The 60,948-nt window shown below is 32.7% G+C and overlaps 3 protein-coding genes and 1 non-coding gene across 4 annotated transcripts in view; 2 read left to right on the top strand and 2 right to left on the bottom strand.

Moving 5' to 3' along the window:
- Positions 1-6,034: 6,034 nt before the first annotated feature.
- On the bottom strand, positions 6,035-8,275 carry LOC118041232 (cytochrome b561 and DOMON domain-containing protein At3g07570). Its single transcript, XM_073404672.1, has 4 exons — positions 8,140-8,275; positions 7,662-8,062; positions 6,498-6,786; positions 6,035-6,394 (listed from the first exon to the last, which is right to left on the bottom strand). The coding sequence occupies exons 3-4, from the start codon at positions 6,720-6,722 to the stop codon at positions 6,164-6,166; spliced, it is 456 nt and encodes a 151-aa protein (XP_073260773.1). The 5' UTR covers positions 6,723-6,786; positions 7,662-8,062; positions 8,140-8,275; the 3' UTR covers positions 6,035-6,163.
- Positions 8,276-20,734: 12,459 nt separating this feature from the next.
- LOC118041779 (small nucleolar RNA R71) lies at positions 20,735-20,843 on the top strand. Its single transcript, XR_004686372.1, has one exon. It is a non-coding gene; the product is annotated as a small nucleolar RNA R71 (small nucleolar RNA).
- A 29,634-nt stretch (positions 20,844-50,477) lies between these two features.
- Positions 50,478-57,965, top strand: LOC118052761 (auxilin-related protein 2). Its single transcript, XM_035063839.2, has 8 exons — positions 50,478-51,466; positions 52,871-54,620; positions 54,698-54,830; positions 54,919-55,019; positions 55,131-55,196; positions 56,077-56,166; positions 57,113-57,289; positions 57,424-57,965. The coding sequence occupies exons 1-8, from the start codon at positions 50,832-50,834 to the stop codon at positions 57,460-57,462; spliced, it is 2,991 nt and encodes a 996-aa protein (XP_034919730.1). The 5' UTR covers positions 50,478-50,831; the 3' UTR covers positions 57,463-57,965.
- A 149-nt stretch (positions 57,966-58,114) lies between these two features.
- Positions 58,115-60,948, bottom strand: part of LOC118052843 (uncharacterized) — a 3,293-nt gene continuing 459 nt past the window's right edge. The window contains exons 3-6 of the mRNA XM_035063944.2: positions 60,677-60,914; positions 60,190-60,281; positions 59,344-59,451; positions 58,115-58,434 (exon numbers count right to left, since the gene is read on the bottom strand). Of these exons, the coding sequence (XP_034919835.1) occupies positions 58,273-58,434; positions 59,344-59,451; positions 60,190-60,281; positions 60,677-60,914 (600 nt within the window). The 3' untranslated portion in view covers positions 58,115-58,272. The remainder of the gene's footprint in view (positions 58,435-59,343; positions 59,452-60,189; positions 60,282-60,676; positions 60,915-60,948) is intronic.

Here is a 60,948-nt window from a genome sequence, read left to right as displayed (position 1 = left end):
AATATTAATTTTTTATTTGAATTTAAATTCAATGTTCATATTGTTATGTGTTAATTTATTTTCGTGTTTTTGTTTTGGGTTACCTTTTTTTGTTATAGCGAGCGGATTTGGGCTATATCTATGTGATAAGTGATGCCTTTCGAGTTTATTTCAATCAATCTAATCTTGAATGGATTAAGGCCTATTAATTGCTAACTATTCCTGCAATCCAATGCTTATCTTTTATCAAAATAGGGATCGAGCTGTTTTTTATGTCCCAATTCGAAACCTTTTTTTTTTTTAGTTTTAAATAAAAACATTTTAGTTTAGTGAGCTCCTAGCACCACAAAAACTTCCATTTTAAATGGTTGAAATTTGAAGGAAAAACTTATTCTATATCTAATGTAATATACATAAGATGTAAATATTATAAATATGATTTGATAATTTAATATTGAATGTAAGATAAATTATAAAATAATTTCTATCCAATTTTAATATATAAAACTCCAGTAGCATTTTTTATAATAAAAAAAAATCAAATGAATGAACGATGTTAAAAACATTTTGATTGATTTTTTGGATAAAAACTTTTTTATACATTCATTTTTTATAATTATTCTTTTTTAAAAACATGGGTTTAACCTATCACTTTTCCTATATATTTGTCTCGATCATTCAGAATTATCCTTATATTAATAATTTGTTAATTGACACTCTAATTTATTAAATTGGTTTAATTGGGTTTAATAGTTAACCCCATCCAATTGCTCTGGGAATTGGATATTACATGTGTACAAACAATTTCCATATAAAGAAAGTGGCATGATTTCCATCGCATCATTAACGATGTTTATAGATCCAACTTTCATTTTATATGAAAATTATTTATTTATGTTATACCCAATTAAGAAAGAAATTAGATGGAAATTTAATATTGGGTTCAATTTAACTAATTTTATCAATATACAGTCTTATTAAATAAATTATTGAAAAATTAAAATTACCATAATTTCATACACCAAATCAATCGATTTATTCAAATATATCCCTCTATTTTTTTTTTTCAAAGAGAGAAATTAAAAGAAAGAGCATTTTAAATAGAAAACTTTGAATGAAAGTTTCTTACAATATATTTATTGTTTATTGTTTTTACTTAATCCAATTGAAAACTCATATTATAACCTTTAATTTAAAATATATATTAAATCTTCTTTATTTATGTCTAATATAAATAAATAAATAAATGCCTTTGATTGAGATCATTTATCATCAAAGCTCTTAAAATTGTCGAAAAAACTTAAAATATCATATCAATTGTATATATTTATTATTTTTCAAGTTGGTTCCATGTTAATAAAATTATTATATATTATATAATTTTTAATATTTCTCTTAAAATTTAAGAACTGTCAAATATTTAAATTGAAAATGTATTGAAAAAAATAGATTGCATGTATAAGAATTGTTATGTTTTTTTGTTGTTTATTTTTAATGGTATGAATTTTTAAAATTTTATGTAAATTGATAAACAACATTATGAATCTTTAATTGTATTTTAAAAAGGATGTTTTACATGTAATAAAATGGAGAATTAAAGAGTTGTTTTTTAGTAGCTGTTACAATAGTTTTGAAAAAGAACAGTTGCAATGTTTTTTTTTTTTTTTTTAAAGAGCTATTAGAGAATTAATTTAAGAAGTTGTTATAATGGTTTTAAAAACAAGATGTTAAGGAATTAGTTCAGGCAACTGTTACAATCGTTTTAAGAAAACAGTGTTGTTAAGGAATTAATTCTTTAAGCTGATAGAGATTTGATTTTAGAAGTTTAAAAAATTAATGTTTCAATTTAAGGGTAAAAAAAAAAGAAAACTACTACTAGAGACTATGCAAGGGGTAATCAAAGGTTTTCCTTTTGATTGACTCAATCTTATAACTGTGAGCCCACTATCTTTTTCTTGTTGGTTATTATTTTATATCAAAGTTCACTATATAAACAATCGATAAATGATTTATTTTTTTCAATGTGAGATAAGAAGCATATTAATATATATACTCTATGTTCACAATAAGAAATTGTGTTTTTCTAATGTGGGATAAGAAATTTTTTTGATTTAAATACTTCACTTAAAAGGAGAAGATAATATCTTTCAATATAGGGTAAAAAAACCTTTTGAAATAATCTTTATTATTCACAATAACTTGTCATATATTTCAAAATATTGTTTAGAATAAGAATATACTTGATGGATTTCCATCTATTAAGTATAATAATACATCAAACTTGATGTCTTTTAGAATATAAACCAGATCATAGAAATAATGAGATTTAACTTATAGGATTATTGGTGAAGTTTTTAACTTCTATGGAGCAAAAGTCCTTATTCTAAGTTAGGTATCTCATCAATAACATCATACCCCCCACAATGTTTTATTGTTTGACTTGGTTTTACGTTAATAGGCCATACACGTGTCTCATTATTCTTGAGTACTTCAGAGATTTTCTAGTATCTAATAGGAACGACCCCACTCCACACTTGTATAGGTGATTCCATTAAGTGTTTACTGTAATTTGAGCACTATCCATATGTAATATGGAATTCATTAAGAACTTTTTAGTTCATCCTTTCTTTAATTGTAGACTAACATTATTCTCATATAATAGGAAAAGACTTGTTTTATAGTACTACAGAATTATAAAAGACTTTGTTATTACCCATATGAATCTAATTCACGGGATTTATAATCATATATATTAGCTTGCCAATCATAATATATTGATATGAAAGGTCTTGGTTTTGTTTCTAATGGAATTTCAGTTAGAAAATCCCTTTACCAATCAACTTCATTTCCTACTTATTTCAAAGTTATAAATTCTGACTCCATAGTGGACTGAGTTATTAAACTTTACTTGGATGATTTCCAAGACACTACACCACTACCAAGTATAAAGATAGCCATTAGTAGATTTAATCTCATCTAAATTTAAATTCTAGTTATCATCACTGTATCTTTCTAATACAACGATAAATTCACTATATAGAATATCATAATCCATGGTACCTGTCAAATATTTCATTAGTTAGACTTTCACTACCCAATGCTCATGATTGAGATTATATGTATTTCTAGTCAATCTATACACAAAGTATGTTATGTCAGGTCAACTGAAGTTTATTAAATGCATCAGAATCCTAATAATTTGAGCATACTAAAGATGAGCAACAACTTCACCTTTATTTTTCTTTAATTGAGTGTTATCATTATAAAGAGTATTCATATATGTTACTTCAAAGTAACCCATCTTCTTGAAAAGTTTCTCTACGTAATGTTCTTTTGTTAACAATATGCCATTGCCTCTTTTTATAATATCAATACCCAATATTATTCAAGCTTCACCCATGTCTTTCATATCAAATTTATAGGCTAAGTAACATTTAGTACTATACATGACATTCATGCAAATACCAAAAATAAGCATATCATCTACATATAAACTAATGATCACATATTCATTATCATCTAATAGATTTAGTACACACAATTTATCCACACTAATTGAAGAAAAATCATCATTTAAAAACAATTTGATCAATTTTTTCATGCCACTGCTTATGAGCTTGCTTTAAGCCATATAAAGACCTTTTAAATTTGCAAACTTTATTCTTTTATCCGGGTACTATACAACCTTCAAGTTGTAACATATATATTTCTTCTTTTAGATCACCATTTAGAAAAACAATTTTAACATCCATTTGATGTATAAAAAGGTTATGAATACAAACTAAAGTAATTAAAACTCAAATTAAAGAAATTATAGTTACAAGTGAAAATGTATTAAAAAAATCTACATTTTGTTTTCGAGTAAAACCTTTTACAACCAATCTTGCTTTGTATTTATCTATAAAACCATCAGGAAAATATTTTCTTTTAAACTTCATATGCAATCAATAGGTCCTGCACTTGTGGCAAATCAATAATCTTTTCAAGTTTGATTTTGCAAAAGTGAATCAATTTTAACTTTAATTGCTTCTTTCTAAAATTAGTAAAAGAATCATTTTCAAAGAAAGTTTCTTTCCTTTGTTCCCTACTCCTTCTTACTTTCTCAATATGAGTTTCCTCAACTCTATTATCATCAACATGTGCATGGGAAATCTTTCATTTAATAGATAAATGTGTTCAAATAATTTTGTATTTTTTTTAATAAAAGTATTGCAATCTAGCACATCACTTTTTAAAACTAAAAACTCATATGCAACACTATTTTCAACATAACCAATAAACATACAATCAGAATTTTTTGTTTTGTTAAGGTAACATAACCTTAGCTAGATATCCTCACACTTTTAGATATTTTAAATTATAAAAAAACATTTCCATAATTTATAAGGTGTTTAAACAAGGTTCTTATTATGAAATCTATTTTGTAAATGACATACAGATAAATTAGCTTCATCTCATACATTATCAAGTGTTGAAGAACTAACTAGCATAGCATTCATCATTTCTTTTAATTTTTTTTCCTTTAGCTACCCTATAAGAAATTCAAGGTGAATAAGGTGGAATAAATTCATGTATTATACATTTTCTTTACATAATAGTTATTCATCATATTATACTCACTTCTTTATCAGATCTAACTCTTTTAGATTTCTTATTTAGTTGATTTTCTACTTTTGCTTTATATAATAAAAACATGCTATAAGCTTCATCTTTACTTCTAAGCATATAAGTTTTGTATATCTTGAAAAATCATCTATGAAAAATCACATAATATTTCTTACCTTTCCGGTAATAGTTTGTTTAAAATATTTAAATTTATGTATATTAAGCTAAGTAATTCAATTTCTTTATCAAGAAATGCTTATGTTTTCTTAGTAATTTTAGCTTTAACACATATTTCATATTTATTCATAGATGAAGAATTCAAGTTAGAAATTACACAAGTGAATTCATTTTCTTAAGATAAGATAAGTTAAGATATCTTAATCAAGCATATTACATATCAATAAAGTCAAGAAAATAAGTAGAAGAATATACATTTTCATTCATTACATTAGCAACATTGAGTACAAAAAGTTCATGGTCACAATATCTTTTCTCCATAAATATACATTAGTTTTAGTCATTACAAACTTGTCAGATCCAAATGACATTTTGATCTTAAATTCTCCCAACAAAGCCATATAGACCAATTTTTCTCTTATATTAGGGACATGTAGCACCTCATTCAGAGCTAGTATCTTGCTCGTAGTCAATTTCAGAAAACTTTGCCTTTTATCCCAACAGTTCTTGAGTCTCTAAGGTACATTTTTCTTCTCTATCCTTAAAAGTGTATAGGTGAATAAAATTTCTTTATTTTGCACATATGTGTTTTAGTAGTACTAGAGTCTACCAACTAATTTTTATTATTGGTCACCATATTGACTTGAGAAACAACTACAATAATGATGTTTCTTCCTCAATCATGTTAACCTTAGTTTTAGCTAAAATCTCCCAAAAATTGTTAAAATCTTATTCATTAGCCAAGTAAAAAATAAATCATTATTCTATTAAAAAAACATCAAAAAATTGTTAAAATTGAAAACAAAAAATAAAAAAAATCAACAATGAATGATGAAATTAGAAGAAGAAAACAAAAAAAACCAATGAATAAAAAAAAAGGCCTAAACACGTAGGCCTGGATTGGGTGGTTGAGCGCATCCATGCTTAAAAAAAAAGGCAAGGCCCACATGTCTTAGATGAATTTATTTATTTTTCTTTTTAAAGAGGTGGATGAATATTTTTTTTAAAAGAAAATAAGCATGTAACATTTTTTTTTCCTGGAATCCAGCCATTAGTTATGGAAATTAGGGTTGGTATTTTTGATATAAAAATTATTTTTAAATTTTTTCATCTAAACATCTATATTTTTTAGGTAAAATTAAAGTTTTAAAACAATTATCATAAAAACATGGATGATATTAACCATGGAAAGTAATTTCATTATCAACCAGTTCAAAACGTTCAGTATCACTTAAAGCAATATTGCTACTCAGTATAAATTGGCATTCACAGGTGAAATCCAATCTCAATACCAATCAATTAAAAAAAAAAAAAAAACATGGGCAGAATCGAAGAAGTATTCTGTTACAAATAGTAATGGAAACCATTAAAGTACTGTAGCAGCTAGGTGTAAGAAACTAGCTCATTTTCTCATCCACATTCTCACCTCCAAAATAAGAGCAATTACAAACAAGATAGCAAGAACACCTCCATAGCCACCCTTCCATTCACGTCCCTCTCCACCTAAATGGATTCCATAGAAGACATTTGCTACTGCAAATATAATCAAAATCCTCCCCGCGCTGTAGTGGTACCAATTCCAATACTTCCTTACCTTCGACGACTTCTCTGGTCGAGCCAAAAATGCCATCACCTGCGTTCAAAAATACAGGCCACAGTCTCAGAGAGAGAGAGAGAGGGAGGGGGAGAGAGAGAGAGAGAGAGAGAGAGAGAGAGAGGGAGAGAGAGAGAGAGACCTGAAGGCATCCAAGAACAAGAAGGAAGACCCCAAGACCCTTGTGGGTGGAGACATCAACACCAAGACGATTTTCGAGGACAATTCCGCAGATGACACCAGCTATTCCCAGTAAAAATCCCAATGATTGAATACAAATATGGAGGTAGAACCACAAAGGATCCCATTGCCTGAAATAGCGAGCAACTATTGCTCCGATTATCATCAAAATGCCCCACCCGACCATGTTCAATGCTCCATGGCTCTTCCTTAATCTTGACTGTGCCTTACATTACTATTGCTTGTTTGACTGTCAGTTGCATTAATAATGATAATTAATCCATATATATATAATTGTTGTTTGACCTGTCATTTCCATATAATAATATGATAATTAATGGTATATTTACCGAATTCAAACATAAAAAAATAAAATAAAATAAATCTTAATTACTTGCGGAGGAATACCGCATTGTTTTTGTATGAATCATTGATTAGCATGTTACTGAACACATGATCATGTTTGCGATGATGTGTGGCACTGAATAAGACAATTAATTTATAGTAATTATTCTTCCTATAATTTCCAAAAATTCATTTGAAAACCTGTAATTTTACATTTTTACTCATAGCCTTTTATTATTATTATTTTCACTTAAAATGTTATAAAGCATTTCTTCTTTTTCTCTTCTGTTTTGTTTGAAAGTGTGGTTATGGTTGTTTTTTAAAGTATTTTTGTATTAAAATATATCAAAATAATAATTTTTTATTTTTTTTAAAATTATTTTTGAGATCAATGCATTAAAATATCCAAAATATATAAAAAAAATTAATTTTTAATAAAAAAAATTAAAATTTTATGGAATGCGATACAAGCCACATCCCAAACAATACCCACTTACTTAACAAGTCAGCTTAATATTTATGGTGACTTCAAAATCACTTTATTGTGAAAAGAAAAAAGTCACCAGATCAAATTTAGAGTTATAATTATTAATATGATAAGTATTCTGACCTGATCAAATAAAGTTTAGGTTAAAAATATAGCATGCTCTTGGCATATGGACAGCAACACAAATCATATTGTATTGAGACATGATCATTCATAAACTAGTAATTAATAAATATTTTACACATATAATACAAGAAAAAAACAAAATTAATCATATAGCCTGCCTGTTCTTACCTGTCACATAATTCAAGGTTGTGGAGACCATGTCAGTGTGCCGGGTCAAGGAGAAGCTTGGAGAAGAAGGCATCACACCGGTCGGTCCGAGAGCATAAATTATCCGAGGCGACGGCTGGTCGGTGTTCAACTGGAAGGCTAAATACAGACGTGAAGACTGAGTTACGATCATGGAAGTGTTAATTACTAGGTTTCCTTCGTCAACTACCACTTCCTTTGAACTTTGCCCTCCCAGAAAATACTTTTTTACTGCCGGAGAACCATTCTGTTGCCGAATATCCACCCACAACAGCACTGGATCCTATCATCAAACCATTGCTTGAAAACCCTATAGCTATGTAACTATTTGCATCTGGTGCTGACAGAACAAAGCTCCATAAATTTGATGAAGTCTGCGCGTACTGCACATAACAAGATCAAGTAGTGTTATCAAGAAATCAATTATATATATATGGTAAAGTAAATAAAGTAAACTTACTCTAAGGATGAAATTCTGAGAACTCCAAGCGCTGACACAGTGGAGAGATGCTGAGTCAAAAGGGAGGCTGTTGATGCTTAGAGTGGAATTGCAGGAATCTACTTGAGAGTTTTACAAAAGAATGCTAAGCCACATAATGGGTGAAGAGATGATGGAAATAACGGAAGATGCCATCATCTCTCTCTCTCTCTCTCTCTCTCTCTCTCTCTCTCGTTGGCTTAATGATGATCTGACCCTAAAGTGGCAAAGTAGTGGAATTGTAGTAGGTAAATATGATGATGTACAAATGAATTATAAAAAGGAAGAGATCAATTGGAATTTTTGTTTAATAAGCAAGTAGTTGTAATGGAACAATGTTAATGTCAATGAACATGAAAATGGGAATCAACAATATTTATGTAAGAATTGGCTATTTAACCCTTGATCTGCTGTGACTTTAATTGTTTATTATTTTTTTAAATATTGTTGAGTACACAGCTAATTCAATGTGTTTTTTAACATTAAAAAATTTAAAGTTTAAATTAAAAAAATCTATGCAATTATCGAATTAAATAAATTGATAATCTTCTATATAAATAAATGAAAAAAATCATTACCAGCAACCAAAAGATAAGTATATAAAAAAATTAGAGAAGAATGTAGATAATGATATTCAATCACACAAAATAAAATATTCATTACAATATATTCATTGAAATTGTTTATTTTAATCAATAAAAAAATAAATCCACATCGTAAAAAAACTCGTGACCTAAAAGATTAATACAAATAAAATTGGATGAATAAACCCACACCCTGAAAAAATATTAATCAATGTTAAACTCATCAAAAATATTATTTAAAAATAAAGTTCATATATATATATGAATAACAATAATATCTTGCAAAATCAAACAAATTTCTTTTTTTTAATAAAAACTTATAATCTAAAAAAACATGCAAAACCCATGACCTAAGTTATGAGACAAGGATAAACTCATAAAAAATAAATTGAATAAAATCACAGAAAATAATTTTTTAAAAAAAACTAATACAGAACCATAAAATCGCACGAAATCAAATTTTCAACAAATCAAATATTGAAAGATGAAACCAGAGAATAAAAAACAATCACAACAATTGATCTAAAAATAATGAGGGTGAAAATAAATATTATTAATTAGAGGGTTAAATTGATAAAAAATAGTCTTAACAAAAGAAAAAACAAATCAAAAGAATAGGGTCGATTAGAAAAAAATAAACAACAAAAGCTTTTGATTGAATGATGAAATTGAAATCCAAAAAAAACTTTTAAAAAAAATCAAGGAAAAAAATTAAAAATCAAAAGAATATTAACTAAAATGAAAAAAACAAAACATATGAGAAAATTGTAATTGGAGACTAAATTGAAAAAAAAATTATAAAGAAATAAAAAATAAGAGCTTAAAAGAATGAGGATTGAAATTGAAAAACCAATTAAAGAGGACAATCATGCATTTTACATGGCAGGAGAGAGACAAGAAGGGAAAAAAGAAGAAGAAAAAATGACCGTTGGTGAAAAACCGACCACCATACGCTATCATATGCCACATCATATCAAAGAAGACATGGTGGTGCATTTAATAAGACAATGAAAGGTCATGTTTGGCCATTAGGTAGTGTCACACTCGCCACTTAGGTAGTGTAGATGCCATCCACTCAAGAGCACGTGCCATTTCTAAGTAAAAAAAATTAAAAAGTTAACGTAAACATATCAAAACATTCCCATGACCTTGGTAATTACCAAAAAACCCATGTGAAGTACAAAAATATTCCAAAATGCAAACATGATTTTTTTGTTTTATCTAGGACCAAAAGTGTACTTTAACTATACATTAATAATTAAAAAACAAAAAAAAAACCCTTGTCCAATAGCCCAACAATTTTTATGATCCTCGAGGTAAAGAAATATTTTTACTGTTTAAAAGTTTATAAAAAGTTAAAAAAAAAATATTTTAGTCAATAACTCTAAGTTTTGTTGACTCTAGGGTAAAATAATATTTTTATTGCGTAAAAAAAAGAAAAAAACCTAGACACCCCCGAATAATATTTTAATAACCAATAGGCAATGGAAAAAACCAAAACACCACCCCTAAAGTTATTTTTTTTCAACTCAAGGGCATTTGAATAATTTCACTATAGCAATCCTCAATGAATTGTGTAGCTACAATGAAAAACTCACACTTTATAATGCTTCGTTTAATATGATTGTATAGTAATTTATAAATGGGGAATTTCTTCTGTAAGTTGCCGACTGAAAAACCATCTTCATTTCTTTTTATTATGACTCAGAGATGGAATTTACAATTGTGACAAACAAAATTCATGTATAAAGCAAGGAAATACGACCTAGGAAGATCCATAAAAACAATAAATGAATCTAGCCCAACAATAAGGTGGTATTTGGTATGCTAGACAATAATGGTCTAGATAAGACAATTTTTTTTGTGAAGTTGTTTGATGCGCCTTTAGATAGCATGAACATCAATTTTTGTCCTATGCAAGGTTGTTCTAGTGAAGAAACTTTTGTCCCGTTAAAAAGGACAAGACAAGCTTGTTTAATTCTCTGCACTATGGTTAATCTATTTGATCCGGGTCAATATAACGATAAAAATGATTATTATTATAATTTTAAAACTTAACTATGAATTAACCCAGAGCAAGGCCGGGTCACTAGTTGGGTTGACCATTGACCCAAATCAATGTAAATATAAAAATAATTATTACCATACTTTTAAAACCCATTCAGTGGTCGGCTCGGGGCCAAGGTCTGGTTGACCATTGACTCAAGTCATCATAAGAATAAAAATAAGTATTATTACAGCCTTAAAAATTGACTCTAGGGTCGACCTGATGATAGGTTCAGGTTGGGTTGACCATTGGTTTGGGTTAATGTAAGGATAAAAATAATTATTATCATAGGTTTAAAATTTTACTTGGGAGTTGATCTAGGTCAGGCCTAAGTTATAAGTCAGGTTGACCATTGACCTAGATCAACATAAGGATAAACAATTATTATCATAGTCTTAAAACTGTACACAGGGTTGACTTGGGGCCAATATAAAGTCATAGGCCAAGTTGACTATAGACCCGAGTCAATGCAAGGATAAAAATAGTTATTATCATAGTTTTAAAATCCAACTAAGAGGTCAGCCCAATGCAATGCTCAGGTCATGAATTAAGAGGTCAACTCAGTTTGACCTAAAGCAACGTAAAAATAAAAGTGGTGATTATCATAGTTTTAAAACTCAATTCAAGAGTTGACCCAAGAAAAGGCCCGAGTCACGGGTCAAACTATGTTGACCTAAATAATAATAATAAAAAAGCAACCTCGTTTTGACCAAAACAATTATGTATATAAAAAGTCAATAGATGTTTTACCTATGTTTTATCTCAGGTCGAATGGGTTGCAGGTTAACCTGAGTTTTTGACTGGGTCATGTCAGATCAATCCTTCCTCCATTTTTTTTAAACCTAGACTGGTTCATACCTCGAGTCAATCGATTCTTGTCTCGTATCTACCAGACAAAAAATAAAGCAAATTGTCTAGTTCAATTCAAAGCACACCAAATACGGGATAATATAATTATTTGTCCAGTACAATTCAATCATTTCAATATTGTCTAACATACCAAACACTATCTTGGGTCAAATGGTATATTTTGTCTATCTTTTTTTCCCTTACCAAGTCCTTTCTGAACTAAAGTGGGTAAATATAACAATTTTATATGTATGTTGCTCGAGTCTCTTTATAAAACCAATAAGTTTTATATATATCAAATATGATGGTGCTGATTTTTTTACCAAGAAAAACAAATTTGTTGTGTGGGCCAACACACTTGTTGTCGTTTGGGTCATGATTGAAACAACAACACTCGGGATATTTGGGCTCTAGCCTAAATAACAATACCTTACACTTGTAGTGAACTATCCAACACACACATACACACTTGGATAATTTTTTGAGTTTCAAGGAGTCAGAATAAGATATTGTGCACCACTACACACTCAATATTTTCTATGCTGAAGGATTATTTGTAAGTACACACTTGGATGTAGAGTTGACACCATATTTCTAGCAAATAGCCACAATGCAACATGTACCATGTTCAATGCAAATTGAGGGACTCCTCTCTTGACCAATGGTTATTTCTAGTCAATGTGTCATTTACATTCACCAACCACTCCATCAATAATAATGTCAAATATTACAATAAATAGTGGGCACCAATGTTCTCACCTATCAATTGCCATGCTACTTTCTAAGATGAATTGACATAACTAAAATCTATAAATACCTTGGATTACCGGGTAAAAAGAATAAGTCATAATTTTTTCAAACTTAACACTTACTTCTCTACATTTACATTTTCTTTTAGTTTTCCTATACATTATTTTTTCATACACATACTAACATAAGCATCATAAAGTCCCTTATTATATGGGGGATTTTTTTAATTTAGGAACGATCAATCCCAAACACCAAGCCCACATGTCTTGGTCTAAGATCGTAACCCATAAAAAACCTAATTTTATGTAAAGATTTTTCATGACTTCATCAAAATCCAATTGAAGTGAACCTCAATAGCTCTAATTAATAGTATAAAATATATTTTATTGGAAACTTCTTAGATATTATGATTATAAAGATTATTAATTCCCTTGAAGGTAAAAGATCATTAATTCATTATTCTTTTGTGCTTTTTTCTAGGAATAAACATAAAGTTTTTTATTTTATTTTTTATTGTCATAACCTAAATTTGACTTTATTTTCTCTTGATTTAATTTTTAGAAAGATAAAATTAAAAATTAAAATATCAGGAATGGATTTTGATTAAGAGTGTGAATTTTTAATTTTTTAAGGAATTAGAAACTAAAGTGTATGGTTGTTTTATTCCAAAAATCTAGAAAAAATAGAACATTAGGATAGATTTTATAAGTTTCTCTTTTTCAATTTTCCTTTTCAAAATCTTGAAAAGGAAAAAGGATTATTTCTTTATGTCATGTAGGACTTTTTATTATAAATAAAGATACCTAAATATAGATAAGGGATCCTCAAGGGAGAGGACTAAAACACCAAAACTTTCATACCAAAAATCCAAAAACTTTCATACCAAAAATCCAATCAACTTGTAATTAGCCTAATTAACCCAACTTTTGACCTAACATATCTCCTTCTTCAAATCCTATTGCCAACCTCTATAAACCTTCATAAGCCCCCATAAACCATCAAAATCCACTGTGACCGTCACAAAAGATCAACCCACCAAGTAGTCCAAGATAAACTCATCATTACCACAAAAAAAAAAAAAAAAAAACACAATCTGCCACCCTATAAACCCACTATAAGACACCACCCATCAAATCCTTAGACCTTCACAAACCACTCATAACCACCATGCAAAAAAAAAAAAAAAAACCATCATCCACCACAAACCTTAGTAGTAATATCTTCGACTGAACCCTCACCAGCAACCACCTTAGTAGTAATATAGTCAAGCCACACCAAAAGACTCGATTTCCATAACACACCTTCTCAACACCTTGAGCTAACCTCTCATTAAAAATCTTAATTACCACAACTCTATCATATACCCATTGTCCCTCCATCATCCATTAACAAGGCTAGACCTAAATTGTAGCAACCCATCACCATCGCTACGAACCGTGAAGCTTTCAACAACAGTTTAAACACATTTATGATTTACCAGTCACAACACAACTCTCGATAGACCCAATAACAGCCACCACATCGCTTGTAGCCTCTCCCTTTTCCACAAAGCACTGAAAGCAAACAAACCAGTTGCAAGCTAGCCTTTAAGCTACAAACTCAATCTCCTCTCAGCACAACCACAACACACCTCAAAACAAAATCACAACAGCCTTGATTTTTCCCAGAAATCACAACCTCAAACACCTTTTTTATTATCTCCAATCTACCAATAAATCATAATTGATCTTTGACAACCTCCATGAACTTGCGGGAGAAAATTTTGTTTTTTTAGGTTGTATATGTTTTAAGATTTATCACGTGTATTTCAAGCTAAGATTTCCAACTCCTACCATTAGGTACCATATGGATTACATGTGCCAATCATGTCCAAGTCACATGTTTTTTGCACTTTTTTTTTTCTATCAGCAAGTCAATTTTGGATTTAAAATTGTTTTTTATATAATTGTTTTTTAGCATGCTCTTATTATTCTTGGGTGGATTTGATTAAATTTGTATGTATGGATGGTTTGTGTTTGAGTTTTGCACTCAATGTATTTTAGCTTTGGAATTTTGATTCAAAATGTTAAAATCTTCATAATTCTTTTTTAAAGGATGGTAGATATATGTGTGTAAAAAGTTTGTGTTAATGATTTTCATCAAAAGATCGGCCATTGATAATATGGTCACTTAATGAATCTTGTGAATTGGATGTTAATAATTTGCTATTTTTTATTTTAAAAAAATATTTTTCAAGTTCAATCCAAGAATATTATGACCACTCAATAAGTTTGTTTTTTGTTTTTAAAAAGTAAAAATATCATAGCAAAAAAACTTTCAAGTATAATTTTCGTTGCTAGTTTCTAGATCGATAGCGACATGATTTTTGTTGCACATTTCTGGATTGGTAGCTACATAATTTTTGTTGTTGCTGATTTCTGAGTCGGCAGCGACATAGTTTTCGTTGCTGATTTCTAAGTCAACGGTGGTTGGGTGCGTTGAGGAATCCATGTGTTTTCTAAAACCCGATAGATCTTATCTTTGGCCGAACTATACTAGGAATAATTAAAGGGTGAAAAACCGGCCAACTTTGGAGAAATAATGTAAATCCCAATGAAAACTTGAACAAAAGGCCAACCAACACTAAACAAAAATTAAGGGGACCAAACCAGTTTACTCTTAAGAGGCATTGGAAATAGGGAGAAACCAGTTCTGAGATAACTTAATAAGGGACAAGGATAAGGTAAAACAACCCCTAAACACCCCAACACACTTATAGGGGATATAAATACAAGGAAGGAGAAAAGGTGACCCTTTCTCTTCCCAAAGACCAGCTATAGTAGTTGCATGTGTCTAGCTGCAGGTGAGAGAAGGAAGAAGCTGGATAAAAGAAGATGAACAAACCACCAAATCCCTTCCTAAAGCTGTTGAAAACTGTGAGGTATGAACCATAACCCTTCTCCACTATTCTTGTGACTTTATAACTAAAAAGGAAGAAGAAAACCCTAAGCAAATGGCCTAAGATTCTTACACCAGCTGTTGAGGAATTCTAGAGTAAAAAGAAGAACAAAAACAGGCTTGAATAGTGGGACCTTATTCCAGAACACTTAACAAAGGAAAGGAACAATTTTGAATGCATAAACTTGGAGAGATGGCTAGCCATAGTGAGGGCTTAACAGAATATGGGTTAAAAGGATAAAATACAAAGATGATGACTTTGTTAGAGTTGCTGAATTATGTGAAACCAAAATAGAACCTATGCTTGTGTTTATGACAGAATTTCTGCATATGTGAATGATGAAATTATGTGAAAATGTGTTAGAAAGTGTTGATGCCTTGAGTTTGTGTGTGTAATGAATGAACTTTTTAATTAGAAAGCAAATGATTATACGTATGAGTATGATATGTTGTTGGCTATACTATTGTGTTAAACTTGATGATATGCATGTGAAAGATTGGATGAAAGAGGCATATATGCTTCGACTAAGAATAAGAACATTGACGAAATCTCACATAAGGAGCCTTCGTAAGTTGGTATGAAATAACATGAATATGGGACTTGTTTATGTGTCGTTGAATTGCTACAAATTGTATTGATGAATTTTGGATAATACCATTGAAGACTTAAAGTGATGTTGGAAGGGATGAATTGGGGAAAACCTTGCTAAATAAACATGTGTTGTTTAGTGATGAGTGATTAATGGAGTGAGATTCGATGAGGTTCTATACCGACATGGGGTGAGAAACATTAGTAAAGGGAAGCCTATCCTAAGCCTTATGTTTAGTCGAAGGGAAGAAGTGAAACTAGAAACGACTTCATCATCATGATTTCTAAATCGGCAGCGATTGGGGTTGCGTTGATGATTTCTGAGACGGTAATGACTCAGTTTCGTCAACAATTTATGCTTCGGTTGTAAATCATATGCGCTGAAGAATTCAATGTCCACTGGGAAACTGTGTTGCATTGAGGATTTTTGAGTATGTAGCAACTCGATTTTCATCAACAATTTCTAAGTCAGTAGTAGCCCAGTGAGCTGGTGATTTTTTCCCCGTATTTTTTCCCCAGTGAATCAGTTTCCCTATTGAATTGTTGTGTCAGTAGCGAATCAGTTTCCCTACTGAATTGTTATGTCAGTAGTGAATCACTTTTCACTGCCAAATTATGGAGTCAACAGCAAATCAATTATCTCTACTAAATTATGGTGTCAGCAACGAATCAGTTCTCGTTGCCAAATTATGGTGTCAGCAGCGAATCAGTTTTCGTTACGGAATTTATGGAGTCAGCAACGAATTAGTTTTTGCTGCTGAACTGTGGTGTCAGATGACACGATTAAAAAATTGAAGTCTTATCCCAAGTGAAGGAATGTCGAAGTAATAAATAACTCGATAAGACCGGGGTCGAATCATAGGGAGGTGAACTATATAAAATTATAAATAATAAATGAAAAAGGAGTTGAAGAGAACTTTTAAGATGTGATATTAATGTGAGTATTAATCAAAGATAAAAGCAATTGTCAAGGTTAGAGGATCCACTCATAGTATTAGAAATAAGTATAGTATAAACTCTTTTTATTAATTAACTGGAAACCACATATAAAGGAGGTTCCAATCGGATGATTTATCCTTAATAGTTCATTATAAATTTTTAACATGATCATATTAATTATCTTATTTTAGTAACACCATACTTTTAAATATTGTCAGGAATTCATGATGTTAACTTATGTTAACAATAAATCAAGTTCCTTTCATAGCACAGGTGTAGGTTATACCATACGGTTGGCTATGAAAGTACCAAGCATTTGTTGTACCAAGTGTTATACAACACAAATCTAAATTAACCATTTAAAAAGCAAGGTATTAAGAATTAATAAGATAAAAAGATAAGACATGTTAATAACAAACTTTTTTAGATAAAAACATTGAAATCCATGTTGAGTTTATATTATACCTATTTTAACACCATTAGTGTACCATTTTCACCTTGACATAATAAACTTAGCTAAAGAAAATGAAGAAGAGGAGCATAAATAAACAAGAGGAGAACATGATTGTATAAGTATAGTAAAGTAAATGAAAGGCATAAATAAGAGATTAATGGAAGCAAAACTTAAGTATTACAAAAATATAAAGAAAGAGAGCAAGAACATGATTTTGATCTGAAAACCAAGATGCCTAAATGCATGGCAAATGCCTTCTTTTATAGGCCAAAATTCAGAACTTTGATTTGATGACTAATTATTGAGTGGTGGCCACCTCTTGACTTGGTAACAAACCTTATCTTCTTGTCTGCAGAACACGTCATTGCTAACATCAGAATTTGAATAAATAGTCTTCATGCAAGTTCTAGAAAATTATCTAAGCTTTCCAACAAAACAAGAATGAGGTCATTTAAACTTCTGGAACTCAAGATATGGGCTAAACACTAAACAATGTCTAGGCTACAAGACAGATTTAGACTTCTCTTTTACTGCTACGATTTGGACTTCTAAATGACAGAATTGAGTCTTGGACTCTTCATGAATGTTTTAGGCCTATGTGTTAGCTTTCTATTAATATAAACCAAACTTAAATCCAATTCTACATCTCCATTTATGATCCAATAACTGAATGGTGTTCCCATTTGAATTCAACCAACATCTCTTTTCTAAGCTTAACCCTTTCTTTGTCTTTTCAATTTCAGTAGTTAAACTCATCAATCAATCCTTTGATTTATGTGATAGGTCTGCATTTAAAATGAACATTTACCATAAATTCAAGGTATCTTATATTATTAGGCTTGTTATTATAAAAAAAACATGTTTAGTTAAGGAGTTATTGATACTTCAAGTGCAAAATAATGATATAAAACCTTGATAAAAATGCATTTTAAGTACTAATCACCCCCCCAACCAGTTTATTACTAGTCCCTAGTGATCAAAGCATTAAAACAGAAAAACAATTTGCAATTTCCACAAAGCAAGGCAGTCATCATTCAACTTCCATTAATCTATCCAAATAAACAAACTCATTAAATTTATATATATACTCAGTACCTTTTAAACAAAATATTAATAAACCTTTATTTTTATGTGCTTAATGTATAAATACATAGATGATGCGGTTTTTATTGGAAGAAAACAATATTTTGCTCTAATATTTAAGGTTGACTTCCTTGAGTTGAGATTTCTTTTCTTTTTATTATTTTTTATTTTTTTAATATATATACATATAACTTAAAACACAATGTATCTTTAACCCATATAATGAGCTTTAGGCTAATGACTCCCAGACCAATTGGTCTTAGGGCATTAGGTGTTGAGACACATCTTCGAGCTTAGTAACTCGGGCTGCAGATACTGATACGTAGATGGTGCAATGTTTGATTCCTTTAAACTTTTCTCCTTAACCCATGTAACAAGCACTGGACCAATAGCTCTCAAGTCAGTTGACTTTAGGGTATTAGTTGTTAAAACACCCCTTCAGGCTTAATTGCTTAAGTTAGAGAGGTTATGAAACCAAACTTATCTACGTTTTTATTATCATCCATATTATATTGAATTTTTTTTTTACAAATTATATCTTATCCATTTCCCTTAGTTGTTACTTTTAACAAAAAAACATAATTAATGTAATAATCCAATGTGCAACCCATAATCATATGTTAAAGTGTGTATGTGAAAATGATGGTTTATAAATACTTGTTAACTAAGTATATGAGCAGAATTAATTGATAGCAATGCAAAAGTTTGTAAACCTAAATATTTCATGAGAAGTGTGTGATAGACCTTGTTATGAATATTGCAAATAACCATTGAAAAATGTTTACTAAGATGCGTCTCAAGAGTCAATAAAATTCATCCTTACTCTATCATCCTAGTAATAATAATTTTGTCAAATTGTTTTAATAATAGCAAAAAGTTAGTTAGTTTTTTTTTTTTGTCAATTACTACCCTCCCCCCTAACCAAAATGAAATATTGCCCTTAATGTTCTAAGGTAGAAAGATAGAGTGTATAAGACATCACCTAAAACAACGACTACTAACAAACCTGAAACACACTTAAACAAATATAAGAAACAACAAAACACAAATATTATGCTATTAATACAACCAAAAGACACAATTTCTTACAAACTAAGGCTTAAATTGTAGTTGTGATTGTGATTCATGTCTTCCCTTGGTTTTACATCTAAAAACTGCTTAAACGCCCTTTATGGGTCGGGGATAGGCTTCCCATCTAGTTTTCTTAAAAACTGGCAAACAGGGTCTTTTTTAGTCAGATTCCTAAGACTATGTCGAGCATGTTCTTTATGAAAATTGTGATATAAATCATGAATTGCATTATGCATCTCCACTAGGATACGTCTCAAGTGTCAATAAAAGATTATCTAAAGACTCAATGTTTTGAAATAAATCCTACCTTTTGACAATTTTCACAGGTTTTGCAGAATACTTATGTGTTCTTAAACATGGTGGGCCAATAAAATCCACTTTGTAAGATTTTTGCATTTTTTTTTACGAGAAATGACCCCCACATGCCTTAGAATGAAAAAAATTTAATGACACTACTTAACTCATTGTTGGGAATGCTTCTTTGAAATAATTAACCAGAACAATATTTGAATATGTAAGGGTCATCCCAATAAAAGTTTTTCACTTCGCTCAAAAAAATTTCTTTTATCTTGGGTATTCCAATGAGCTGGCAAAAATTTATAAGCAAGAAAATTATCAATATTAGTAAACCAAGGTATTGAAGCAACAAAAAGTAAGGATTCGTTAGGAAAGTAATCATCAATTGGTGTGATATTGGATGTCGAATCTATTGCCACTCTTAACAAAAGATCTGCATTAACATTTTTGGTGCCTTTCTTATCCGTGATTTCTTTATGAGAATAAATCATTTGCAAATCTTCAGATTCATCAAACTCAATTTTACTCAAAGTAGATTCAAGTTGATCATAAACTAATTCTTCAATAAGATCTATTTCTTGTAAATCATTATCATCTCCAGGTTGCTTACAAATATTGAAAATATTCATATGCAATGTCATGTTTCCAAATGATAACTTCATTAGTCCATTCCTACAATTATTCAATGCATTATAAGTTGCAAGAAATGGACGTCTTAAAATAACAATAAATGAATTACATGCTTTAATAGGTTGTGTGTTGAAAACAATAAAATCCACAGGATAAATGAATTTATTGACTTGTATTAACACATGTTCAACTATTCTTCTAGACACTTTTACAGATCTATCGGCAAGTAAAAGAGTTACAAAAGTTGGTCTTTATCTTCAAAAGTTTCATTGCATATCAATTCCACCGTTTGCCTATCTTTAGGTGTTAACCCTTCATAAAAGTGTGAAACCAATCTCCAAGTTTCAAAACCATGATGAGGACATGTATTAAACAAGTCCTTACATCTATCCCAATACTGGTAAAATGTTTCTCTTGGTTTTTGAGTGAAAGTGGTGATTTGTCTTTTGAAAGAGTTCGTTCTATGAGAAGGGAAAATTTTCTTTAAAAATTGTTGTTGTATTTTATCTCAAGCACGAATGTTTCCTGACCTATGATTTTATAGCCATGTTTTAGCTTTATCTTTTAATGAAAAAGGAAAAGGCTTTAATCTGATAGTGTTTATGCTACAATTTAAGTCATTATAGGTGTTACAGACTTCCTTCAATTCATTTAAATGCAAGTATTGATTTTCTAGATTTAAACCATGAAAAGTAGGTAAAAGTTGAATAGTACCTGGTTTAAAATTAAAATGAGATGCAGCAGGGGGGAGAACTATACATGATGGTTCACTTGTTCTTGTTGGATTCATGTGGTCTCTAAGTGTTCTTTCACGGTTATTCTCATTATGAAGTAATTGGTTATCTTCTTCAGCCATGCTTTCTAAAGAAGATGAAAATACCCTACAAAGTCTATTACTTAATATACATGTTCAAATTCTCATGCAAGTCTAGAAAAAAAAAGAAAAAAAAAGAAAAAGAAAAAGGAATAAACAAAAATTAGAAAAACAAAAAAGTGAAAAGAAAATAAAATAATTTATACAGTAACTTACCTCCCCGGCAACGACGCCAAAAACTTGACACGATCAAAAGATTGATGTCTTATCCCAAGTGCAGAAGTGTCGAAGTAATAAATAACCCGGCAAGACTGGGGTCGAACCATATGGAGATGAACTATATAAAATTATAAACAACAAATGAAAAGGAGTTGAAGAGAACTTTTGAGATGTGATATTGATGTGAGTATTAATCAAAGATAAAAAATAATTGTAAAGGTTAGAGGATCCACTAATAATATTAGAAATAAGTATAGTATAAACTCTTTTTATTAATCAACTGGAAACCACACACAAAGGAGGTTCCAATCGGATGATTTATCCTTAATAGTTCATTATAAATTTTTAACATGATCATATTAATTATCTTATTTTAGTGACACCATACTTTTAAATATTATTAGAAATTCATGATGTTAACTTATGTTAACAATAAATCAAGTTCCTTTTATAGCACAGGTGTAAGTTATACCATATGGTTGGCTATGAAAGTGCCAAACATTTATTATACCAAGTGTTATACAACACAAATCTAGATTAACCATTTAACAAGCAAGGTATTAAGAATTAATAAGATAAAAAGATAAGAGATGTTAATAACAAACTTTCTTGGATATAAACATTGAAGTCCATGTTGAGTTTATATTATACCTATTCTAACATCGTTAGTGAAACCTTTTCACCATGACAAAATAAACTTAGCTAAACATAATGAAAAAGAAAAACATAAATAAACAAGAGGAGACATGATTATATAAGTATAGATAAGGAAATGAAAGGCATAAATAAGAGATTAATAGAGCAAAGCTTAAGCATTACAAAAATATAAAGAAAGAGCAAGAACATGATCTTGATATGAAATCCAAGATGCCTAAATACATGGCAAATACCTTCTTTTATAGGCCAAAATTCAGAACTATTGATTTGATGACTAATTATTGAATGGGTGGCCACCTCTTGACTTAGTAACAATCCTTATTTTCTTGTATGCAAAACACATCATTGCTAACATCAGAATTTGAACAGATAGTCTTCATGCAAGTTCTGGGAAATTGTCTCAGCTTTCCAACAAAACCAGAATGAGGTCATTTGGATTTTTATCAAAGCGTTAAAATAGAAAAACAATTTGCAAATTTTACAAAGCAAGGCATTCATCATTCAACTTCCATTAATCTATCCAGATAAACAAAATCTCATTAAATTCATATATCTGCTCAATACCTCTTAAACAAGATATTAATAAACCTTTCTTTTGTGTTCAAAATATCAACATATAGTTATGGGGCTTTACTTGGAAGAAAACAAAAAATATTTTTGTTTTAATGTTTAAGGTTAACTTTCTTGGGTTGATATTATTATCTTTTTTTTTTTAATATATACATATAACTTAAAATACAATGCATCTTTAACCCATGTAACGAGCTTTCGGCTAATGACTCCTAGACCAGTTGGTCTTAGGGCATTAAGTGTTGAGACACCCCTACGAGCTTAGTAACTTGGGTTGCAGATACTGATATGTAGATAGTCTAATGTTTGATTCCCTTAAGCTTTTCTCCTCAACCCATGTAACAAGCGTTAGGCCAATAGCTCCCAAGTCAGTTGACTTTAGGGTATTAAGTGTTAAAACACCCCTTCAAGCTTAATTACTTAGGTTAGGGAGGCTACGAAACCAAACTTATCTATGTTTTTATTTATTATTTTTTGTTTTGTTTTGTTTTTTGCAAATTATATACTATCAATTTCCCTTGGTTGTTACATTTAACAAAAGAACATAAATAATGTAATAATCCAATGTGCAACCCACAATCATATGTTAAAGTGTGTTTGTGAAAATGAAGATTTAAGAATGCTTGTTAAATGAGCATATGAGCAGAATCACGTTATAACAATACGAGAGTTTGTAAACCTGAATATTTTAAGAAGTATTCTGATAGACTTTGTTAAGAATGTTTACTAAGATGAGTCTCAAGAGTCACTTTAACAAAAGAACTCTTTTTACTTAGCCATCCTAGTAACAACAGTTTTGCAAATAGTTTATGAAATAGAAAACATGGTTAATTTTATCAACTACTACCCTTTCTCCCTAACCAAAATGAGACATTGTCCTCAATGTCCTAAGGTAGAAAGATAGTATAAAAGACATCACCTGAAATAGCGAACACTGACAAACCTGAAACACACTTAAATAAATATAAAAAACAACAAAACATAATAATAAAACCAAAAGACACAAAGTTTTTACAAAAGATGGCTCAAATCCAATTTAAGCTTTCTATGACTTTTCTTAGTTGACCAATTTATGCAACTTATGGGGATCAATTATAGGGATGAAAGATTGTAGTTGGTCAATTAATTGTTCAACAGTAGCAGCAGAAATTATGATTTGTCGTGTCGAAGATGTTAGAAATTCCTGTTCCACAGCATGATCAAGAAAAGACAACAACTTATCATAAAAACCATTAACATTTAACAGACCTATGGGTTTATGGTGAATGTGCAGTTACGCCCAATAGGAAATATAAAAGATCTCTTCCAATGTGCCCAGACCACCTAGTAAGGCAATGAAGGCATCAACATGGTTAAACATTGAATTCATTCGATCAAACATTGTGGGGACCTGTAGTTCCTCTCCAATTGTTTTTTCAATGATGTCCCCTTATGTTAAAGCTTTGGGAACAACCTCCAAAACTTGACTACCTCCTAAAAATGCAACTATTGACACTCCCCCCATTAACCCAAGGTTGCCCCCATACACTAAATGAATCTTTCGCTCAGCTAGTACCTAACCAAGATGATTTGCTGATTCTAAAAACTCTTTTTCTTTCCCAGGACTGGATCCACCGAAAACATAAATATTTTTTATGTGATGATTTGAGGAACTTGCCATTTCTACACACTTTTATATTTGATGAATGTATGGGTTGAGTAGAAATGAAGGGAAGGAAGAGAAGAATTTATAGATGAGAAATTGAAAATGCAATCATACCATCTATATGTAGGCCAGTTGTAGTCTCTCTCTCTCTCTCTCTCTCTCTCTCTCTTTATTTATTTATTTTGAAAAAGCATGTGTATGTACATGTAGTTGTGATTGTGGATCACATCTTTCCTTGGTTTTACGTCCAAGAACAGCTTAAACGCCATCTGTGGGTCGGGGATAGGCCGCTCATCAAGTTTTCTTAAAAATTGGCAAACAGGGTCTTTTTTAGTCAGATTCCTAAGACTAAGTCGAGTATGTTTTTTTTATGGAATTATGGCCATAAATCATGAATTGCACGATGCACATCTCCACTAGGGTGCGTCTTAAGAGTCAATAGAAGATTATCTAAAGACCCCTTACTGAGGCCATCCTTAATGAATTGTATTTTATCTTCATGGTTTACAGATACCATTCCTAAAGAACGACATGTTGCATTGCAAGTCCATCTGGCACATCTGTGACAGACTTTCAGTCATTTTGCACGACGTTTCTTCGTAAAAGTACTTTTACCTGTTCCAGGCATGTATGACATGAAAAAATTGGAGGACTCACCTGATAATTGGACCTTTGCTTCAATCAGCCAGCGAATATCTTCAGGAATTCCATGATTCATTAACAACCTCAATCTTGCACATCTAGCATGATAAATTTTTGTAATTGCATTCTGAGGCAGAGCGGGAAAATACTTTTTCAATTTTTCAAGAGTGGTGTTCATTTTCAAATGAGAATTGGAGGAGAGATTCAAAGAAAGGAGAAAGAGCAAAGAATTGCATAAATATATACATAAATATCAGTTATTATGGGAAACTGAAAGAACCGACTTAAGAGTCACGGAGTATCGTTATCCGCCATTTGATCATGGTGAGAGAAACTAGCAAAACAAAAGTCATAAAAAAAAGAAACACAAAAACAATGTGAGGGAAAAAAATCATTCTTTATATACAGGATCACCCAATTCAATAACGTCATTTTCAACTGAAAAATTATCAGAGTAAACTTTCAAACGATGTCCATTTACCTTGAAAACATTGACATTCTTTGGATTCTTAATATCACAAGCCTCATATGGATAAACATGTTTCACAATAAAAGGACTGCTCCATCTTGATCTTAGTTTTCCAGGAAATAAATGGAGTCGAGAATTATAAAGCAAGACTTTTTGACCAACATTGAATGTTTTTCTTAGTATTTTCTTGTCATGAAACTCTTTGATTCTTGCTTTATGAATTCTTGAATTATCATATGCATCATTTCTTATTTCCTCAAGCTCATTTATTTATAATTTTCGCAGCTGACTAGCATCATCAATGTTTGAATTGAAAGCTTTAATAGCCTAATAAGCTTTATGTTCAATTTCCACAGGCAAGTGACAAGGTTTTCCATAGACTAGTCTATAAGGTAACATGCCTAATAATGTTTTATAAGTAGTTCGATAAGCCCAAAGTGCATCATTAAGTTTTAAAGACCAGTCTTTCCGTTTAGGGTTCACTTTTTTCTCCAAGATCTGTTTGATCTCCCTATTAGCAAGTTCTACCTGTCCACTTGTTTGAGGGTGATAAGGGGTGGAAACTTTGTGTGTGATTCCATATTTCTTCATTTAAGACTTAAATGGTTTATTGCAGAAATGTGTTCCACCATCACTTATCATGGCTCAAGGGATTCCAAATCGACTTAAAATGTTTTCTTTCAAAAACTTTATCACTATTTTGTGATCATTGTTTCGACTTGGAATTGCCTCTATCCATTTTGAAATATAATCTACTACAACTAATATGTACAAGAAACCAAATGATGGAGGAAATGGACCCATGAAATCTATACCCCAATAATCAAAGATCTCAATGACAAGAATAGGATTTAAAGGCATCATGTGACGTTTTGAAATAGATCCTAACCTTTGACAATTTGCACAAGTCTTACAGAATACATGTGAGTCATTGAATATAGTGGGCCATTAAAATCCACTTTGTAAGATTTTTGCAATTGTCTTTCTTGATGAGAAATGACCCCCACATGCCTCAGAATGATAAAATTTAATGACACTACTTACCTCATTGTCAAGAATGCATCTTCAAAATATTTGATCAAGACAATATTTGAATAAATAAGGGTCATCCCAATAAAAGTTCTTCACTTCGTTCAAGAACTTTCTTTGTCTTAGGTACTCTAATGAGCTGGCAATTGTCCTGAAACAAGAAAATTAACAATATTAGCAAACCAAGGCATTGTAGAGACATAAAATTAAGATTCATCAGGAAAGTAGTCATCGATTGGTGTGATGTCAAATCTCGAATCGGTTGTCAATCTTGACAAATGATTTGCGACACCATTTTCAGTGCCTTTCTTGTCTTTGATTGTGATATCAAATTATTGAAGTAACAGAATCCACCGCACCAATCTAGCCTTAGAATCGTTTTTTGAAAGAAGATATTTCAAAGCTGCATGATCATTAAAAATGACAACAAGTGAGCCATCAAGATAAGATCTGAACTTGTCACATGCAAATACTATTGCAAGTAATTCATTTTCAGTGGTATTATAATTCATTAAAGCACTATTTAAAGTTTTACTTGCATAGTAAATCACATAAAGTTTTTTATCTTTTCTTTGTCCCAAGACAGCACCCACGGCATAACCACTAGCGTCACACATTATTTCAAAAGGTAGTGACCAATCAAGAGGTTGAATGACAAGAGCAGAAGTAAGCAAGCTTTTAAGTTTAACAAAGGCTTTTTCACATTGTTCAATCCATTCAAAAACATTTTCCTTTGTTAGAAGGTTATACAATGGTTTATATATTACACTAAAATATTTCATGAACCTTCTGTAAAAACTAGCATGTCCTAAGAATGATCTAACATCTTTAACAGATTTTGGTGTTGGTAAGTTGGCAATTAACTCGATTTTAGATTTTTCAACCTCAATTCTTTTTGATGAAATAATATGACCAAGTACAATGCCGTTTATTACCATAAAGTGACATTTTTCCCAATTCAATACAAGATTCTTCTCTTCACACCTGTTCAAAACCTTTTCCAAGTTAGTTAAATAATCATCAAATGAATCACCAAAAACAGAAAAATCATCCATAAAAATCACAAGGAAACGCTCAACCATATCACTGAACATGCTAAGCATGCATCTTTGAAATGTGGCTGGTGCATTACATCATCCAAAAGGCATTCTTCGATATGCAAAAGTACTAAATGGACATGTGAAAGTAGTCTTCTCTTGATCTTCTAATGCAATTTCAATTTGGTTATAACCTGAATAGCCATCTAGGAAACAATAAAATTCATGACTTGCAACTCTTTCTAGAATTTGATCCATGAAGGGTAAAGGGAAATGATCTTTTCTAGTAATTGAATTAAGTTTCCTATAGTCAATGCACATGTGCCAACTATTAATAGTCCGAGTTGGAATTAATTCATTTTTCTCATTTGTTATCACAGTGACTCCAAACTTTTTGGGTACAACTTGGGTAGGACTTACCCATTTGCTGTTAGAAATAAGATAAATGATTCAATTATCTAGAAGCTTAATGACTTCATTTTTCACTACTTCTTTCATATTAGGATTAAGTCTTCATTGCATTTCTCTAGAGGGTTTAGCATTTTCCTCTAAATAAATCTTGTGTGTGCAAATTGACACGACCAAAAGATTGATGTATTCTCTCAAGTGCAGGAGTGTCGAAGTAATAAATAACCCGGCAACACCGAGGTTGAACCACAGAGAGGTTAATTGTATAAATTATAAATAACAAGACGACAACAACAACAACAACAACAACAACAACAACAATAATAATAACAATAACAGCAATAATAGTGATAGTAATAGTAATAGTAATAATAATAATAATACTCAGTACGTGGCGTTGTTATACCTGAGAATGATCTAAAAGATCGGGTCACAGGTTTCCAGCCTATATATTGAGTTTATGAAAAGATCAAAGAGATATATTATATATAATATAAACAGAATGTAAATAATAATAGTAATAATAGTAGTAGTAGTAGTAGTAGTAGTAGTAGTAGTAGTAAAAGAAGAAGATGAAGAAATTAATGAGAACTTTGAGATGAAAGATTAATGTAAGGATTAAACAATGATAAAAACAAATGTCAAGGTTAGAGGATCCACCAATGGTATTTCAAACAAGTATAGTATAAACTCTTATTACTCAATTTGGAAACCACACACGAAGGAGGTTCCAATCGGATGATTTGTCATTAATAGCTCATTATAAATTATTAACATGATCATATTAATTATCTTATTTACATAACACCAAACTTTTAAATATTGTCAGGAATTCATGATGTTAACTGATGTTAACAACAAATCAAGTTTCTTTCATAGCCCAGGTGTAGGTAATACCATACGGTTGGGCTATGAGAGTGCCAAGTATTTGTTGTACCAACTATTATACAACACAAATCTAGATTAACCATTTAACAAGCAAGGTATTAAGAATTAGTAAGATAAAAAGATAAGACATGTTAATATTAAACATTAAGGTTCATGTTGAGTTTACACCATACTTGTTCTTACACCATTAGTGTAACCTTTTCACCTTGACATAATAAACTTAGCTAAACATAATGAAGAAGAGAAACATAAATAAACAAAACAAGAACATAAATAAGATACAAGTTAACTAAGGAAAGGAAAGGAAATAAAAAGCATAAACAAGAAATTAATGAAAGCAAAACTTAAGAATTACAAAAAATATAAAGAGAGAAAATAAAGAGCATGAACTTGATCTAAACAACCAAGCTCCTAAATACATGGAAAATGCCTCCTTTTATAGGCCAAAATTCAGAATTATTGATTTGATTACTAATTGTTGAGTGGGTGGCCAACTTTTGACTTAGTGAAAATCCTTATCATCTTGTATAAATAAAACGAAAATGCTAGCATCAGAACTGGGTCCACTTGAAAGCATGAAAGTTGTAGGAAATTGACTCAGCTTTCCACACAAAAAAAAGTGGAGGTGATTTGGACTTCTAGAACTTCAGATATGGGCCAAACACTTAACAGTGTTTGGGCTGTAGGACAGATTCGGACTTCTCCGTTGTTGCTATAATTTGGACTTGAAAACGGCCTTCTTAGATCTTGATGAAAACATGAAAGTTGTAGAACTATGTCTTATTGAATCTGTGTAAAAATTTAAGGTCATTTGGACATCTAGAACTCGAGATATGACCCAATTACTGAACAATGTTCCAGTTTGGACTGCACCAACATCTCTTTTTCTAAGTTTGGCCCTCTCTTTGTCCTTTTAGTTTCCATACTTGAACTCATCAATCAATCCTTTGATTTATGTGATAAGCCTGCATTTAAGATGAACATTTACCATATATTAGGGCATTTTATAGTATTAGACTTGTTATTATAAAACATGTTTTAGTTAAGGAGTTATTGATACTTTAAGTGCAAAATGATGATATAAAACCTTGATAAATATGATCTTTTAAGTACTAATCACAAATCAAAGGGCTAATTCCTTTTATATCAGCTATGATCCATCCTAATGCATTTTTGTGCATTTTCAGAGTCTATAATAACTTACCTTCTTGATGTGTATTAAATTTGGAAGAGATTATTATTGGAAAAGTTTTATTTTCTCCCAAAAATGAGTATTTGAGATTGAATGGTAACGGCTTCAAATCAGGTTTTGGTGGTTGAACACTTGAAGGTATGGACTTAATTGATTATGGTGGCAATTCTTCAATTTATGGTCTCCAATTATATGCCTTTGCTTCTTCCTGAAAATAGAACGTTTGCAACTCGTCAGGTTCATCAATCTCAGTTTCACTAGAAGTGGTTTGAAATTGATCATGAACTAATTTTTCAATAAAGTCCACTTCTTGTAAATCAACATCATCTCCAGGTTGCTTGCAAATGTTGAAAATATTCATCTTCAATATCATGTTTCCAAATGATAGCTTCATCAGTCCATTCCTACAATTAATCAACGCATTAGAAGTGGCAAGAAATGGACGTCCTAAAATGACAGGAATTGAATTACATGCTTTAACAAGTTGTGTATCCAAGACAACAAAATCTATAGGGTAAATGAATTTATCAACTTGTACTAACACATCCTCAACTATTCCACATGGCACTTTTACAGATCTATCAGTAAGTAAAAGAGTTACAGAAATTGGTTTTAACTCACCTAGATTGAGACTTTGAAAAACCGAATATAGAAGTAAATTCACACTAGCTCCAAGATCAAGTAAAGCTCTTTCAATTTTATGTTCTCCAATAAAGCAAGAAATTGTAGGACAACCAGGGTCTTTATATTTCAAAGCATTATTGTTCTGAAGAATAGCACTTACTTGTTCGGCTAAAAATGCTTTCTTTTTCACATTCAGTTTTCTCTTCACAGTGCATAGATCTTTCAAAAATTTAGCATAGGAAGGTACCTGTTTAATAGCATCCAACAAATGTATATTGATCCTTACCTGTTTGAAAGTTTCAAGGATTTCAGAATTGTGATTGACTTTCCTTTATTTGGTCATGGCATGAGGAAATGGAAGTGCTGGTAGAGAATCAGTCTTTTCTTTACAATGTTCAGATTCAACCCTTTCCTTACCCTTAGAGATTGACTCATCATCTTTCTCACAAGGTTCATGAGTGGGTTTTTCAATAACCTTACCACTATAATTTGGACTTGAAAACGGCCTTTTTAAATCTTAGACTCCACATGAAAGTTGTAGGCCTATGTATTACCAAATTTGTACTAAAAATTAAGGTAATTTGGACATCTAGAACTCGAGATATGACCCAATTACCAAACAGTGTTCTAGTTTGGACTACATCAACATCTCTTTTCTAAGTTTAGCCCTCTCTTTGTCCTTTCAATTTCAATACTTAAACTCATCAATCAATCATTTCATTTATGTGATAGGCCTGCATTTAAGATGAACATTTACCATAAATTAAAGGTATCTTATATTATTATGTTATTATAAAACATGATTTAGTTAAGGAGTTATTGATACTTTAAGTGCAAAATGATGATATAAAACCTTGATAAAATGCACTTTTAAGTACTAATCACTTTATAATAAGAATAATGAGAATAATCGAGTTATAGCACTTAGAGACTACATGAATTTAACAAGAATAAGTGCACGATCATGTATCATTTTTCCTCCTGATGCTTCTCATTTTAATTTTAAGCCATACATTATTCAACTTTTATCTTCTTTTCATGGCTTAGATCTAGAAAATCCATAATTGCATTTGAGAGAATTTTAGGAAGTCTGTAACACCTATAATGACTTAAATTATAGCATGAACACCATCAGATTAAAGTTTTTTCCTTTTTCATTAAAAGATAAAGCTAAAACATAGCTACAAAATCTTAAGTCAGGATCCATTCGTGCTTGGGATGAAATGCAATAATAATTTTTAAAGAAGTTTTTCCCATCTCATAGAACAAACTCTTTCAAAAGACAAATCACAAATTTCACTCAAAAACTAGGAGAAACATTTTACCAATATTGGGATAGGTATCGAGACTTGCTTAATACTTGCCTTCATCATGGTTTTGAAATATGGAGATTAATTTCACATTTTTATGAAGGGTTAACACTTAAAGATAGATGAATGGTGGAATTGATGTGCAATGGAACTTTTGAAGATAAAGACCTTAATGAAGCAATGGAGTACCTAGACTTGCTTGTTGAAAATGCTTAAAATTGGGACACTACATGCAATTATGAGGCACCAAGTAAAACTCAACCTTATACATTTAGTGGAGGAATGTACAACCTTAGGGAAGATCATGGCTTCCAAGCCAAGTTTGCATCTTTAGCTAGAAAAAGAGTGGTAAATTAAAATCTGTTCAAAACATTGTGTGTCAAATCTATGAAACAAATGAACAATCAACTAATGATTATCCAACTTTGTCTTCTTTCAAGGAATGCCTCCATGAACAAACTCATGCTTTAAATAGTTTCCAATGGCCCAATCATAACCCATACTCGTAAACATACAACCTTGGTTGGAGAAATCACCTAAATTTCAGTTGGAAGAGTGATAACAATAATGCACAAACTTCACAGTTACTGTTTCAAGCACACCATAATTTTTAAAATTCTCAGGGATATTCACCTCCTTATGCTCCACCTCCTAGAAGAAATCTTGAGGAAACATTGCATGCATCATTGAAAAGCAAAAGACAATCAACACTCAACTTACTTAAAGCATGACAGATTTTAAAGATGCTATTGCAAAATTCACATATGTTTTCAGTTTTCAAGAGAAAGGTAAGTTTCCATCTCAACCATAGCAAAATCCAAAAGGGAAATACAATGCAAATGCAAGTAGTTCCAGAAGCCAACACATGGATCAAGTCAAATTAGTCATCACTTTTCGTAATGGTAAGGTTATTGAAAAACCCACTCTTGAACCTTGTGATAGAGATGATGAGTCAATCTCTAAGGGTAAGGAAAGGAGTTGAATATGAACATTGCAAAGAAAAGATTGATTCCCCGCTAGCACTTTCACTTCCTCATGTCATGACCAAACAAGAAGAAATCGAGGATGAAAAAGGCACCAAAAATGTTGTCGCGGATCACTTCTCAAAATTGACAATAGATTCGACATCCAACATCACACTAATCAATAATTATTATCCTGATGAATCTTTACTTTCTCTTAGTTTAATGCCTTGGTTTGCTAAAAATATCAATTTTTTTGCTTCAGGATTTTTACCGGCTCATTTGGATAACAAAGATAAAAGAAAGTTTTTGACTAATGTGCAAAAATTTTATTGGGATGACCCTTGCTTATTCAAATATTATCCTGGTTAAATATTTCAAAGATGCATTCTTGTGGTTAAATATTTCAAAGATGCATTCCTGGCAATGAGGTAAGTAGTATCATTAAAATTTATCACTCTAAGGCATGTGGGGATTATTTCTCGTACAAAAAGACGACTACAAGAATCTTACAAAGTGGATTTTACTAGCCCACCATGTTCAAGGACTCACATGCATTCTACAAAACTTGTGAAAATTGTCAAAAGGTGGGATTTATTTCAAAAAATAGAGAGTCTTTAGATAATCTTTTATTGACTCTTGAGTCCCATTATAATGGAGATATACATCGTGTAATTCATGATTTATGGCTTTATTTTTATAAAGAACATGCTCGACATAGTCTTTGGAATCTAATTAAAAAAATACCTTGTTTGCTAGTTTTTAAGAAAACTGGATGGGAAGCTTATCCCCTTTTCCATAGAGGGCGTTTAAGCCATTCTTGGACGTAAAACCAAGGGAAGATGTGAGCCACAGTCATAACTACTTGTACATACATATGTTTTCAAAGAGAGAGAGACTCCAGTTGGCTTCTATATAGGTGATATGATTGCATTTTTTTTTCTCATCTATAAAACCTTCTTCTTCTTCCCTTCATTTATACTCAATCCATACATTTTACAAGCATAAACAGGTCTTGAAATGACAGGATCCTCAAGTCTTAAAAAAAAAAAATATTTGTGTTTTTTGTGGATCCAGTCCTAGGAAAGAAAATGATTTTTCTGTGGATCCGTAAATCATCTTGGTCAGATACTAGCTGAGAGAAAGATTCATTGGGTTAATGAGGAGTGTGTCAATAACTGTATTCTTAGAAGGCAGTCAAGTTTTGGGTATTGTTCCAAAAGCTTTAGCAAAAGAGGACATCATTAGAAAAATAATTAGGAGAGGAACTATAGATCTCCACGATGTCTGATCGAATGAATGCAATGTTTAACCATGTTGATGCCTTTTTTTTTTTTTTGATCAAATGTAAGTCTATTAAGGATAAATAAATAAATATATATATATATATATATATATATATATATATATATATATATATATATACACACATTGCTGGTGAACCAACAAGTTCAGATACAAGAATATCAAAAAGGGAACAGGCTCCCTTTGAGATCTATACACCAAATATCAAATACCAAACAAGCATCCAATGGTTATGAGAGGAACCTAGATAGGGTTCCCAACCTAACACAAAGTAAAAGACAGGACATAGAGGCATCCTGAGAACCAAAAATAATTTTATAAGAAGAACCTGTACAAGGAGAATGCCCCTATCTCAACAAGGCCATGCACCACAGAAAGCAGAATTGAAGTCCAAAACAAATAAATGAAGTCAGACAAAGTAGGCAGATGTCAAACAAGCAGACAAGATAAAGAACCAAGGACAATGCCAGCAACCAGAAACTAAAAAAACCAGCAAACTAAGCCACGTGCAAGACCACACAGATGCAAATCCAATACACGGCCAGAAAGCAAAAGATATCCAATCAGAGCATATCCTTCCATCCAGAGTGAAAAGGAAGCAGTTAATGCATGTTACGTAGACGGCATGTGATTAGTACTTAAAAGTGCATTTATATCAAGGTTTTATATTATTGTTTTACACTTGAAGTATCAATAACTCCTTAACTAAAACATGTTTTATAATAACAAATCTGATATTTTAAGATACCTTAATTTATGGTAAATGTTCATCTTAAAAATAGGTCTATCACATAAATGAAATGATTGATTGATGAGTTTAAGTACTGAAATTGAAAGGACAAAGAGAGGGCCAAACTTAGAAAAGAGATGTTGGTTTAGTCCAAACTGGAACACTGTTTGGTAGTTGGGTCATATCTAGAGCTGTAGATCTCAGATTTAGGTCTGCTTTATATGGATGGAAAGATAAGACATAGGCCTAAAACTTTCATGTGGAGTCCAAGATTTAAAAAGGCTGTTTTCAAGTCCAAATTCTTTCATGAGTAAAGTTGGTTCAAATTCTGATGTTAGCAATGACGTTTCGTTCAAACAAAAAGATATGGATTGTCACCAAGTCAAGATGTGGCCACCCACTCAACAATTATTCATCAAATCAATAGTTTCAAATTTTGGCCTGTAAAAGGAGGTATTTACCATGCATTTAGGCATCTTGGTTATTCAGATCAAGATCATTCTCTTTATTTCTCTTTTTATATTTTTGTAATGCTTAAGTTTTGCATTCATTAATATTTTGTTTGTGCTTTTCATTTCATTTCATTTCCTTTACTTAGTTAACTTGTATCTTATTTATATAATTATCTTGTTTATTTATATTTCTCTTCTTCATTATGTTTAACTAAGTTTATTATGTCAAGGTGAAAAGGTTACACTAATGGTGTAAGAATAAGTATAATATAAACTCAATATGGATTTCAATGCTCATATCCTAAACAACTTGTTATTAACATGTCTTATCTTTTTATCTTACTAATTCTTAATACCTTGCTTGTTAAATGGTTAATCTAGATTTGTGTTGTATAACACTTGGTACAACAAATGCTTGGCACTTTCAAAGCCAACCGTATAGTATATAACCTACACATGTGCTATGAAAGGAACTTGATTTGTTGTTAACATAAGTTAGCATCATGAATTCCTAACAATATTTAAAAGTTTGGTGTTACTTAAATAAGATAATTAATATGATCATGTTAACAATTTATAAAGAGCTATTGATAACAAGTCATCTTATTGGAACCTCCTTTGTGTGGTTTTCAATTGAGTAATAAAAAGAGTTTATACTATACTTGTTTGAAATACTATTAGTGGATCCTCTAACCTTGATATTTGTTTTTATCATTGTTTAATCCTCACATTAATCTTACATCTCAAAGTCCTCTTTAACTTATTATTATTATTATTATTATTAACCGCCATGTGGTTCGATCCCGGTCTTGTCGGGTTATTTATTACTTCGACACTCCTACACTTAGGAGAAGACATCAATCTTTTGGTCACGTCAACATACATGTGCCATGCAAAGGAACAATAACTCTTATAAAGCGAGAAATACACCCAACTAAGGAGGCAACTGGAATAGCCAATCTCATCCCCCATTAATAAATGAAGGATCATAGAATACTCATAACTTCTAGCAGCAACCACAACCAGCCCAACAAGGTAGAGGACACACCTACTGGAAAAATAACCAAGCAACATTAATGAGGGTATGATCCTTCTCATGAAAGTGGAGAATCATGTATAATAAGATTTGAAACTTCTAAAATAGTAGGGTAGGTGAAGTACTTTTGTCATCAGAAGTTCTTTTATTTCTTTCCTCCAAAATCAAGTAAACTAAGATACAGAGAGAAACCTTTCGCATTCTAGCCACCAAGTCTTCCTTTTACAGGGTAAACCTCGCACTGCACTGTTGAGGGTAGACATATGCCTGCTTAGCTTTAACCAAGATTTCACCATGCTCCATAGAGAGAATGTCCAGTTGTAGCCAAAAAATAAATGCTCATGATTTTCCTATGCCTGCCTGCAGAACACACACAAGGTGTCAATGCGAATGAACCACGGGCAATCCTTAGTGCGAATCTTCCCAAGAATGGCCAGCTATAAGGTGAAGCTATGTCTAGGGAGGGCCCATTGTTCCCAAACAATCTTATCCAATAGACTGCTGAATTGTGATGTCTGAGAAAGGCATCAACATTGGGAGTGAATCCACCTTCTTGTTATGCCCAACCTGTCATTGAATCAATAGCATATTGGTGATCCCCGTATAGCTCAACCAATTGGTTTTTGAGAAGGATAATAGATTTCCATAATGGTGAGGAAGTCATATGGGCATAGGCATTCCAAATGGAGTGTGTGGTTAAATAAAAGTGATGAATCCATCTAATCCAAATGGAATCTTGCTTTAGATGAATGTTCGAGAGGTGTTTGGCAATAAAACAATTGTTGCTCACTTGGATATCAAGCAAACCCAAACCTCCTTCATTCTTCAGCAGACAAATAGTTTTCCAAGCCACAAGAGTAGACTTGCTTTTGCAGGTATTGCCTGTCCATAAGAAGTTTCTACAGAGGCAGGTGATTTACCTGATAACAGCATGCGGTATAGGGAAAATACTGACCTAGAACTAAACCATCCCATATAATACAAACTTAATAAGCTCAAGTCTTCCTGCATAGAAGAAATGCTTACCCAGCCAACCTTGAATAGCAGCTTCTAGCTTGTGTATAAGAGGGGAATACTGGCTTGCAAGGAGCCTATGAGGGCTTAAAGGAACTCCAAGGTATCTGAAAGGGAAAGCATCTACAGAGAACCAGTGTCTACTAAAATAGATTGTTATATACGATCAGTTACACCAGCAAAGTATATTGATGATTTGGAAATATTTATATCCAGGCTAGACATTTGCCCATAGAGCATTAATTGCTGGAGAAGCACCTGAAATGAATTCTTATCCCCTCGACATAACAAAATAATATCATCAGCAAAATAAAGATGAGAGAGACCAAGTGCTTGGCATTTCGGGTGAAACCGAAAAGAAGGGTTCTAAGAAGCTAAGTTTAGCAACCGAGAGAGGTATTCCATGCAAATGATAAATAAATATGGCAATAGTGGATCCCTTTGCCTCACGCCGCACCTACCTGGGTAAAACCCAAAGAGCTCACCATTGACAGCAACTGAGTATGAAGTTGTCTCAACATATGTTATAACTAGGTGCACAAATCTGTCAGGAAAGCCAAAAAAAAGAAGCAGATGCTGAAGAAAAAGGCATTGAACAGAGTCAAAGGCTTTTCAAAAATCAATTTAATAAGGCTTCTAGGGGAGGTTCTTTTCCTTTCATATTGCCTAAGCAACTCTTGTAAAAGATTAATATTGTTAGCCATACGGCGACCACCCAAGAAGGTATTTTGCATAGAACTGATGATGCCATCAAGAACATGCCTCATTCTATCAACAAGAATTTTTTATATGATCTTGTACACTACATTACAACAAGAAATGGGTATGAAGTCATTAACATTGGATACATGAGGAGACTTTGGAACCAAAGTTATGATAGAATGATTGATCTGCTTGAGAAGCTGACCAAAGTTGAAGAATTCTTGCACCGTAGCACAAAGATCTAGACCAACCATTTCCCAAGATTTCTTGAAGAAAAAGGCAGAGTAACCATCAGGACCCGGGGATTTGGTGTCACCAATACTGAAGAGGGCCTTTTTTATATTAGCAGAAGAGACAGTTGCTAGTAAAGAAGTATGCAAGGAAGAATCAACACGAGGACCACAACAAACAACAGACTCATCCAAAGGAGATGTAGCTTTTGAAGTACCCAGAAATTGCTGAAATAAGTTAACAAAGACCTTTCTTGCCTCACTAGCTGAAGTTGTGAGGGAAGCATCACTACGATGAATCGCAGGAATGAAGTTCATTTTATGCTTTTGGTTCATTAAGGCATGGAAAAAACTTGTCCCTCTACCATTATCCTTAAGAAAATTACATTTTAATTTCTGGCTATAAAACATTTTCTCCAATGATTTAAGATTGACAAGCTCCAGTCGAAGTTTGTGGTCTTGGGCCAGCAATTGCACATTATCCTTATGGTCTTGAAGTAAAGATTGGTGCTGCTCCAGTTCAACTTCAACTCGACAAACTCTCTCTGAGATGTGGCCAAAATGAATTTTGTTGAGCTGCTTCAAGGGACCCTTAAGGAGCTTGAGCCTTCAGCATAGAACATACATTGGGGAGCCATAGACCTTAACATGCCGGTGTTCTAAGAGGAGAGAATTATAGTCATGGTGCTCAACTCACATGTTGAAAAACTTGAAGTTAGCTTTTCTTAGTTGATATTGGGGGCCAATACAGGCCAATATGGGAGAATAATCAGAGAAGGCTTCTCCGATGTTGAAATGGACATAGACAGATCGTTGAAGACTTAGCCAGTGAGGGTTAATCAAGACTTTATCAATCTTGCTCCAAATCTTCACATTTGTCCAAGTGCAATGGCTTCCTGTGAAGTTGAGGTTAGAAAGACCTAACAGAGAGCAACAGGTTCTAAAATCAGCAACTTTATACGAGGATACAGGCTCTCCATTATGTTTATCCTCTTGAGATAAGAGAGAGTTAAAGTCACCCATGATAATCTAGGGACAGTTGGAGTTCCATCTCAGCAAGTCTTCCTAAAAAGCTCTCCAATGCTTAAGCTGGAGTCTGTGCATGAAAGACACAGCTGAAGAAGCCAGCTTTGTTTTAACAAGACCACAAACATCTAATTTATTCTTCTTCATGAGGTTTACAACCTTATATTGCTTGAGAGGACTGTTGAGCCCTCTCACATTCCAGCAGTAGATCTTCATGGATGAGAGGGGGTGGGAAGTAACCCTTTTTTCCTTACTAGGGACATCGTCGGTGCGCTGTTGAGCCTCCCTTCTAAGAGGCATACCTTTTGAACAAGAAGTGGAATACCTGAAGCACCTGAAACAACCATGTATTTGCCCTTATCTGCCCTAGGGCCAGCTAAATTAGAAGCTAGAGCTGATGTGATGGAGGGGATAGGTCTTGTAGGTGAGGGTGGTGCTCACATTGAGGCAAATGAGAAGTTCCTTGTGTTGGGCAGAGTTAAGTGTAAAGGGAGACAGTAGACGGTCTTGGGGGTAAAGGTTTGCACTTCACCTTTCTACACTGAATAATTTCCCAGCCTCTAGTGTTAGTGACACTAGTTTCTTTTTGAGATACAAGCTCATCTTTAACCAGTTTTGCAGGGGGAACACAAACAGCAGGTAGACTGACCTTTAAGCGATCAATAACATAGTTGCCTATTTAAGGTCCCAACCAATGGAAAACAGAATCTCGTTCTTTGGGAGCAGGGCCAAGAGGCTATTGTTGGCTTGAAGCAACCTAAGGCAAGGAATTTATGCACGTGGAAGTAATGTGACCAATGGTTTTGCAATGCTTGCAAAACCGACGAAGGGTTTCATATACAACTTGCTGATAGATCAAGCTACCATTAGGCAGACTAACTTCAATGGCATACGGCAGGTCAGACAACAAGTTAACTTCCACCAGTATCTTAGCATAGGAGAGTCTAGACATTGAAGATGTAAGCATGTCGCTTTAAATGGGCTTGCTAAGAACACTGACAATCTTAGACAAACACTTGATGGACCAGCACTTGAGTGGAAGATTGGGCAAACTTAACCCAAACTAGAACAATGTGTATTTCTAAGGAAAGAAATCAAAATATTTTGGCATTGCTTGGAGGATGATAGGTCGGTCATAAACAACATAAAGGCCCCCAAATAAGACATTCAATTTGTCTACATCATTGGTAAATTTGAAGATCAACCAACTAAAGGCATGGATAGTTAAGGAGGCCTCGCAGTGCCAGGTGGTGGCAATAAGATTCTGTAAGGCTTTAAAGCCCAAGGAACAGCCAGCAATATACCTAATAAGACACATTTGGTGTCCAGATCATCATCAACCAAATTACAACCTCTAGTTTCAGTGAAAGTAGAATAATTAATTAGTTTAGGGCACTTGGTAGTGTCGCAATTAGATGCAAAAAGATTACACCAAGTGCTAAAGGGAGGTTTAAAACTGGTGCTAGCAATGGTAGTCGGAGGAACATTGATGCCGATGCCTTTATTGCTTTACTAGGTGGTCTAGGCACATTGGAAGAGATCTTTCATATTTTGTCTTGGGCCCAACTGCACATTCACTATAAACTTATAGGTTTTCTAAATGTTAATGGTTTTTATGATAATTTGTTGTCTTTTCTTGATCATGCTGTGGAACAGGAATTTCTAACATCTTCGGCACGACAAATCATAATCTCTACTGCTACTGCTGAACAATTGATTGACCAATTACAATCTTTCATCCCTGTAATTGATCCCTCTATAAGTCGTATAAATTGGTCAACTAAGAAAAGCCGTAAAAAAAAGCTTAGATTGGATTTAAGCCTTCATTTGTGAAACCTTGTGTCTTTTAGTTTTATTAATAGTCTTATTATTTTGTTTTGTTATTTCTTATATTTGTTTAAGTGTATTTCAGGTTTGTTAGTGTTTGTTGTTTCAGGTGATGTCTTTTATACTCTATCTTTCTACCTTACTACCTTAGGACATTGAGGACAATGTCTCGTTTTGGTTGAGGGGAGAGGGTAGTAGTTGACATTAAAAAAAAAAAACTAACTTACTAACAATTTTTGCTATTATTAAAACCATTTGACAGAATTGTTATTAGGATAGCAGAGTAAAGAGGAATTTTATTGACTCTTAAGATGCATCTTAGTAAACATTTTCCAATAGATATTTGCAATATTCATAACAAGGTATATCACATACTTCTTGAAATATTCAGGTTTACAAACTCTCGCATTGTTATCACTTGATTCTGCTCATATACTCATTTAACAAGTATTTATAAACCTTCATTTTCACACACACACTTTAACATATGATTGTGTGTTGCACATTATATTATTACATTATTTATGTTTTTTTGTTAAAGGTAACAACTAAGGGAAATGGATAGTATATAATTTACAAAAAAAAAATGATAATAAATGTAACTAATTAAATAAATAAAAACATAAATAAGTTTGATTTCGTAGCCTCCATGACCTAAGCAATTAAGCCTGAAGGAGTGTTTTAACACCTAATACCCTAAGACCATCTAGTCTGGGAGTTATTAGCCCAAAGCTCATTACAGGGGTTAAAGATGCATTATGTTTTAAGTTATATATATATATATATATATATATATATATATATATATATATATATATAATCCCAACCCAAGGAAGTCAACCTTAAATATTAAAACATAATAATGTTTTCTTCCAATAAAAGCCCCATCATCTATGTTTTTATACATTAAGCACATAAAAAAAAAGGTTTATTAATATTTTATTTAAGAGGTACTAAGCAGATATATATAAATTTAATGAGAGTTTGTTTATTTGGATAGATTAATGGAAGTTGAATGATGAATGTCTTGCTTTGTGGAACTTACAAATTTTTTTTTTATTTTAACGCTTTGATTACTAGGGACTAGTAATAAGCTGGTTGGGGGGTGTGATTAGTATTTAAAAGTGTATTTTTATCAAGGTTTTATATAATCATTTTGCACTTGAAATATCAATAACTCATTAGCTATAACATATTTTATAATAACATATCTAATAATATAAGATACATTTAATTTATGGTAAATGCTCATCTTAAATGTAGGCCTATCATATAAATCAAGGGATTAATTGATGAGTTTAACTAATGAAATTGAGAAGGCAAAGAGAGGGCTAAGTTTAGAAAAGAGATGTTGGTTCAGTCTACACTGGAACACCATTTGGTTATTGGATCACAACTGGAGTTGTAGAACTTGGATTTAGGTCTAGTCTATATGGATGTAAAGCTAAGACATAGGCCTAAAACTTTCATGCAAAGTCCAAGATTCAAAAAGGTCGTTTTCAAGTTCAAATTATAGCAACAACGGAGAAGTCTAAATCTGTCCTACAACCCAGATATTGTTCAATGTCCAGCCCATATCTCGAGTTCTAGAACTCAAAATATATCGATTCTTTTTTTGTTGGAAATCTGAGACAATTTTCTAGAACTTTGATGGCGAAAATCTATTCAAATTCTAACATCAGCAATGATGTTTTGTTCAGACAAGAAGATAAGGATTGTCACCAAGTCAAGATATGGCCACCCACTCAATAATTAGTTATCAAATCAATAGTTCTAAATTTTTGGCCTATAAAAGGAGGCATTTGCCATGCATTTAGGAATCTAGGTTTTCAGATCAAGATCATGCTCTTTATTTCTTTCTTTATATTTTTGTAATGTTTAAGTTTTATTTCATGTTATATTTTCCTTAATCTCTTGTTTATGCTTTTCATTTCCTTTACTATACTTATGTTCTTATGTTGTTTATTTATGTTTCTCTTCTTCATTATGTTTAGCTAAGTTTATTATGTCAATGTGAAAAGGTTTCACTAATAATGTTAGGATAAGTATAATATAAACTCAATATGGACTTCAATTCTTATATCCTAAACAACTTGCTATTAGTATGTCTTATCATTTTTATCTTATTAATTCTTAATACCTTGCTTGTTAAATGGTTAATCTAGATTTGTGTTGTATAACACTTGGTACAACAAATATTTGACACTTTCATAGCCAACCGTATGGTATAACCTACACATGTGCTATGAAAGGAACTTGATTTGTTGTTCACATAAGTTAGCATCATGAATTCCTGACAATATTTAAAAGTTTAGTGTTACTTAAATAAGATAATTAATATGATTATGTTAATAATTTTTAATGAGTTATGAATGACAAATCATCCAATTGGAACCTCATTTATGAGTGGTTTCCAATTGAGTAATAAAAAGAATTTATATTACATTTATTTTTAATACCATTAGTGGATCCTCTAACCTTGATATTTGTTTTTATCATTGTTTAATCTTCACATTAATCTTACATCTCAAAATCCTCTTTAACTCATCATCATCATCATCATCATCTATAATTTATATAGTTAACCTCTCTGTTGTTCAACCCCGGTCTTGCCGGGTTATTTATTACTTCGACACTCCCGCACTTGGGAGAAGACATCAACTCTTTGATCATGTCACCTGTGTCTTAACTTTCTTGCCATATAAACCAGACTTAAATCCAAGTTCTACATCTTCATTTATGATCTAATAACTGAATGGTATTCCAGTTTGAATTCAACCGGCATCTCTTTTCTAAGCTTAGCCCTCTTTTTGTCTTCTCAATTTCAGTAGTTAAACTCATTAATCAATCCTTTGATTTATATGATAGGCCTACATTTAAGATGAACATTTACCATAAATTCAAGGTACCTTATATTATCAAACTCGTTATTATAAAACATGTTTTAGTTAAGGAGATATGGATACTTCAAGTGCAAAATGATGATATAAAACCTTGATAAAAAAAAATGCAATTTTAAGTACTAATCATCAGCAACAAACTAGTTTTCGCTACCGAATTCTGTGTCAGCAGTGAACCAATTTTCACTACCAAATTCTGTGTCACCAGCGAACCAATTTTACCAACGATTATATATTCCAGCAAATTAGTTCGCTGACAAATCTGTGTCACCAAGGGACTAGTTTAGCTTATGAAGGTCTATAGCATATTACATATCAGAACTTGTTCAATGATTAAAATGATTGTATTATATGATTGTAATATATAAATGCTAGAATTTGAACACGTGTGTTCATGAAATTTGTATGGTGATGAGTTGTTTGATTACCGAAATGCAAATGAATTGATTTATAACCATTGATGTGTTAGGTGGTGCAACCGGAACCCGACCCATGATCGGACAAGGACATCCCATGAAAGGAGGAAATAGGTGATTTCCACCCTCTTCTAGTGTAACGTTAGCTTCTGAAGTGAATTTATTACAAAGGATCTATTATTGTGCTATATGGAATGCTAAACTGTCATGAATAGTTGTATGAGTATTATGAAGGATTTATTATTGTATTATACTGAATATAAATTGTCATAAATAATTATATGAGTATTATGAAGGATCTACTATTGCATTATATTGAATGTTAATTGTTACGAATGGTTGTATGAGTATTACAAAGAATCTATCATTGTATTATGTTGAAGGTTATTTGTCATGAATGTTTATATAAGTATTATGAAGGATCTATTATTGTGCATATATAGTGCTAAATTGTTACAAAATTTTGTATGAGTATTACAAGGGATCTATTATTGAATTATATTAAACATTAATTGTGGTTGGATGAGTAATACAAAGGGTTTATTGTTGTGTTATATCGAATGCTAAACTATTACGGAATGTTTGTTCGAGTATTACAAAGGATCTATTGTTATATATATTGAACGTTAAACTATTACGGAATATCTGTACAAGTTTTACGAAGGGTCTACTATTATGTTATAGTGAATGTCAAATTGTTATTAATCATTTAAATGAGCATTACAAAGGATATATTATCATGTTATAATGATTTCATAAACCGTTTATGGAACGTTTGATTGGTTAATGATTAGCTTCGATTAATGGCATCCTAGAAGGATGATCGAGTTGTGCTTTATGATTAGCTATAGCTAATGACATCCAAGACGGATGATCGGGTTGTGATTGATGATTAGCTTTAGCTAATGGCATCCTAAGTGGATGTCCGGGATGAACAAATGATAAGCTTCGGCTAATGGCATCCTAAAATGATAAGCTTTGGCTAATGACATCCTAAGAGGATGACCGGGATGAAGAAATGAGTATCCTAAGGGGATGACTGGGATCAATAGACAATTAGCTCCAGCTAATGGCATCATAAGTGGATGACCGGGATCAATAGATTATTAACTCCAGCTAATGGCATCCTAAGTGGATGATCGAGATGAATAAATGATTAGCTTTGTCTAATGGATGATCGGGTTTAATAAATAATTAGCTTCGACTAATGACATCCTAAATGGATGACCGGGATGAATAAATGATTGACTTCGACTAATGGTATCCTAAAAGGATATACCAAGTATATAAAAGAACTATGATTCTTATGCTTTAAACAAAGAATAATGTTAGTTCGGTTAACGATATTCAAGACAGATGATTGGCTTTGAGTATTACAATTAGCCTCAGTAATTGACGAATTATTAAGGGTGGTATTTATGTAACTAAGGAGAAATGAAAGAATTATACTCTTTTGGTCCATGAATGAAATGTATCGTAAATATTGCTTTATTATATTTTTAAATCACTTATAATGCTTGAAATTACCTTGTGTTGTAACAGGGACATCATACCAACATGATGTGTAAAGAAATTCGTTTTGCGACTCACATGTTTTGAAAAGAACTATATATTCGCATGTTATGGGTGATATGAGTTCTGTATGAACAAACGTATCAATCGTTCAATTAGTGATCCGACCCCTTTTGTAAAGACTTGTAATGAAAAATTAAAATGAAACACGGATTTGTACGTGATCACATATAGATATATGTGTATGAATATACATATGTGGTATTCTTCTTATGAGGATGTTATGTTGTGAAATTACATGAGGTCGGGATAATGAAAGTACTAATTATATAACTTGTTGTTTGGCCCTCTTGTATGCACTCGTGATGATAACGAGACTATAACAGGAATGTGAATTTATGAGTATGTCAATATGATGTAATGTAAACCTATAAGTATGAAAATATTATATTATGGGCATTGGTATTGAGACTTAGTTTTATGGAAATATTGATTTATGTTATCCTACGTGGATTGTGCCATATTAATGAATGAAATGCAATTATAAATCTACAGAATGATATAGTGAAAAATATCCAGAACCTAAAGACTTATATAAAAAAAAAATTTCATCGATTTTGGCTTTGAAAAAACCAGTTCGTTACAATGATAATGAGTTATTATAACCAAATAACCCAAATATAAGATTATTGTACTGATTAGGTCAAGTTCAATAGTAGCAAACATGAAATTATATATTGACGTAAAACTTAGCTATTATATAATTACACAATCAAAATTGAAACCTAAACAAAAGGATGTCCAAACAACCTCAAACTTAATATATGATGTTATGGTACCCAAAACCCTAGGATTATTAGTTATAGGTGTTTTCAACGAGTTTTGATTCATTCCCCTTTATAATTGTTATTCGCAATTAGAACGGAAACTTGCACCTTTCAACATCTTTCTTCTTTTTTGTATTATATCAATGTCGTACCAAAGAAATGAGTAGGAGATTGGGGAAAAACACAAAAAAAAGAAAATTACATATAGAATTTGAAAAGAAGAATTTTAAAAAGATATAATTTTATTTTTAAAGCCAAGTTTTGACACCAACTAATGTGAACCCCGTGGATATAAAGATTTAGGAATCCACAAGCAAGATTAACACAATTCTAGCAAGCCAAAAATTAGATTTGATAAAAGAGTGTAACACAACAATTGCCTTGAATTGAGGCACCAACACTATTATAATTTAAAACCCCTACTTCACGATTAGCAAATCACAAACAAGAAATATTAGGAAGACACAACGAAGCAGTTATTCTTTGATATGTCAATATTCATTTCTTTTAAGAGCTAAAAAATATAAGCATCCTAAAACATACTTATAGAGGGTTGCGACAAAAATATCAATAATCATTAAACTAAAAATAGTTTTTTATGAAAAAGTATTTATACTCCCCATATAATCTTAATGAACCTAATGTAAGCTAATTTGGACCCATTTATAATTAAACCTAAAATAACTTAAATAAACCAAAAAACTAGTAGAAATAATAAGTTTGATACAAAACCCAAAGTTATCATATTTAATGTTATGAAATAGCCTAAGATAAACTTAATTCCCTAGCCTATTTAATATTATGACCGAAATAAATATCCTAGGTATGCTAGGATCCAATTGTTGATTTTAGAATCTGAATTAAGCTAGGAAACATGCTTCTAGTTTGGTCACCCCTCTAGTTTCCCTTCTTCATTATGCTAATTAATTATAGGCTTAAATAATCCTCTCTAAAAAAGGTAAATTGTTGTTACCCCATATATTTTCCTTGTAGCACTAGGAAACTTCCTAATGTACTGTAAGGATAGGAAGTGTAACTGCCCCTTGAGACTCCTTATTGCACATGGAGAAATTGTTCAAACAAGGTTACCTTTATTGTTGTCAACCCTAAACTCATGGTATTGATGAATTAGGCCCTTCTTGCTCTTAAGTTAAATTAATTATGAGTTGCCCTATATATGTTATAACTTGAAGTCTGTATTGGCCTAAATATGTTAAATAAGCTCATTTTTTACCTCCTTTAGTTTCTTGGGCCTTGACGTTGTGTTTGACTCAATTGACACTTTTAGCGGATCCTTTATGCTAGTGGGTTGGTCTGAATCAAGTATGAAATTGAAAACTAAAATAAATCAAGAAATTGATAAAAAAAAATAACAAAAAATAGCAATTAAAAGAATAAAAACTGAATCTGGTATAAGACACACACACACATGTGTGTGTGTGTGTAAAATAAGGTTCAAATTGAAATATAAAATAAATCGAGAAAAAAAAATAGCAAACAAAATAATGGAGAGCAAATATGATAAATGAAAAAAAAATAAAAAAACTAATGAAATCAAAAAAAATTTCAATTTTAATAATTATTTCAAATAAAATAAATAATAAAAAAAAACTAGAACCAAATCCAATGAAAAACAAAATTTAAAACCTATTTAGAGAAATTGAAAGTGTTGGCAAAGGGGAATTGAGGAGAGAGAGAGAGAGAGAGAGAGAGAGAGAGAGAGAGAGAGAGAGAGAGAGAAAGCCATCGACGCCAAGGCATGTAGGGGCCACTAATGAGATTCCAACACCTTCCCTGAAGCTAGTGTTTTGCCATCAGGTGACACCACACACACTGTCTAAAGTGGGCGAGCACCACCCATATGTTGACGTGTATAACACACGCGTCAATCATTTTTTAATAATATTTATATTTATTAAAATATCAAATTGCCCCTTAATGCACTTGATCATAACAAAAACAAAATCTTGATGAAAATATGAAAACTCCTGAAAGACAGTTTAGTAAAATTAGCTTTTAAGAGTATTTTTAGTTATTTTATTGTTTTGAAAACAAAAATGAAAGACTAGACAGCCTATGTTCACCAATTTATTTATTTTTTTAAAAGATAATTAAGTTATTTTATTGTACTAAAAAAATATAAAGAGATCGATTTATCCTAAACAATTTGATAATGTTAACTGAACCTCATATAAAGATTATTTTACTCCCCAAGTTCCACTTATTGGTTGCTAATTTAAAGACAAAAACATTTTTGTATTGTAAAAATTCAGGATGCAATGAATCTTGTTTTATATTAAGGTTATGTTTGTTTCTTGAAAAGTGGTTTTCGGGAAACCACTTTTTAAACTTTCATTTGTTTGTTTGCCATTAAAAAAGTTGGTCAACGGAAAACACTTTTCAGTCAAAGGAAAATTTGGCTAGGTTTCCAGGAAATTGTATTCCTGTAAAATTTAGGTAGAAAACACTTTTCAGAAATTGTAAAAAATTTAGAAATGTTATATTATTTGCTGATTATATCAAATTTAGTCCTCAAACTTTTGATTGCTATATATATTGTTTTGAATATTTATTTTTCAATTTCATCTCTTAAAATTTAATTTTTATATTAATTTTGGTTCTCATTTTTATAATTGTTATTAGCTTTTCCCTTCTCATTTTTTTATTAAAATTTTTTATTTATCAAATTTGGTTCTCATTATTTTAATTGTTACTTATTTTATTTGAAATAATTTATGAAATGTTAATTATTATTATTTTAATTTCTTCATTTTTTATTTTTTTTATTTTTTAAATTTGATATCTATTATTTTGATTATTATTTATTTTATTTGAGATAATTTATGAAATTATATTTTTTTTTTCAATTTCATTCTTATTCAACTTTTTAATTTATAAGATTTGTACCTCATTATTTTAATAAATTTGAGAAAAATAAAACATTAATAAGTTATTTTTCAGCTCATTTTATATGATTTAACCAAACACTAGAAAGTGTTTTTTTAATTTATTTTTCATTACACTACTAAATATTAAAAAATAATTCACTTTTAAAAAAAAACTATTTTCCTGTAAACGAACGGGCCTAAACATTCATTCCTTTTAGTGTTTTTTTAATTTAATAAAACATAAATTTTATTAAAAAAATGGAAAGTAAATTTTAAATTTAGTTGCTTTTAGATTATTGTTCTTGTGATAGTCAAGTAAAAAAAATGAGGAAAATGTTAGATTAATCCCCTGGTTATTTATCATTTCATGATTGAGTACCCCGACACACAATTGCATCCTTATATTAAAATGTTTTCAAAGCTCTTTATATTTTTATTTTACCCAAGTTTTGGTCTAAAATATCAAAATTTTAGGGATTCAATTGATAAAACAAGTGTTTTTTTAGAGATTATATATAGTTAGGAGACTTTATATAGTAAGATATATAAATATGGAGTTCTTATTTTATATTTTGTATTGTAATGTAAAAAAAATTAAAAATATTTTTTATATGAAAATATATTGAAATAAATTTTTTATATTAATATATTAAAAAATAAAAATATTAATTTAATATTTTTTTTTTACTTTTAAAATATACTGTACGTAGATGAAAACAAAATATAACTAAAAAAGGACCACGTACAAAACGAAAAGAAAAAAGAAAAAGAAAGAATTTTTCCCAAAATTCGAACAGGGACACAAGCCAGAGAAAAAAGGGAGAGAGGTGAAAATTCCAATCACGATTTGGTCCTCTTTCTATACCACCATCTCCCATCTTCCTTCCGTCCTTCCCATTTCTCTCTCCCGTCCTCATTTATTTCACATTTTAGATTTTATTTATACAAAGTAATTGACCAGTTACCGTTTCTCTCCACCTCCGTGCCTACATGATTTTCCTTGTCATTTAGCCGCTCTCCGTCTCCCCTCCGTCGGCTCTCTCTCAGATCTATAGAAAAAAAAAATCAAAATCTCCGCAGATCCACCAGCACGAAAAAAACTAATCCAAATTAATGGATGATTTACCAGGTCTGTTAGCTCGCGACTTCGGGTACAAACCCCAAGGCAGACCGGCACCCATGGCTCCACCTCGGAACACAAACAGTGATAATACCAATTTTAACCTTGGATCCGGTGGCTCCGTTCACATCCGATCCTCCTCCAACAAATCCGCTCCTATTTTCGACGATCACGTCGGCACCGAAAGTCTCTTGTTCAACAACACCTTCGGTGGTCCGCTGAAGTATTCAGAATCACGTGGCGTAGCTTCCACTACTACATCATCATTTGATTATGATTCCATTTTCAAGGATCAGAATTCCAAATCGGCGTCGCTGCCGGTTTTTGATAAGCCTGTTTATGATGATGATATTTTTGATGGATTGCCTGGGTTGAAGAATTTGTCTACTGACGATGGTTCTGCATCGGCTCCCAAGTTTGATAATGTGTTTGCTTCCGTCAGTTCACCACCGAAGCAGCATAGAAGGCCGCCTGCAAGAGAGAGCTCGCCGTTTGATGATCTGTTGGAGAACTTAGGCAAAAAGGAGACGGAATCGAAGACAGAAAGTCGTAAAGTGGAAAAGGATTCTACGGCTTTTGATGATTTACTTCCTGGTTTTGGTGGCAGTAGCTCCACTAGTGTTAACCGGTACTGATTTTATTATTACTGTTGTTGTCGCTGCGGTTTCTGTATTTTGACAAGAGTGATTGCTAAATTAGCTTATATTATGTAGATTGGCATTGCTGTTTGAATTTGCATAGTAATTGGGTGACAAAGAACTGTGGTTTTGCATTTCTTGAGTTGGATGATTTAACAATACTGTTGGGATTTCGATGTGATGTTATGCCATGCCTTGATGCATTTTACAATCATGATGTGGCAGGGATGCTTCAAGACACTCAAGAATTTTAAATGAAACTGTGTGTGGACTATATCAAGTTTTTCGTTTAGCAATTACATAAAGAATTGGTTCAAATTTTTATCTGGCATGGTTGTCTTAGAAATAAGTAGTATTCGACTTTCATTCTATGCTTGTAAGGTTGAGCTGATTTTGGAGAAGTTATTATAATGTGCTAATGTTCTAAGAAGCTGAGTTGCCAACCGAAGTAATTGCAGTCTCATTCCTTTTTATATGCTTGCATTCACCACGTTTCATTGTGGAAGCAAAATATTGGCTCAAATCACCTTCAAAGCTATGGGAATTTGGTGGAAAAGCATTTTGGTTGGGACAAAGGGAAAAAAACAAGAAGAAAAATTGAGAATTGGCTAGTTTTACATTAGCATCCATTAGCATTTCATTATACTATAACTAGTTGTAGAGTGAATATGTGATGGCATAACTAATACATGATGCATTTGCCAGTATGTTGAGTTTGGAGGCAAAATTAGGTTTTGGGGATTGTTTCATTCCTCCCCCTTTACCATCTTGGTAGTAACCGAATACAAAGGCATGCTGTGGTACTGGGCTCAAATTATCTTTTCACTTGCACTGTGGCTGGAAGTATCACTAGTGCTTGTTGTTTTAATTCTAATAGATAACCCCACCCCCCCTGCCTATGATATGGAACCATGAAATGTTGCATTCTGGTTATAAGTTCTTCTTTTAGGAGGTTTTTGTAAGCAGGCTTGCCATCCATTTATGTTCAGTGATTTAAACGAGTCAGATTACTTGTATGCAAATAAACAAGATATTGGTTAGATGTCTGTATTATGTTTCCAAACATGCCCTGTTTTTTGGAGAGTAATCATGTTTGCAAAATGAAAAGAAACAATGTGTTTTTTATGCAGCATTAGACCCCGTGTCTTCACTTTTGTTTCATCCTACTGTTGTCATCATTCCTTTTCCTTTTGTTTCTGAACCTATGGAGTCAAGCCATAGCTTAGACCACTTCAGGGAAAAGAACTACTGATGTTGGTTGTGAATCATGTTTAGTTAGAAAAAATTTATCCATATTTTATGTTCGATTAATTTGAGACATCTGTTTCTGTTTATTTGTTTGTGTTATAAATATTAGTTTATTAATATTTTAGCACCATACTATTTTTTCACAGGTCAACTTCCGAGTCTGGTCAGTTCCAAAAGCCATCTTCAAATTCAGCCAGGCCAGTTCCTGGTGTGATGGAAGATCCCTTTGTAGTCCTACAGTCAACCTCAACCCCTCCAACTTCATCATCGGGGCTGTTCACAGACCCATTGGAAGAAATTAGTAAAATCAGTAACACTGGAAACACTAAGATTGATAGTTCATCTGTAAATATGGCAGTATTTGATGACCTGGATCACCTTGATGATCTTGGGAAATCTGTGCCTCCTGAGATCAACAAGGGAGCGGAGAATAGGAGCCCTTTAAGAACAAGATCAAGCTCAGGTGCTGCATATTCCTCTGTGAGTAAAGAATCAGTTAACAAATATCCCTTGGAGAATGTTGTGGGCCACTCGCAGAAGAAGACACCAGATGATTATCAGGAATCTCATGAAGCCATATTTGATATGCCTGCTGCTTCAACAGATTTTCATAGATCTTTTGGTCAAAATGTCTCTCCTCCTTCATATGTGGATATCAATGTTAATGAGATAGATTCCTCTCCCAGATCTGAAGAGGTCTCTGAATCATCTGATGATGTTTGGCTTACTGTGTCTGAAATCCCTCTTTTTACTCAACCCACAAGTGCACCACCGCCTTCAAGACCCCCACCTCCGAGACCACCACGAATATCAAAGCCAGAGTTTGGCTCTTTTTCTTCCACAAACTCTAGAAAGAAGTTCAATGAGTATCCTTCTTTCCAAAATTCCACTTCATACTCTCAAAATACTAGACCAGACCATGCTTCAAGGAATTCAGTGACTTCTCAAATTGATGAACTTGAGGATTTTGTAACGGTAAGGACTCAAAATAATGTTAATGAATTTGCAGACGTTCTACCTGGTGATGATGCAGATAAAACTTCCTCTTCTGCTGCTTCTGCTGCTATGAAGGAGGCTGTGGATAAAGCAGAGGCTAAATTCCGCCAAATGAGGGAGAGGGAATATCTAAAGGCTGCTAGAAACAAAGAAGCTGGTCAGCTGGATAAAGATATGCAAGATGCTCAGCAGAGAGAATTAAAGGAAAGACATGAGAGATTTGATCGTGAGAGACAACAGAGGGAAAAGGAGGACGAAGAGAGAGAGAAGAGAAGATTTGAGAAAGAGAGGGAGAGGGCTCGTGAAATTGAGAGGGAAAGGGAGGAAAAAGAAAGAGAGCAAAGGAGGCTTGAAAGAGAGAGGGAGCGAGCAAGGGAGATTGAGAGAGAAAGGGAAAAGGGCAGACAAGCAGTGGAAAGGGCTACTAGAGAGGCACGTGAAAGAGCAGCTACTGAAGCTCGCCTGAAAGCTGAAAGGTCTGCTGTGGAAAAAGTATCTGCTGGGGCTCGAGAAAGAGCTGAAAGGTCTGCTGTGGAAAAAGTATCTGCTGGGGCTCGAGAAAGAGCAGAAAGGGCTGCTGTGCAGAGAGCACATGCCGAAGCACGTGAAAGGGCAGCAGCAGAGGCAAAAGAAAGGGCAGAAAAGGCTGCTGCAGAAGCCCGGGAAAGGGCAAATGCTGAAGTTAGGGAGAGGGAAGCCCGGGAAAGAGCTGCTGTTGCAAGGGCTGAAGCTGATGCTCGACTTAGAGCAGAACGAGCTGCTGTAGAAAGAGCCGCTGCAGAGGCTCGAGAGAGGGCCGCCGCCACCGCCAGGGCAAATCAACAAAAGAGTGAAAATGATCTTGAATCATTCTTCAGTACTCGAGCAACCAGTGCACAAAGACCTAGCGCAAACACTTCGGTTAGGACCAAAAGCTTTCATTCATTCACTGACTTCTTGTGGTATCAGTGGGTTAATTTTCTGAACCTATATTACAGGATCCTTTCTCTGACAGCCAGAACAAGGGAGGGCCTGAACCAGTTAGAAGGACATCTGTTGGGGCTACATCTAGCGTGAGAAAAACACCTTCAACAACAAATGTTGTTGATGATTTAACTTCGATTTTTGGAGGTAGTTATGCTGCCCATGAGAATGTTTATTCATGATACCATGATTCTCTTTAGTTGTGAATTGGCTGAACTACTTCTGCTTTGTAAAGGAGGTACTGGATCAACTGGAGAGTTTCAAGACGTTGAAGGGGAAACTGAAGAAAGGCGAAGAGCCCGATTGGAACGCCACCAGAGGACTCAGGAGCGGGCTGTATGTTTTGCATGACATGATTTTATTGACAGTTTTGAGAGTTACATCAGATACTTGTTTATTACTGCACATTAGTTCCACAGATTTTAATCATTGAGCCTATATGTTCAGGCAAAAGCACTGGCCGAGAAGAATCAACGTGACCTTCAAGCTCAGAGAGATCAAGCAGAGAGACATGTGAGTGGCTCAGCCTTCAGTAATCCTTTTTTAGCATTGTCTCTATTCCTATTGTCTTAAATATTTGCTGAAAACTGGGGATGGGGGAGCCAGGGTGGCGGGGGTTGGATTTGGAGTTTAATGACTTCTCCTTCTAGAGTCAATACTGTTTTTGCTCATGCTATATGCAGCAGCATGAAGGCTTTTATTTGGCCTGAGTGTGATTTTCATAGACAGAACCATGTCAAACTTTGGTCATGTTTTGGTTTAACTACTATGGGCTGGCTGTAAGTAGGCTCTAACTATCTATAAGTTATCTTTTGAAAGCAAAATTACAACAAAAGTCAGTCATGATATATCCAAAATGGCTAGTGGCTAGTAGCTAGTAGCTAAACATTTGTTGAATGTACATTGACCCATATAATTGAGTCAAAAGAGGGTAGTTGTTATAGTGAACTACTTAAGATTGTGATTATGCTGGACTTGAGTGTTGTATGGAGGCTCAGGCCTTGGACAACATTGGTAGCGAGAAGTGATTATGAGAATGATGTTTTACTCCCAACTATAGTCCATTGATGGTTCTCAAATCCGGAAGTGAACCAAGCTGAATCCAGTTCCACTGTATCAGTTGGTTCTTCATTTATGTCAATGGTAAATACAAGTTTCAGCCCACCAAACAAATTTATCTGTCTTATTGGAATTTGATTGTAACAGGTTTCATTTCTTAGAGAGTTAACAAACAGTATGTTGTTGATTGAAGCCTAGCTTCCTTTTTTCTTCCATTCCTTCCAGTATTCAAGAGTGTGAAAAATGTTTCAAGTTGCATCTTGTTGTTCTTTTCTCATGGCTTTTTATTTTTCCCAATTGTTAGATGTCTAATACTGTTTTACATTGATTTCAGAGGTTTGCTGAAACATTGGATGTTGAGATCAAGCGTTGGGCTGCAGGAAAAGAGGGGAATCTCCGTGCTCTGCTATCAACACTACAATATGTGCGTTTTTTTTTTTATTTGGATCCTATATGATCACATCCAGCATAATACTTATGTGGAGAATAATTTATGGATTACCTTTACTAAGTGGGTTTTTCCATATGCTTTATTGATATCTTTTATCCTCAAAAAATAAAGCATACCTTTTATCTCGATCATCAATATTAAACAGATTTTTTTTTTTTCTTTGGCTACTGCGATTTATGCATAATAGTATAATTCAACATCTAGCTGTCCATTGTCTTTTTTCCTTAGAACTGATTTGAACCTGTAGGCTCTTGAAGTAATAAATAATAGTCCTTGTGGATTTGTCATCTGTGGAGCACCTCATTTCTGGTGACTTTGCCAGTGTTTCCTAAAACTATTTTCCATCTTATTGAAACTGAAACCTTGAAAGAGCTTATGAACACGAAATCTTCTCATCTAAAGAACTTGAGCACGAGGATACCTTTTTCTTTGCTTCCTTTCCTTTCCTTTATCTGTCAATTAAGATGACAGATCCGGCTGCTCCCCTAGTTCACTTCAATCTTTACGCGTTACACATGCTACTTTCAGGTGCTGAGTTTTATCCTAGATGCACCTGTGGTTTTAACTAGCTCTGAAGAGACTACTCCCTGCAGTTTTGTTAAAACAATGACTTTATAGGTTTGTCAAAATAAGAAAACTGATTTGTATATGCTGTTTCTTTTTTGTTAATTTGTGAATTAAAAAAAAATGAAGAAGAACAAGGTAAAACCATCATGTAGCCTTGAAGATCCTAGGATGAGCTCTTCCATAAAACTTGTTATTAGTTCCGAACATCAGAATCATGTTTAGCTGTGTGTGATCGTCACTTCTATGATCTTTAGCTGTCAGTTAATTATAGCACTTTCTTTATTGTTAGTCATTGTAAAGTTAAATATTGTTTTCATCTCTCTGTTTCTAAAATATTTTGTGCAATGATCAGGTGCTATGGCCTGAATGTGGATGGCAGCCTGTTTCCCTGACCGATTTGATCACTGGCGCTTCAGTTAAAAAAGTTTATAGAAAAGCAACCCTATGCATTCATCCTGATAAAGTGCAACAAAAGGGCGCCAATCTTCAACAAAAATACGTTGCTGAGAAAGTGTTTGACATACTTAAGGTATTTCTTCAATCTCTATGTGGCAAAGGAAAAGCATTGCGAGTCTCTTGTTCTGTGATGTGTGAAAATACTTGTGTATTGCCCCCTCAACCTCATTGCCTTGCTCTCATCATGAGTTTCTTCTGTTAAAATAGGAAGCATGGAACAAGTTCAATTCAGAAGAGCTTTTCTGAAACCCTCTGATTAATATTCAGCTCCGAGTACTCGATCCGGCCACTGCATGGTTCATTGGCAGTGGAAATGCTCAACTCTTATGCAGATGTGTTTTTACTCTTGCATCCGCCACGGTTGTCGATTTGATTGATACTGCAGAACATAAGCTGACAGGAGGGGGGCTTAGGAGGTTTCTTTTTAATGGTTGAGATGCCGGGGGCGCGCAGGCTGCTGTAAATCATGTTCACACAAACACACGGCACCTGAAAGCTGGTATGCTTCTTCATGTAGGGTTGTCGGCATTTGACACGATTGTCAGATTTAGTTGCCAAAGCCTATCTTGCGTGGGATGGAAGTGGTCTTTTTGTGTTGATTCTTTTTCACAATCATATTTTTTTGGTGGGTTACCCGTTTAGTGGGAGAGCGTGATATATTGAGTGATACCATATATGTTAAACGACGCTATATTGGCTTTGTATGATTATTGTTTATCCAATAACTCAGCCCTGCGTTTCACACTTAATGCATTTTTTTCTCTTCTTTTTCTTTTTTCTTGTACTGTAAGATTTAAAACTTCATGGGAGCGAGCATGTGCCGTTATTTCACGCTCTCGGTCATGTCATTGGAGCTGCTTTCAGTAGAGCTTTCCAGGCAACACACAAGCCACAGCTCTGAGAAAGCCAAATGCAATAGCTCCAAAGCAAAACCAACACCGCCATTGTTCCATGATGTTTTGTAAAACAAGGAAACACTTGAACAACACTGCACTGTGTGCATCAGCTAGACATCTTCCTGTGATTATTACAAAAAAAAAAAAAAAAAAAAAAAAACTATATAACCACCTCAAAGGTGCTGCAATCCTGACAAACAATAAACATTGCAGTTAAACCAAATCTAGTTTCAACGCAAAACTTTGGTTTCAATCTACAGCCACGGTCAAGATGTTCCTCGAGGGCTCCTCCCAGTCGGATCTGCAACACGTCCAGATTAATCTGAAATGACGAACCAGAGTCCAGGCATATCAGCAATGGCGTCATAACTTTACCGGTAATATCAGTTGTTTTACTAAGAATCCCCCCAGCTAATATGATGTCAGTTTTCATGGAAATGTGAGGGAAAAGTAAGAAGTCGCAAGTTCCTAAACAAACAAATAATTTAGAGTCCAGGCAGGAAAGAGCTGAGAAATATGGTGGTGATAACACAATCGGTGGCAAAGCCAGGAATTTTTCGCAGGAGATTCAATTAATAACCATCAGTTGTTTGAAAAGTTGCATCTTAAAATACTTAAGAAGTTTTATTTTGTAATATTTTTAGTGAAATCAAGTTAGAAATCATACTATATAACTCGTTACACTCTTAAACAAAATTTACTACCTTTAATATATTTTTTTTCTCTCAATTTAGACAATAATAATTCACTTGGATAGCCTCATCTCAACTACTTGTAAACTATGCAACCTTTGATTAGGTTAATGCATTGTATGTTTGGTTGTGAACCTCCTTTCCCAAAAAGAAAATAAAAGAAACTGCATACCACAGTGTACTAAAAGGAAAGAAATGGGAAGAGTAGGCTTGTCAATGGGATGTTTGAGACACTGAGATGGAAAGAAAAGTTCGTTGAGGCTGGCGTGATACCAAAACCAGTAAAAATAAAATACAAAGAAGAAGTTTGGAGTAGGTAAAATCATCCAACATCAGATGGCTAAAAATTTGGAATTCAATTTTTAACTTCTGCATGAAAGGCAATAAGGGATTTTGTCAAAAATTGGCTCTAGAGAACGCTCAAGTCGTACTTAAAATGAGGTACAATTGCTGTAAACTATATGCCAACTTTTTAAGTGTAATTGCATGGTAATTTATTACATGACACAAAAAAATTTAGTGAAGTTGAGATGGAAAACCTCATTGCCTTTATTGAGTTTAAGTTCACAGAGAGTGCAATATATGCGCTGATGGTTCTCTTGCAACTTTCCTTGCTTACATATGGGACACCAGATCTCCTTGGCCACCTAGCATCAATGTCAGAAAGCTTTATAAACTCCATTTCTTTTAGGCTAGCATGAAAGCAGCAACAAAAGAAGCTTTATTGATCACAACTGCATTTTCTGTTATGCCCAGTGGCACAAGAGAAGAAAAATAATTTCTAGCAAGGATTCCACAATCCTAATCTTAATTTCCAACAAGAATTTATATGAATAACACCAGGAGAAGTCAGAGAGGATAAGAAGAAATACTTCACACACGACGCAGAAAGCCTAGGGCTTCTCAATCTCCACATTCTGTCACACTATCTGTCCTCTGCTTAACCACTATTGCATTTGGCATAAGAACGGAACAGTTCTATCAATCTTTGGGATTTTAATTGGCTCCTTGAATCTCAAGCTCACTAAGTTGACTGAATCAAATAGTCTTGTTTAGTTTCATCGACTTGGTTAACCATTCTAGCAAGTTCTAACAGGTTGTATTTATTTGGTAACGTTTCCAAGGCTGGGATGGGATACACTAGCTGGGATGTGGAAAATAACATCTAGTGGGCTTAAACCACAAGTTTGTTTACACGCACTAATATTTTACCCAAAATTGTGGGCATGAAATGCATCTAAATGGCATTATAATTGACACTAGTAGAAAATCAAACCTACAAATGCTAATGTCAGCTACAAGGATGAGTATTCTGTGCATCTATGTGCATATCAGATATATAACCAAGACTTGATTTAGACAAATATCTGCAAGCTAGATCATACCTTCTTATCACTCAATTGCATGTGCTCATAAACAGCATGTGCCAAGTAATCATCTTCTTTGTCTTCCCAGGTTTCAATATAGTGTTTTGGTTCTGCATGGAGTTGGAGTAAACACTTAAGCTCAAAAAACATGATTCATTTGATTATAACCTCCTTAGCACATAAACAGACATAAAAACATGCGCAAATGCAATACTGAAGGTATGAAAAATTCAGATTGGCAATTAAGTTGACAGTCAAATACACTCCCCGCGTGTTTTCATGCGATGGATTAGAAAAACAAGTTGCAAAACATAAAAATGAAGAAAGTGCTATCACAACTGCAAGCAATTAACTTTGCATTTACATTCAAGTTATATATATGCTGATAACAAAACCTGGGAGTTCATAACATTCACCCACTCCTATATATATAAGCAGGACAAGATTTATTTGTTTTTTTTCCTCTAGAAACTAGTAAATTTTGGTAAGAGAGAAACACACTAACCTTCTCTAGTTGTCTCATCCCTAAGATCTTCATAGAAGATCTTTTGCATTTCTAACAAAATCTCTTCGCACTCGCCTTGATAAGCATCATGAAGACCATCATATTCCCACAACATATCATCATTCGCCTCAAGGGCACGAGTTGGAATTTTCAACTGTTCGTTTAACGACGACGACGAGTTCTTAATTTTTTCCAGTTCATCAGAAACTATGTCCTGGAGAGCATACTTGATGATATCCTAAACTCAAAAACAGTAAACAGGGGATTAAATC

Source organism: Populus alba, chromosome 14, assembly GCF_005239225.2.
Source record: "Populus alba chromosome 14, ASM523922v2, whole genome shotgun sequence".
NCBI lineage: Eukaryota > Viridiplantae > Streptophyta > Magnoliopsida > Malpighiales > Salicaceae > Populus > Populus alba.
This window is presented reverse-complemented; position numbering and strand designations above follow the sequence as displayed.

Bases quoted from the DNA above. Each gene is read 5' to 3' on its own strand.
- LOC118052761 (XM_035063839.2), top strand. From the start codon at position 50,832: ATGGATGATTTACCAGGTCTGTTAGCTCGCGACTTCGGGTACAAACCC. The intron at 51,467-52,870 runs GTACTGATTTTA...ATTTTTTCACAG, and splicing joins AGCTCCACTAGTGTTAACCG to GTCAACTTCCGAGTCTGGTC. The intron at 54,831-54,918 runs GTAGTTATGCTG...TGCTTTGTAAAG, and splicing joins TTTAACTTCGATTTTTGGAG to GAGGTACTGGATCAACTGGA.
- LOC118041232 (XM_073404672.1), bottom strand. From the start codon at position 6,722: ATGGTCGGGTGGGGCATTTTGATGATAATCGGAGCAATAGTTGCTCGC. The intron at 6,395-6,497 runs GTCTCTCTCTCT...TTTTGAACGCAG, and splicing joins TTGTTCTTGGATGCCTTCAG to GTGATGGCATTTTTGGCTCG.